Source organism: Medicago sativa, chromosome 4, assembly GCF_051527215.1.
Source record: "Medicago sativa cultivar Bolivia chromosome 4, Bolivia_mono, whole genome shotgun sequence".
Taxonomy (NCBI): domain Eukaryota; kingdom Viridiplantae; phylum Streptophyta; class Magnoliopsida; order Fabales; family Fabaceae; genus Medicago; species Medicago sativa.
In genome coordinates, this window is record NC_140752.1 from 13240413 (window position 1) to 13301360 (window position 60948).

A 60948-nucleotide genomic window follows, 5' to 3' on the forward strand; every position below is an offset into this window, starting at 1 on the left:
GTGGAGCATGGGAAGAGACCCTAGTATTTGGGCTGATCCAAATTTGTTTCAACCTGAAAGATTTTTAGAAAGTGGAGACGTTAGAGAAGATTTTGGGTTCATCCCATTTGGTGTTGGTAGAAGAATTTGTCCCGGTGTTCCATTTGCTCATAGGGTTGTCCATACCATGTTGGCCACTTTGCTTTACCATTTTGATTGGAAGCTAGCTGATGGGGAAAAATATGAAGATATGGACATGATGTTGGATTAATTATTTAATTAATCAATTATGGATTGACAATAATCAATTATTATAAGTTAATATTATATTATAAATTATGGTCTATTGTGTTAAGCACTAATTAGTTGATGAATTTAAGTGATTGGGCTATTGTTACTAAATGGACCGTGATGGGTTGGACCATTTAGATAAGCCCAATGAGAGGACTCTGCCCTCAGCCGTTTAGCTATTTATTCGTCATCCCATCAGACGGTTAATTATTCTGAACATCATTGTGAAAACCTAAAGCTAGACGGAATGAGGGTAGTCATCCCTCTCATGCTTGTCGGCGGTTATCCTTCATCAACCTAATATAAAGGTACACAATTCTTCTTCCTTCTTTATTATTGATAATATGCTATAACTTGTATCTATTGATCTATGGCTAAACACTAAAACTTTCATCACATGACTGAAAAATTTGGGATTACTTCGCACAAAGTCAAGCCTCTGATGGCTATTCCCATAATTAAATAACGAAGAACTAAATATTTATGATGCCTTTAGAACTAAATATGCGTGTAATAAATATTTATGATGCCTTTAGAACTAAATATGCGTGTAATAAATAAAACAACTAAAAAAATCAAGTTATTTTGTCAAAAAAATAAATAAATCAAGTTATGGAGGATCAATTTTTAATTTTTTTTTAAATTAAGCACATGAAAGCAATTGCTTAAATGAAGGTTGTTTTCTTTTCACATATATCGGAACTTGTCATTATTTCATTATTGGTGCGAAGTCAAATATATTGTTTGTTGTGATTTCTTTTGTTTGGTTACTTTGTTTGGTCTAGAATATTATAAATCAAATATAACTTAAAAAAATGTATAAATAAATACAAATTTGATGGTTTAAAATATCAGTAAATATTAACTAATTTTGCTCTATTTAATAATGTTAATATCTGTAATAGAGCTTTTGGGCATTACGCACGGATATTGATTGACGTTGATTTATCTAAGCGAGTTTTTGACGAAATTATTGTGGAACGGGAAGGTTTTGCATATAAGGTGGAAGTCCAGTACGAAAGACAACCTCTTTTTTGTCATCATTGTTATGTGATTGGGCATTATGTAACGATGTGTAAATGGTTTCCCCGGAAGCAACTAAGGATGCTCCTGACCGTGGCAAAAAACCGATGGTTGATGAGCCTATCACACAGACTCATTCCTAAGCCAACATTGGGTGCCCAGAAGGGATGTTGGTGCCTCTACCTCCACATAAATGGTTAACTATGTTGCTACTACAGCCCCATCTTCCACAATAGGTAGTGTGCACAATCTAGAACATTCATCACTTCATTCTGCTGTTCCTAATGATGTTTCTGTTGTACCCGTCAATTCCGACATCTCTGCCAACACGTTCAGCTTTTCATTGCACAATCTTACAGACGAAATCCCTCAAGGTAGGTTACCTCAGGGAGTTAGTCCAATGTTGTAGGAGGTATCTGAAGTAGAGCATGATGAAGTGCATTCACATGGAGTAGAGCAAACACGACATGACACTTGGACCGTTCAGGCTCTAGAGATTTCGGTCGTCGCTTCCCCGTTGACAATAGAGCACGTTGACATGAATGATGACGTGCATTTTCATGGAGCAATTACAAGTGGAATCTCAAGACGAGAAGGGGCAAGAGATTTCACTTGTGGCTGTTCCACACCCGTCTTTTGTAGAGCACGATAACGTGTATGACATTTTTGTTGCTGCTATTGTCGTTACGATAGGGAGCGAATCCATCACCACTGCCCCAGCTGAATGATACCCAAACAGCGGCAAAAATTGACAACTCAGAAGTACAAACCGCAACAACATATGTCCATCATGATACGAAGGTACAGATTGCGAATGACCAACATATTTAGCCAGTTCAGATCACTTCAACATTTGGTCAGCATCAAGAGGTTCACGGTAACAATAACATCCATCATGATTTGGAATTATGGACAAGAATTCGAGAATATGATCAAAGGACTGCGGATGAGGGATTTACACAAGTCTTAACCAAGAAACAAAAGCAAACAGTGAAAAAACAAGTCTTGTAAAGCCGCCTTATTGAACCCGTGCAAGCGGTCCTTGTTATACCCTAATTTTGGACCTAAAAATACTAGTCAATTTTTCTTTTCTTGCATTATAAGTCATTTGGTATGTCTTTGATCAATTGCATCTTTCTCTGCATTTTATTTCAATATTATTTGCAAAATTCACGTAAAAGGGTATTTTAGTCATTTCCTGCATTCAATTCATTTTAATCTTTGAAAATTGTTTGAGTCTTTTAAATTGGTTTGTATAAGCCCTTGTTTCAATCTCATGTCAAAATTCATTTCAAAAAATATTAGTTAAGTCATTTTTTAGCCAGTATAGCCCCTAGGGGCATTTTAGTCATTTCCTATGTTAAAATTTCTTTCAATCTTTGAAAATTTGTTTGAGTCCTTTCAAATAGTTTGAATAAGTCTTCATTTCAATTCTATGTCAAAATCCATTTTAAAATTGCATTTGAAGTCATTTCGAGTCAGTTTTGCCCCTAGGGGCATTTTAGTCTTTTCATGTGTTAAAACCCTGTTTAAATTCTAAAATTTGTCTCTGAGTCTTTTAATTTGTTTGAATAAGCTCTTGCTTTAATCCCTTGTCAAAAAAATCATTTTAAAATTGCATTTGAGTCGTTTTTAGTCGTTTTAGTCCCTAGGGGCGTTTTGGTCATTTCCCATAATATTTCTGATTCGTTTTAATCTGCTTTGTTGTTTTTAATCGTCTCATTTTACGTTAATTTTCAATTTACTTTTTCGATTCAATTTTAGTGTTAATTTTCATTTTAGTCCGCGCACTTTCGTTATTTACATTTTAATCCCTTTTAAGTTTGTTAGAGTCCAAGTGCCATGTGTCCAAATGCTATTGGTCCTTAAGAGTTTGTTACAAGTCTAGTGCCACATGTCTCTTTCCAATTGGTCCAAGCTTTCCCACATCACCTATATAAGTCAAACTAGGGTCAATTCATTCATTCACCAATCATTTTTTACAAATTCCACAAAAAAATCACAAACTTTTTCTCCCATTTTTTCCCTCTTTCTCTCTCCTCTAACTAACTCATCTTCAACCTCTCAATTTTCTCTTTCCTCCATAACCACCTTCAACCACCGCAACTAACTAAAAACCACCACTAATCAAACCGTTCAGCTTCCCAATCTTCCACCTTCTCCGTCGATAACGTCGTATCGTCTTTCTTCTTCGCGTAAACTCGGTGCTTCCTTCAAATTCGTCACAATCTCCACCACCGATGACTTGATCCACCTATCAAATCTCTTTTGTGCCTGAACAGATTTTCGTTGCTCCTCCCCTGTTCTTCCCATTACGTTCCACAATCGTCTTGTTCGTCGTCACGGCCCTCGCCGTCGCCACCGCAGAGATACCCCCTGTCCTCACAGTCGGTCGATTCCAATCACCGATCGTAACCGAACGAAAAACGCGAAGGAGCTTCAGGAAGGTGGATCTGAGTTCCAGCAAGAAAGAGTGAAAGAGTCAATTTGTGGAAGAGAAGAAGGCAGGCGAACCAGATTAGAAGCTGAAGCCGATCTCAGTGTAAAGAGGTAACAACTTTCTTTCAGTACTGTTCGTTGTTTTTCCAGAAAATTACGATTCCTAAATTGATAGATTGAGGCTGTTTGTTTGATTTTCTTGGAATTCCAATTCGATATTCGTATAGAGGACGAGAAAGTGGTTTTAGAAGGTGAAAAAGTGAAAAGAAACGGTATAGTTTTCACTCCAGCACGGTGGTGCCACCGCCGGCCGCCGTGCTGGAAAGTCTCATGCCGTCGGAGAAGATGAATTGGGGGCGGCCGTTTTCATGCCTGTAGAGAGAAGGGAGTGGATTTTTTTTTAGGAGGAAATGTGTTATAACGTAAATGATTTTTTTACAGCCTCCTTCACATATGTATCATGACCCATGACCCATGGCTCTTGACCCAGACCCATAACCCATTTCTGCACTTTGGGTTGGGCTTGGGCCTAGTTTCATTGATAAATTCATGATACCTTACTTTCTTGCTATAGGAACACTGTATTTTTGCTGCCTGAGCCGCTATATTGTTTAACTTTCATGCAAAGAACCCAAAAATTTTACCAAGGCATTTCTTGACATTCCTAGTTGTTTTGATGTTTTTTTTTTTTATGATAATCCTGATTAAAAAAATGTGTGATAATATCTTGTTTCTTGCCAACGTTTTCTTGATGAATCTTGTGTAATTTTTACCAAACTTTGATCATGTATTTTTGTTACTATGTGATATGGATGCTTGAAATTTGATTTTGTGACTGGTCTACCCCTGTAAATGTCTATGATTTTATTACTTTGAGTGTTTAAATATTGTTTTCTTGTTTTACAAATAATGCGAGTATTCGTGTGAAAACAAAGTGGAAAAAAGGCCTAAAAATATGCTAGGAGGCTTGGCTTGATAGGTCCTCTTAATTCTTGTGTTGGGACTGAAATGAAACTCTTTGGGAACTTGTTAAAATATGAAGATTATAGGTCTTGTTCAAGCCTTGCGTTGTGGGTGAATTTTTAGGCCTATTTTGCACTACTTTTGCCATGTTTTGTAGTATTTTTCTTACTTTTGTTATAGTGATATTTCCTTGCTTTTATCTCTTGATGTTATCATGTGCTACTAACCATTTGTTCATTGTTTCATATTCATCATAAGCATCTTCATTTCATCTCATATTCATCTCTATTTTCTTTCTTGCGATTTAATTTGTACCAAAGTTAGAATGTAAACACTTAGGAGTTCTTGTAATATTTTACTTTCATGCTTTTAATTTCTTGGCAAAGAGGCCATAGAATGTATCTAGGGTGTGATGTAATAAGGACAATGGACTCTAATGATGTACACCGACACAAGCACCGACACATGCACACACACCACTATATAGCTAGAATATGCATGTTTAGATGTATGCTTAGGATTGTATGTTTAGATGAATGCCTAGGACTTATACTTAGAAAAAAATCCAATTTTCCAAACAAATGTGAACAACTTCACTCAAACCTTTTCCAAATAAACCTTGGGATCCAATATCCCATTGTATTTTCTTTTCCATTTTTTTTAATCAAATTCCAAATGAAAATAATCATACTTAGACCTTTTTGCAAAATGACTAATTCAACCTCACAATTTCATAATCTCATGCCCTTGAGGCCTCTTTCTATTCTTCAAATCCATTTTCAAACTTAAAATCAACCAACAAAAACAAAAACATTTTTTGAAAGAGAACTACGGTGGATTTGATCCCTTAATCGGGTACGTAGGCAAGGAACAAAATTCCTTCAATTCAACTAAAATAAAAATTCAAACACTTTCTTCTCCCTCCAATTCTTCACTTAGCAAATTTTAGGTGTAAATAACATTTTCAAATAGCATTTAAAAATAAAGCGCGCGCGTAGAAATTAAAGACGGTTCCTATAGGTTACTATAGTCGTTATGGGTGCCTAACACCTTCCCGTAGCGAAAACAACTCCCGGACCTCGATTCTCAAGGGTTTTGCTTACTTTTTCCCTTCCCAAGAAAAAATAAGATATCACCGGTTTAAAAGGTTCGAACGTAATCAATGTTTGACACCCGAAAACCAAGATAAAACAGTCCTCCTCCATCTACCCAATGAAGCTTCGAAATAGATTTCCGTGAAGGTAACCGTTGTATTGATAGATTGGCAAATATGAGTCATGCCGTTCAGGGTTCAGTTTCGTTCGACGCTCTTCCGGCGGAGTTGCAAATAGACTTCTTTCGTGACAGAAGTGGTTTTCCTAATTACAGATTTCCTTAGTATGTTGTGGATTTCCTTAGTTTTTGTGGCTTAAACTTTTTGTATTTCAATTTCATATTTTCTTATCAATCAAATAACTTAAGTTTTTGAATGATCGGATAAAATTTACAACTTCTATTTTTTTATCGATAAAAATGGAAATAAAGTCATGTTAATGCCTGTTTGGATTTTTTAGTTAATAATTGTTTTCTTGATAAGAAAATTAAAGAGTGAGAATTATATAAATAACATGAGATGTAAGAATAAAAAAAAATTATATATTTTCAAGTGTACTTCACACGTTTAAAACTAGTCATGGCAAAAAACGGTTCCATAAACTTGATAACTTAGTTTCGTATCATTTACTCCATCAAAAATATTAACTACTGTATTTTTCCATCTAATATTTCATATTTCATACCTATTCACTTATTGTAACAGAAGAAAAATACTTATTTACTTATTACATGTTTTCAACAAACTACCAACCCACCCTGAAAAATTATAGTTTAGTCATCACTAACACATTGATAGGGACATGTAGGACAGTCAATAAGACTTTATTGCCAGAACCAATTAACAATCAAGAAGATTAAACTGCGTACAAAATTGAGTTGAATGATCTAATATTCAATAGTTAAGCTTGGTGTAGCATGCAGTCTAAATAATAGGAGAAAAAAGTTACGTCATTAATATTAACATACCACAACTTCATAATTCACTATGAGAGCACACATAATCTTTTGGCTTTTCTTTATACCATTTTGCTTAATAAATTCCAGCTCTCACAATTTTGTGGTGAAAGGCTACTGTCTTGGCCATCAATGTAACGCCCAAATTGAAAGTGTCTAGAATATTCAATAAGTGAGTTAAAACTGATATTGGATACATTAATTATACAATACAGAAACGACATCAGTCGAGAGTTTAAATACAGAGCCAACATGAGACCAACAAACTATGAAAAATGATATTGGATACATTAATTTTATCTCTTGAAAAACAAAGCAAAAGCACTTAAAAATGTGCAAAAAAAAAAATGAATGAAAAATGAAAAGAAAAGAATCTTATGTATGAGACCACAATGTTTAAATGTCTCAAAAGAATAAGTTCTCTAGTACTCTTCTGTGTTCAATTTGAAAGGAAGGAAATTGGTTTTTTGTGTTGTTACCAAAGATACCCAAGTAGTATGAGCTTAACTTCATTATTTTATAAACACTACTTCCCAAAATATATCCACCTTTCACCTAAGCCCCGTTATAACCCTAAAAGACCTTAAAAGTGTGTACTTGACTCTGACTTTGGTTGACAGTTTAGAAATTTTTCAAGCTTATGGTAATACAACAGACCTGCATGATGATTGTGTGACCCTATTCAAACATATGCGTGGAGTTGTGGAATGGGAGGAAAGAGTTGGGCATCCGGTACATCACTACACCGGAAAGGAGTGAACTTTTTAAGCATATCATTGGTTGGTAAGTTGTTATCTCACTGCGATTTTTCCATTTGCAAATTGGATTCCTTGAGGACAAGGAATGGTTTAAGTTTGGAGTTGTGATGACGGTGCAGCAACATTAGTTTTTAGGTGCATTTATGCCTTATAAATAGCATTTAGAGAGTCAACTGCAACGAATTCATGGTGAAATCAAACCAAAATTGGAACAAGAGCTCAAGAGAATAAACTTTGAGAAAACAAGAAGAAATTGCCTAAGAATGAAGCATCGTGCCACGTTGAGGACTTTCGTGGCACGATTGATCAGCGTGGGACAAAGGATTCAGTTCTGGAAATTTCGTGGCACGAAGCAATATGCAACGTGCCACGATGGTTGATTTTGTCTGCTGCCACGTAGGATTAATGAACCATCGTGCCACGACCAACCCGTAACGTGGCACGATGATGGGCTTTTTCTGAAACCCTAATTTCTTTCTATAAATATCCAGCTACTAGCAAGGGTTAAGGGACTGATTATTATTGCGATTTTGAGCACTGAGGATTGCAGGAGACCAAGGAACACGCCCTGAATCTCATACCAACATTCTGTTGGTTAGATTTATGTATGTTTTCTCTTGTTATTGCTTATGATTGTTTAGTTATGAGTAGCTAAACCTTTAGTTTGGTTAAGCCATGATGAAACTCTTGTAATATATGATTTTGTAGTTGAACTCTCTCTATAATCAATGTTATTCAGTGTTTATTCAGAATTACTTGTGTTTATTGCTCTTCATCTTATTGTTTTGTATGACTACTAGCCCTAGCTTATTGCAATCACATGAATTGATCTTAGGAATTGAATGACTACTAGCCCTAGCTTTTAATCCTGAAATAGTAGTTTTGTTTAACTCAACACTAGGAACCTAGAGATAGGAAATTGAGAGTTATGATACATGAATTAACATTCCAACATCGCTTCCACGGGTATTCAATCACGTTAAGAGATTAATAGGGTTATAACTTAGGAAAGGGTTTTTAGTCAAGAGATTGATCAAAACCACTTAGTTAATTTATCGTAAAAACTGAGTAGTAATTGAGAGTAGAGAGAGGTAGAATTTTCATATAGAGCAATAGCGGATTCACAAGCTTAACCATTAATCTCAATATAATTTTCTCTCGCACTTTTTCGATTTTAATTAAGGCTAATAAAACCAAACTTTTCTGCCTAGGGCAACCAAATACAAACTTTATACATCCTAAAGTATAACGCGCTTGCTAGAATTGAAATTAACACAGTCCTTGTGGATCGATATTTATTACTACTTCGATAGTTTTTGGTACACTTGCCAGATACCTATCAATGCTCATTAGGACACCGTGTAACTTGACTATCTTTGAGATGAACAATTATGCATACTGTGATGTTTTGTAGGTAGATTTAACGAGTAAGAAATGAGCCGATTTGGTTAATATATCCACAATCACCCAAATTGAGTCATGTCCTTTCTGAGTACGGGGTAAGCCTCCCACAAAATACATAGATATCTGCTCCCACTTCCACTGAGGAATCTCTAACGGTTGAAGCAAACTCGTTGGTCTTTGATGTTCAATCTTGATTTGTTGGCATACAATACACCTTGCTACAAACTCTGCAATGTGTGTTTTCATACCAGGCCACCAATAATCTTTCTTTAAGTCTTGATACATCTTGGTAGCACCAGGATGAATTGAGAAACTACTCTTGTGTGCTTCTTCTAAAATCAACCTTTTAAGTTCTGAATCATTCGGAACATAAATCTTTCCCTCGAACAAAATTGCTCCATCTGAAGCCATAGAAAATTCTGGATGACCAATTCTCTTCCGCAATTCATCTTCATCTGTACTGGAGATTCTTGATTTGACCCATAATAATTTGCAAGGTCACATTCCTTTGTCTGTCTTTAACCTTAAAACACTTCGTTTCATTTAACTTTCCTACAACAAGTTTAATGGTACGATACACTTGGACATCATTAGAAGGTTAAGAAATTTAACTATACTAGGGCTCTCACATAACAACCTTTATGTTGATGTCAACTTCAAACTTGATCATGACTTGTTGCCCTTTCCTAAGATGAGAATTCTGATGTTGGATTCCTGCAAGCTGAGAGAAATCCCTAGTTTCTTGAGAAACCAGTCCACATTATTAGCTCTTCAAATATCTAAGAACAAGATTGAAGGACTAATACCCAATTGGATTTGGCAACTTGATTCTCTCATTACCTTGAATCTTTCCCATAACTATTTGATATGTATGGAAAGAAGTGTTTCAAATTTCAGTTCTAACCTTTTAATAGGTGATTTTAGTTATAACCAACTCCTATGGCCTATTTCTTTCATTCCCGGTTACGCAATATATTTGGACTACTCACGCAATAGATTAAACTCTTTCATTCTGCCAGACATTGGAAACCACATCCCTTACATACGTTTGTTGTTTCTTTCAAACAACAATTTTCAGGGACAATTCCATGAATCTTTTTGTAATGCATGATGTATTGGATTAAGATTCTATGGGATTTTAAAAGACTTTTAAATTATGAAAAAGTCTTGTGGTATTCAATCAAGACTCTTTGCAATTTAAAAAAAGTCTTGTGGTATTCAATCAAGATTCTTTGTCATTTTAAAAAAGTCTTGAGGTATTCAATCAAGACTTTTCATCACTTAAAAAAAGTTTCATGGTATTCAAAATCATTCAAATTTCAAAGGATTGTTTAATAAATTAGATTTTGATGGATTTTGTGAGATTGTCTAGTGAAATTTTAACAAAAAAAAGTCTTTCATGAAAACATAAGATTTCTTGGGATTGTTTTTCTTTAAAAGTTTTTACTATCTCTTTCTTATCCCTTCTTCCTTCTCTCTTCTCCCTTCCCTCTCTCCTCTCTTTTCTCCCTCCTCTCTCTCTCTCCCTTCTCTCTCTCTCTTCTCCCTTCTCTCTCTCTCTCTCTCTCTCTCTCTCTCCCTCCTCTCTTTTCTCCCTTCTCTCTCTCTCTCTCTTCTCCGTCTCTATATATGTATCTCTCTCTCTCTCTCTTCTCCCTCTATCTCCTATCTTTTCTCCCTTCTCTCCCTCCTCTCTTCCCCCTCTCTCTATCTCTCATAAAAATAAAATGAAAAATAAGAATATGTATTCAAAATATTATGATAGAGAGTGTGCTGTAATCATTTCTTTTTAATGAGTCCTTAAAATTCATAAAATCTTTTGAAATCTTATAATCCATAAAATCCTTTAAAATCTTATGATGTAAATCCATTGAAATCCAAATTGAAAATCCTGATTGTCTTTTAAAATCATGAAAGTCATTAAAATCCTACAAAATCTTTTAAAATCTTTGAGACTTTTTTAAGTAAAAATTGTCATTCAAAATCCTAATACTTGCTAGATCTTTCCCACAATAACTTTGTTGGGACGATTCCCAAGTGTTTCGCAGCATTGAGTAGTAGTCTTAAGATGTTGAATTTTGGTGGAAACAAGCTTCGAGGTCATATACCTACTACTATGTTTCAGAACTCGTGCACTAAGGCTTTTGAATCTAAATGAAAGTATTTTAGACAGTAATGTACCAAAATCCTTGGTCAATTGCAAGGAACTACAAGTCCTTAACCTTGGAAAGAATGCATTAACCGGAAAATTTCCATGTCTTTTGAGCAAAATTTCCTCCCTAAGAGTAATGGTTTTAAGGTCAAATAAGTTCCACGGATCTATTAAATGCCCTAATAGCTTTGGTGATTGGAAGATGCTTCATATCGCTGATCTAGCCTCCAATAACTTCGGTGGAACGTTATCACCTACACTCTTAAATAGTTGGAAAGCAATGATGCGCGATGAAGACCAGCTTGGGCCAGAATTCGGCCATTTGTTTTTTGATATTGTTGATATCTTTCATCCTATGCGTTTCAAGGATGTACCACAAAATTTGAACAAAGTTCTTGCTTTGAAAGTGGCTAAACTTGTTGCAAACATGTCTCAGTCTATTCTTGACCAGGCATATCTTGATGGTGGTTCGATTTTGGCAAATCTTGTTCGTTATCAGGATTCAATTATTATTGTCAACAAGGGTCGACAGATGAACCTGGTAAAAATTCAAAGTGCCTTAACGTATATAGATATGTCAAACAACTATTTGGAGGGGCCAATACCTAATGAGATAACGCAATTGAAAGCATTGAATGCTCTTAACTTGTCACAAAATGCATTAACGAGCCATATACCATCATCGGTGGGGAATTTGAAGAATCTTGAATCTTTGGACTTGTCAAACAACTCCTTGAAAGGAAAGATTCCTCAAGAGCTTTCAAGTATATATTTCCTTGAATATATGAACCTCTCGTTCAATCACCTGGTGGGACGAATTCTGTTGGGTAATCAAATACAATCATTTGATACAGATTCCTTCAAAGGGAATGAAAGGTTATGTGGACCTCCATTGACCAACAATTGCGACGATGATCGAGTGCAAGGGCAGCCGCCACCAGCATCCGAATTATCTCATTCTCATAATGACAGTTCAATTGATTGGAATTTCTTAAGTGTGGAGTTGGGATTTATTTTTGGGTTTGGAATTTTCATCATCCCCCTTATTTGCTTGATGAAATGGAGGTTGTGGTATTCCAAATATGTAGATGAACTGCTTTACAGGTTTATCCCCCAGCTAGACTTTGTGTATGAACAACATCAAGGGAAGAGGTATAGAACTCTGAGGTGGAGGTACTGACTGTTTACAGGCAGTAGTGTCAAAATAAGGATTCACTAGATTGTATCCATTAAAGTATAGTTATAAAGAAAATAATTAAAATGGTTTTGAAATGTATATCCTTCAGTTTAAATTTTGTTGAGTTGTACTTGTAAATCAGTTATGTCATTCACACGCATGTTTGTGTGTATATTTAGTATTAATAGATTGAGATTCGCATATACACGCACACTATTTGGTTGGTTGATTATCTTTTGTTTGTATTTCAAAACCTGACAACTTAATCTAGTAGAATTAGAATGTTGTTCTGTGTATTTGTTTAGTTTTGATATACTTTGTTCAAATTGTGCCAGAAAAAAAATATGACAAAATTGGAAACATAATGGACATCAAGTAAATCACTAAACTGAATATATTCAAAGAGACTCGTACTGTATACCTAAGTTTCGTAAAAACGGAAATGAGTGGAAATGTATACCTTATTTGCAGGGAAATTAGAATTCCTCTTAAAGTAGGCACTTTCCTTCATCTAAACCAAGTTTGTCAAAAATTAGCTAGTTTTCGCATACGTTGATCTTGCGCTTCTGTAGAACAATATAACAAATTGAATGATAAATGTTAGTTGTTATTTTCTTATCACTTCAACCTCTACTTTCCTCCCCACAGAACCTTATCACTCTTGGTACTTCACAAGACTTAACCACAAACCAAAAGTTGAAAATTAAAAAGCAAAAGCCTCTTTTATATGACTATACTTTGCTTCTCAGATTACTGTTATTGAAGTCTAAGGAATCTGCGAGTTACGTGATAGCTCACCACTGCAGTTGGTTTGCTAGTTATTTTCATAATAATCACTCTGTATTAGAGTGTATGCTAGTTTCTCTGCTACCATTTCAGTTTTATATATACCAGTTATATATGTATTCAAAAGTTAGTTTAACACAATATGAATTTAGTTTCATCTTTCACTCTTCATTTTGTCCTTATCATTGATGTTTCACCACATTATCTATTTAAAAATGATGGGTGAATGCTTTTGTGCATTATTTCTCAGCCTAAGGCTGGTTTTTATAGGGAGGATAGAATTAATTCTCTCCTTGAGTGTAGCAGAAAATTGTTACAATGGAAAATAAAAGGAAACAATGGAAATCTCTAGAAATTACAAGGAAACATAAAATAGGAAAATAAATATTGAGGTATTTTTCAACGCCCCCTCAAGTTGGTGCATAGATATCTATCATGCCCAACTTGTCAATCAAATGCTCATGAGGTAGGTCTTGTCAAGCTTTTGCTTAATCGAAGTTAAAAATAGGTATATGATTCCAACATCTAACTTTTCTTTTATAAGACTCACATAGTCTATCATAGTATCTTTTGTTCATTTTAGTAGATTAGAAAGAAATCTAATATAACACTAATTTACAAATTTTAATTATGAAGGAGTAACATATATATACCTGTGACTTTAGGGAAACATCGAATTTTTCTGAAATAAAGCAATTTACTCATTCTAAACCTAGCTTGTTGAGATTCAGCTACCCTTTGCGTCCATTCATCTTGCGCTTCTGTAAATAACTATTATAAAAAATAGAATTAAATAAAAAATAGAATTAAATAAAAACTAACAAAATTATGAAAAAAAAACCAAAAATAAAAAATAAAAAATAAAAATTGAAGTTCATTAATAAGAATCTCACCAAGGCTGCAAACAAAGAATATCTCGAGTCTCGATGCATCATTTTTATTCTTCCCTTGTTCACATTGCCTCTTTAATCCGACTATTTTGCTTGTCACATTGTTATCCTTGAAGCCTAAGAAACCTACAGATTCAACAATGAATAATTTGCTATCTGAAGTCGAATCTGTGCTACTTAGTTTAAGTTAAATAAATAGCGGTTGTTTGTATACCTCATCCGTCTCTCTGCAAAATAGCAGCTACCCTTAGGGTATTCACTGATTAATCTGCAATTTTATTGACCCCGACGACATGTTTTTGTCATTGCATTCGCTTCATGTGTAGAATCACAACTAAAATAGTTAGCGGTGCTGCTCGTTTAATAATCTCGTAAGAGTGTTGCTATTTATCTAGAGTTTTTATCAAGAATTGATTAAGAAAAGGTTTCAACCAATTAAATTTGTTATTGGCCGGAAATCATAGTCATTAGATTCGCTTCATGCGTAGAATCGCAACCAAAACAGTTCGCAGTGTTGCTCGTTATATAATCTCGTAAGAGTGTTGCTATTTTTATCTAGAGTTTTTATCAAGAATTGATCAAGAAAAGGTTTCAACCAATAAAATTTGTTATTGGCCGGAAATCATAGGGGTAATAGAGTGTAATTTAGGAAAGGTGTTGAGCAATTCTACTATCGGGAAATTGTTGGGATTCTTTTTCTCGCTGTATCTATCATTTCCCATCTCAAAATACCTTACATATATTCTATATGAAACTTGGATTATTGTTTAATCCATAAGGTTTAATTTCATATTATATTTTTTTTGGATCTAACTCATGCTTAAAATAAGATTCATAAGGTTATGGGTCTCTTCCTTTATAAACTTTAATCATGCCCTATCTTTATTTAATGTGAGACATGAGTTTTTCCAATAGTAAAATTGATAAATAAAAAGGGTGATTATATTTTGACACACATTTCTCAAATGGGAAATGATAGATACAGTGATAAAATTTATCAAGAAAATTTCAAGACAGTGTATTTGCTAACACCTTTCCTTAATTACACACCATTACCTCCCTTGATTTCCGCCAAATAACAAATTTAATTGGTTGAGACATTTTCTTGATAAATTCTTGATAAAAAGTCTCTAGATAAATAGCAATGCTCTTCTCAAATACATCATCTCTTTCTTCATATCACATCATCAATACAGCAGATCACCTGATTCTCTCTATTTCTGTCCTTTTCAAAGTATATAAGGAGCGAACAGGTGTCCATGAAAAATCTTCATAAAAAATAATAAAGAAAAAAATCAATTTGTCATAAATTTTGGTATTAATAGTTATTATTTTACCGGTATATTTTATAGGCAATCACGAGAAGTATAGTTAATATTATTTTTTTTATCAAAACAAACTTAACGCACAAAATGTAAAAACAACCACTATATTTGTTTGTTGCCAAACAAATTTTACCTCAAAATTAAAATGTAAAACCAAACTATTGATAATGGAACTGAATTTACAACTACGTAGAGTCACTTTCCAGCACTAGAGTTGATAATAATATTTCAAGTGTATTTCGAGCATGTTTGGCCCTCCTTATTTTCTACTTATTTTTTACTTCTAAGGAGAAGTAGGGCCAAACACAATTTTAAGAAAGCTCTTATCAAAAGAAGTCTCTTAATTGTATAGAAGAAAATCATGTAGAAGTGACTTTTCAAATAAGTTGTAGAAATGAACTTTACAACAACTTACATGGAGGTTAAGCAACAGTGGTTCACCCATCGATTCCCACATGGGACACTTTTTCTTTTATTTTATTATTTCTTGTGTAAATCACCCACACCAGATTCCTTTTATTTATTTTATTTTGTTGAAGTTCTTTTATTTGTTTTTTTGTTTGTTTAGATATTTACAATATTATTTTTTACGTTTTTTTTTTTAACATTTTGGTTACGTTCTTTTATTTTTTGTTTACTTACATATTTACAATATTTTTTTGTATGTAAATATATAGAGATAAAATATCAGTGATAGATAGTTTGACAGTGTTCTCAACAAAAAAAAAAGTGAGGTAGTTTGACCGTATATTTTTATGATAAATATAATATATAGAGAAAATATAATATGATAAATAATATTTTTATAAAAATAAAAAAGTCCTAAGAGTAGAAAAACAAATGACTCACTATTGATCAAATGAATTGGTTAAAATACTTTTTTTTTTTAACAAATGGTTAAAATACTTTTAAGATTATAATTTTGTGTATTTAGATTTATTTATGAATGTTGTTCTTATTTAGTATTAATTTAATTATATGTACACAATTAAAACATTAGTTTGATCTTAAGAAAATGGATTTTATTTTATTTATGATAATTTATAGTAAAATCTCAGCTCTTTTAGAAATATTTACCAAACAGTTTTTAACTTAAAAGTATTAATAAAATTGAAAAAAACAACAAATAGCAAACAACTTTAACTTTCACTTTTAAGTTCTAATTTTTAACTTTATTCTTAAAGTAAATTTTAGACCTCGAAAAAGTAGGGCCAAACGCACCCTTCATACGTTTAAAACTACTTGGTCAGTCTTTTAATCTGGGAATTATTTGTGTTTACAAATGACAACTAGAGTCAATTGATAGTTTTGAGTGGTGGAAACTAAGTCGGAGCATGCTTTTCAGTAACAAATGAAACCATCGTCTGACGGTCAAAATTGAAGACTTTAAGGTTGTTACCCTAATTTCCACGCGATGAAAAAGACCTAAAATCAAGTAAGAAAGCCCATATTGTGATTTCTTTCTTTTAGGATAATTCTAGATTTCCAAATTATTCATAAAAAAAAAAGTTCATAAGAAAAACTAGATTTCCAAACTAAATGGAATTTAACTTATCCTATAACCTTCCTTAAAAAAAATAAAATAAATTATCCTATAACCTTGACAAGGGTGATGTCTTGATATTGAGCTGTGAAAATTAATGTCCAGAAAGTTACTCCTCCACGGTATGTGTGGATGTCATAAAATTCTTATGTCCAACATTCTGAAATTAAAATATTTTTTTTTTACGTTAGCTGCAAGGGTTTTAGGGTTGCCTCAGCCGCCGGAAGCTTTCTTGGCCGTCGGTCACGGTGGTTCTGCAATTCATCTCAGCTTCGCAACCATCTATCTTGCTAGAAGGGTTTGAAAAATTTGAAAAAGCACAATCGCATTAATGCTCACGGTCATTACAAATATTGTTATACGTTGTTTTCATCTATTTGAACCTTTTTGGTGGTAGTCCGTGCCCTTGCCCAGACTTTCATCGGGCATTCTTTTTCTTTTCTCTTCGCCCTCATGGCATTTTCTTGTCCTTGGCCGTGTGTGGCGGATGTCACAACTCAAGCACAACATATAGACCAGATGAAGAAATCATTTGCACAAGTTCTAGGTGGTGCACGACAACAGGATTGCATTGATCCTCTACCAACTCCTTGTCTCAAGTGGCACCGCAAGAAATTTGTCATTTAGCAACGGCAGAAACCGTAGGTAAAGGTCCAAAAACTGTTGGTATAGGTCATAATACCTATACCAACGGATGCATGCTCCGTTTATGATACTATGCTTATACCAACGGCAAAATTGCTGTCCCAATAGCTTATACCAACGGATAACTAGCTTGTTGCTAAATATTTTGGAGCTATAGCAACGGCATTTAATACCTATTTAATAGCTTTAGCCAACCCATATATTTGTTGGTATAGGACTAGACTGCCCGTTGCTATAAGTCTGTTTTTTTTAATATACAAATAAATATTTTTGTCTAAATTAAATAGTTTTTTAATAACAAAAGTTTAACACTGTTTTTTTATATGCCCCACGCAAAATTTAAAGCAAAATAAAAGAAAATTTCAATTATATTGTCAAATTAACAAGTCTTGAAAACATGTGAAACTAACATCTTACAACTAACAACATCAAAAAAAAAAAAAATCTTACAACTAACAAAGCTACATGGTACCAAGCTCTTATCCTTATAGAATTAACTTAATACAACCTATTTATGACTTAATCTTGGATTTCAATTAACGATTTAAGCTTCTCATCTTAAGGAACTGAACGGAGAGGTTATCAACACAATCGTTGAATCATATTTGAACCCTGCACACACTTCAGCGGATGCTGCAAGGAAGTAAACTTTAAACTTGCCATTGCCTCTCCCCTTAATATATTCTCTAGTCTGCGTCATGAGAGAGAGAGAGAGAGAGAGAGAGAGAGAGAGAGAGAGAGAGAATTATCAGAATCCAACAGGAAACACACAACATAAAGCCTACGTCCTACGATAACAAAAGACAACAAGGTGAAAATACACTTAATCCTAAAAGAAATCTCATCAACAAAAAAATGCTTATGCCATATAAAAGTAGGTTTAACATTTATCCCACTATCATCTTGGTCATATTTTAATATCAATATTAACTCAGCACAACAATCACAATCAGAATGACAAAAATGAAAATCTCAAAATCACGAAATTATTAAAAATCTAAAAAGAGAATTAGGAAAAATAACTTGGTATATTGTATCCTTATCACCTAATTACATAGTAATTACAAATACATATTTTAGTGGCCCGTTTTAGAACATGGAATAAAGGCACCCTTACTTTAAAATACGTAGAATTAGTTTACGCTATGACTATAGGAGGAAGATTAATTTTGTGTCAACAAGAAACTAAGTGGGTTGATGAATAGAAAAAGAGACACTGGGAGAAGTAATAGGTTTTGGACCTAGCTCAGAGTAAAGAATCTTGGTGGAACAAAAGTGTTCAAATTAAAGTAAAAATCAAAATGGAATGTTTTAAAGTGTGGTATAGGTGTAAAAGTATAAATATTTAGGAAAATCATAAGAGAGCTAAGAAAGGGGACAAAAATGCATTGAACGCAATAAAAAACAAGCTTTTGATGTGTTATACCAATCCTTGCACATCAACGAGGGAGAAAAGTTTATATATATCCTTGCTAAGGGAAAAGAAAGAAAGAAAAAATATATGGATCAAGTGCAAGGATATGAGATATTAAGGGTAAATGGGAGTAGGATATTCAAAACTTATTTAATGAAGGTTATGAGATATTACCATACTCGAACATAATAGACATTAGAGAGGAGGATAAAAATTATACTACTATCATTAGACTCAAGAACACGAGGCAAAAGAAGCGTTGAAACAGATGAGTAACGGTAACACAGTTGGGACTGAAAATATATCTATTGAAGTGTGAAAAAGTCTTGGAGAAACTTCAGCCTCAAACCTGAACCTGCCTAAAACCTAAAATTTTCCCCAAACTCAAACCTACTACCAGAAATGAATATCCACCATATTTTATTAATCTAATCCATTTGAGGTAGGAAAACACCCAACACGATATTTGATATCAAACACTTCTACATAAGGTAATTAGCCAATTTGAGGCTAGGGCAATGATTACAATGATTAAAAGTTCAAAAATATCATAAAAGTAGAGATAATATTTAGAGACTTGCATGTTACATATCAATATATTTCTTTATTTGGTACAAGTTCGAAGTGAGTATCTATATCTCTATTACCCATCTTGTATCCGTATCTTTAAATTTAGGGAAATCCAAACCCAATCATAGGGGAAAAACCCGTCAATCGAGATGACTTCAGTCAGGTATCCGCGTGTACAGGTTTTATTGTCATGCCTAAATTTCACAAGCCAATCATAATAGGAACATGGGGAACTATAGATCTTATCAAAAAATCATTTTGAAAACGTGAGTTTGAAAATAGTAAATATACTTTTTTTTTTAAATGTCAATGTAATATATTCTTGGTGCAAATATTATTATGTTCAAGAGATTGAAACAATTGTCCTTTTTTTAATGACAAATGTTAGTTTGTTAGATTAATATTTACTCATTCGGTTAAGTTTGACCCCATTACCTCCAACTTCTTATTCCTTAACGCAAACCATTTGAACTACTCAGGCCCCGAAACAATTTATTAGGATAAAGATACCAATTTAAAATAAAATATAGTTGTAAATTACTTCTATACTTTATATTTGTAAAAACAAATATCTTAATACAACTATATAATATTTTTTTTCGAAAACTACAAAATATTACAAGTTATATTTTTTGTCAAAAATAAACTTTATAATTTACACTAAAGTTACTTTAAATTTATACTAATTTATATATCAAATAACTTAAATATTCACCAAATTTATCTAAATTAATTTTCAATTTAATTTATAATAATATTTAATTAAACTTTAATAAGTCCGTTAATTCCCCACGAGTATCATCATATACTAGTTAATAGAATTTACACAACCGTCAACTGTATAAAAAAAAAATCAATCTAATCTAAACCACATTTAACTACTTTATTGTGAAATTATAATACTAGTATTAATAGAATGTGAAATTATAATACTAGTATTAATAGAATTTACACAACTATGAATTGGATAAACCAAAAATCAATCTAATCTAAACCACGTTTAATTAGATCAAATATAATTGTTTAAGGAGTTGTCTAAACTGAACCAAACACTATTTTAAATCTTTGAAATTAAGGTTTGTCTTAAAATGGATCTAAACCGCATCATGCAAAACCTCTATTACTAACCCGGCATGAAGAAATATAGGTGATGATACCCTCACAATGATAAGGATGCATGACGGTATATAAATTCTTAAGAGAAAGGTTCAAATGTTGGCTCGTTGACCAACTTTTGAAGCTAGCCACACAATTTTTTTTAGGGATAAGCTAGCCAAACAATTTTTTTTTTAAGAGATGGGTTATTATCAGAACCATTTAACAATCAAGAAAATAATTCAAATGTAGACTTGGTTTTAAGATTGCACAATGAGACACCAAGACCTTAAATTTTTTATCTTTAATGTGCGGTCTCAAGAAGACTTAATTGCGTGTGAGATAGGGTTGAATGATCAAATCACAAGTTAAGCTTCATGTTGCATGCAATCTATAAAAAGGAGAAAATGATATGTTATTTACATATCACTGCTTCCTCCTCAAACCATTAAACACAGGCTACTCATTATACACAATGAGAGCACATATAATATTTTGGTTTTTCTTTATACCATTCAGTTTAATATATACAAGCTATAATAATATTGTGGTGAATGGCGACTGTGATAGCCATGAACGTTCCTTGTTGACCCATTTCAAAAACAACCTCATATTCAACCCCACAAAATCTTCCAAGTTAGTTCATTGGAACCAAAGTGATGGTGATTGTTGCCAATGGGATGGAGTAACATGCAAAGATGGATATGTTACAGCCCTTGATCTTAGTCAAGAGTCTATTTCCGGAGGACTTGATGATTCAAGTGCTCTTTTCAGCCTGCATTATCTGCAGAGTCTGAATTTGGCTTTTAATGACTTTCGTTCTACGATTCCACAAGAGCTTCATAAGCAGCAGAATTGGAGGTATTTGAACTTCTCCGATGCTGGCTTTGAAGGACAGATCCCAAAGGAAATTTTTCACCTCAAAAGGTTGGTCACTCTTGATTTGTCTTCTTCATTTACTTCACATCACATCCTCAAACTTGAGAATCCAAATATATGGATGTTTATGAAAAACCTCACAGATATCACAAAATTGTATCTAGATGGTGTAGCAATATCAGCCAGCGGAGAAAAATGGGGTCGTTCTTTATATCCATTGGGGGGGCTTCGTGTTCTTAGCATGTCATCATGCAATCTCTCTGGACCTATTGATTCTTCGCTAGCAAGGCTTCAGTCACTCTCTGTTCTAAAATTGAGTCACAATAATTTGTCAAGCATAGTGCCAGACTCCTTTGCAAATTTCTCCAATTTAACAACCCTACAAATCAGTAGTTGTAGCTTGAATGGTTTTTTCCCAAAAGATATCTTCCATATCCACACATTAAAGGTCCTTGACATACATATCAGACAATCAAAATCTTAATGGTTTTTTGCCAGATTTCTCACCACTTGCATCTCTTAAGTACTTGAATCTTGCCGATACAAATTTCTCAGGACCACTTCCAAATACTATCTCCAATCTGAAGCACCTGTCGACTATTGATCTATCTCACTGTCAATTCAATGGAACACTTCCCAGTTCAATGTCTGAACTCACCCAACTTGTTTATCTAGACTTGTCATTTAATAACTTCACAGGCTTACTCCCTTCTTTGAGCATGTCCAAGAACCTCAGATATCTATCCCTCCTTCGAAATTATTTAAGTGGAAATTTACCATCCAACCATTTTGAGGGCCTCATAAATCTTGTTAGCATCAATTTAGGGTTCAATTATTTCAGCGGGAGTGTGCCATCATCTGTTCTTAAACTCCCATGTTTGAGAGAACTGAAGCTTCCCTATAATAAGCTTAGTGGTATCTTGGGTGAATTTCACAATGCTTCTTCACCTCTATTGGAGATGATAGATTTGTCCTATAATTATTTACAAGGCCCTATTCCATTATCTATCTTTAACCTTCAAACACTTCGTTTCATTCAACTTTCTTCCAACAAGTTTAATGGTACGGTAAAGTTGGATGTCATTAGAAGGTTAGGTGATTTAACTGTATTAGGGCTATCATATAACAATCTTTTGATTGATGTCAACTTCAAAGATAATCATAACATGTCATCCTTTCCAAAGATGAGAATTCTAGATTTGAAATCTTGTAAGCTGTTACAAATTCCTAGTTTCTTGAAAAACCAATCGACAATATTATCTATTCACCTGGCTGACAACAACATTGAAGGACCAATACCTAAGTGGATTTGGCAACTTGAATCTCTCGTTAGCTTGAATCTTTCCCATAATTTTTTGACAGGTTTGGAAGAAAGTTTATCAAACGTCAGTTCTAACCTTAACACTGTTGATCTTAGTTCTAACAACCTCCAAGGGCCAATCCCTTTAATTCCAAAGTATGCAGCTTATTTGGACTACTCAAACAACAAATTCAGCTCTATCATTCCACCAGACATTGGCAAACACCTCCCTTACATGATTTTTTTGTTTCTTTCAAACAACAAATTTCAAGGACAAATCCATGATTCTTTTTGTAATGCATCTAGTCTAAGGCTGCTAGATCTTTCCAACAATAACTTTGGTGGCACAATTCCAAAGTGCTTTGGAGCACTGAGTAGCAGTCTCCAAATGTTGAATTTTGGTGGAAACAAGCTTCGAGGTCATATTCCTAGTAGTATGTTTCCAAATTCATGTGCACTAAGGTTTTTGGATCTAAATGACAATCTTTTAGGAGGTCCTATACCAAAATCCTTGATCAATTGTAAGGAACTACAAGTCTTAAACCTTGGAAAGAATGCATTAACAGGCAGATTTCCATGTTTTCTGAGTAAAATTCCAACATTGAGAATCATGGTTTTAAGGTCAAATAAGCTGCATGGGTCTATCAGATGCCCAAATAGCACAGGTTATTGGAAGATGCTTCATATCGTTGATCTAGCATGCAATAACTTCAGTGGCATGATATCACCTGCACTCTTAAATAGATGGCAAGCAATGATGCGTGACGAAGACGTGCTTGGACCAGAATTCGGCAGTTTGTTTTTTGAAATTTATGATAACTATCATCCAATGGGTTTTAAGGGTGTAGTACGGATGATGAAAAAATTTTGTGCTAAGAAAGTGGCTCAACTTCTTTTAAATATGTCCCATTCTGATCTGTATCAAGAATTCTCTGACAGGACTGCAGAATATGTGGATCTTGGTCGTTATCTGGAGTCAATTATTATTGTCAACAAAGGTCAGCCGATGAAGCTTGTCAAAGTTCAAACGGCTTTCACTTATGTGGATATGTCAAGCAATAACTTAGAGGGACAAATACCTAATGAGCTAATGCAATTCAAGGCATTGATGGCTCTAAACTTGTTGTTGTTTTGGCTTCAAATTTGTGGTTGTGAGAAACAGAGAAATCGTGACACGATTTCATCAACGTGTCACGATTTTGGCTATGCCGAAAGCATGTTTTGCTGGTGTATAATCGTGGCACGATTTTGGGAAAACGTGACACGATTTTCGGCTTGCTGGGCACGTTTTCAGGATAAGGTTGGTCGTACCTTGGGTCGTACGTATCAAACGTGTCACGATTTGGACAAACGTGACACGATTTGGACAGCTGAAGACTGCTATATAAGTGTTTCTTTGCAGATTTTGAAGGAGAGCTTGAAGAGAGAGAAACTTGGATTACAAAGGAGGTAACTTTAGGGTTGAGTGTCTTTGTAGTGAGGATCTCTTGGGTTGGGAAACATTGTAAACACCTTGGGTAGTGAGATTTCACCATTGGAAGGATCAAAAGCTTCCTTTTGTGTTTTCTCTTAGGATTCATTGTGAGTGTGGGTGACATGAAAATGGGTAGAAATTAGGTCTTGTTCTTTTGTGAGCTTTTAAGCTAATTTCTTGTAACCCATTTGTATCACTTTCATCTTAGTGGATTGGAGGGCTGCTCTCTCCCCCAGAGTAGGTCATATTGGACCGAACTGGGTTACCATCTTGGTGTGTTTGTTCCTTTCTTTCATTGCTTATCTTTATTGCTTTGATTATGCTTGTGGTGTTGCTCTACACTTAGATTTAGATCTGTTTTGTTGTTGTTGCTTGGAGACACTTTATCTATTGATTACCACTTCCTTTGCTCCACACATCTTTGTTATTCATTGGTGTGATTTTGTCCGAATTCACAACACTTGTCACATAATGCATTAACGGGACATATACCATCATCGGTGGAGAATTTAAAGCATCTTGAGTCTATGGACTTGTCAAACAACTCCTTGAATGGAGAGATCCCTCAAGAGGTTTCAAGTCTATCTTTCCTAGCATATATGAACCTCTCGTTCAATCACCTCGTGGGGCGAATTCCTTTGGGTACTCAAATTCAATCATTTGATGTAGATTCCTTCAAAGGGAATGAAGGGTTATGTGGACTTCCACTGACCAACAATTGCGAAGATGGTGGAGTGCAAGGGCTGCCACCACCAGCATCCGAGTTATCTCATTGTCATAATGACAGTTCAATTGATTGGAATTTCTTAATTGTGGAGTTGGGATATATTTTTGGCTTTGGAATTTTCATTCTCCCCCTTATTTGCTTGATGAAATGGAGGTTGTGGTATTCCAAAATTGTGGATGAACTGCTTTACAGGTTCATCCCCCAGCTAGATTTTGTGTATGAACATCAAGGGAAGTGGTATAGATCTCTAAGGTGGAGGTATTAGTCATTTAACTCTTGGTTTTGAAGCTATATGTCCATAATTTGCACTCACATCAAGGGTGCATGCAAAACATGACTCAATTGAGGATCCATTATTTGTATTCCTCCCTTCTTCACTAGGCCTCGTTTTCTTCTCATGTTAGTATCGGTGAACCAGAACAAATCTGATAACTATGTGATAGTTTACGATTGCAGTTAGTTAGTTAGCAATTTTCAGAATAATCACTTTGTATTATAGTGTATGCTAATTTCTCTGCTACCATTTCAGTTCTATTATAATAACAGTTGTATATGTGCTTCAAAAGTTATTTATTTCCATAATATATGAATTCAATTTCATCCTTTTCTGCTACCATTTTGTTTTTATGAATGAACTTTGTATTATCTTACATATTTTTAATCACGATTCATGAAACCATGATAACATAAAATTAGAATATCAATCAAACTTGCATCAGAAGGCTAGAATCAATGACAGTTACATAAAAGAGGAGATAAATAGCAAGAAAATATATAACATGGAATTCCTCTCAAATTAAACAATTGACTCATTCTAAACCTAGCATATTGAAATTCAGCTAGCCTTTGCATCCTTTCATCTTGTGCTTCTGTAATTAGTTATTATAGTAGTAAACACAATTAAATCACTACTAACAAAATTATGGAGGAAAAAAATATGAAGTTCGTTGATAAGAATCTCACCAAGGAAACAAGCAAGGAATGTCTCAAGTCTCGATTCATCATTTGTATCATTCCCTTGTTTACGACGCCTCTTTAATCTGACTATTTTGCTTGTCACATTACTATCCTTGAAAGCCTAAGGAACCTGTCAATTCAGAGATGAATAATCACTATTTTTATTTCAGTGTGTTCTAATATCTCTACTATAATTTCAGTTCTATATATAAATAAAAGTTGTTTGTTTTCTCTCTGCAATTTGTTCTTATGATTCAAACAATGATGACAACAAAAATTTGTTAGAAAATTGAACTTTGGATTCAGATATTTTAAGTTTACTTCATTTTTTGAGTTCCCTTAAATTGGGGGATTTTGTATTACGAAGAAAAAATAAACTGACAAAGAGGCCCTTAGGGTATTCATTGATTAATCTGAAATGTCATTATTGTCACTTTCTGTTGCTACTCTTAATTGGATTCTGGTTTTTCTATTCCATGGATTTTTGCTTACTGGTTCTGCTACTTTATTGTATGGTCATGGAGTTGTATCTTGTTCAATAAGTATCAACTGCAAGCTTAATTTTTCCATGCTTCCTTCGCAATTTCATTGATTGATATTAGTTCTTAATAGTAGAATAAAGCTTAATTTTTCCATGGATTCTTATTTGCCTTTTTGCATTTGGAAAATTAAAGATCACTTCAAAATAGAGAAGTTCAGCAATGTTAACCCCCCCATCAAAAGCACTGTGTCCCTTGTAACTACACAATAAAAATCGAATCAGAAATTAACAATAATAAACCAAATAACTACACAATAAAACTCGCATCAGAATTTTTAAAGGTAAAAACCAATTTCTCTAATACCTTCGTTGGTAATTGTTTCCTGAGGACTTTAGCAACTCTATCTAATCATGTTAATCTTTACATAATCTAAGCCTAAGCTAACTGTTTCCTAACCACCTCTAACTACTAAAATCGTCAATTATGAGCTGACAATAACCGTCATTGATGATGTGACAAATAAGAACACAAATTTTCTTCCTAAGATTTTATTAACTTGTTCCTCAAGTAACATCTTTTCTTCCTTCAATTTTAACCATAAATTACATCAAAGAGATTATGATTTACCTTTGCGCTGTCACTTTTCATTTTAAAATTTGATGCAGATATTAGTAAAAGACTCATACATCCGTTGTGGATTTTATAAGTTTATATCTACAAACACAAATTTTAATGTCTTGTTGATTTGTAATTGTTATACAAGTTGATATGATAAAATTTTAAAGTTTTGTGTTTTGTTGATTTGTAATTGTTATATAAGTTGATGTGATAAAATTTTAAAAACTCATACATATTTTTATAATATTTCTATAAAGAAAAATGCTTGATAGCACAACATACTAATAACAAGCACGAAGGCAAACGACATATTTTAAGCCGTTTGATGAATCGTTTTTCATTTTATTAATTATTTATTTTCTGCCACTTTTTTTTTGCCTGCCGCATGAATTGTGTGTCTTGTATTGTCGTGGGGGTAATGAGTCGTGTTGTATAGCACTTTTCTTCTACATTTATTGTGCATTTATGTACTTATATATGTGGAAACAAATTTTTATTTCCTTATATGATTAAATTTTGAAAAATCGTATGTATTTTTAGATATTAATATTAATGTGGTATTTCGAAAAAGGTTTGCTAACTTATTACTCTCATCCAAAAACATGAAGGAGTAAATTCGGAAGCCTACTCCCATTTACTTTTTACTAAAAACTCCTTTTGTCTTTTTAATAAACACTATTTTAATCGATGGGCATTATTCTAATATGCTTTTGTAATTATTTTGTTGCTGCAAACATTTTTTTTAAGGATGCTTGCTGTCGAGGGCACTGTTTATGTTTTGTGTCCTTCTTTTCCATAAGTTAAATTCAATTCTAGCCTATTCTGAACAGCAATGGTAAGCCTTAACTTATTTTTTTATTAATCAAAGTAATCTCTCTCTTTAATTCACTCCTATAATCATCGATTCACTCAAGAAAAACGTCTTTGATTATACTGTTTTTTTTATCCAAAGTAGCAATTTAATTCTTGTATTCCTTTCAATAATCCAGACACCTAATAGATACAATAGAGATGAGTGTTTATACTACAAAAAAGAAAATAGAGATGAGAGTGTATGGAATATGACGGGTGGAAATTTTCAATGGAAAAGATGAGCGAGGGAAGTAACCTTTTGTTTCAAGAAAAATAATATTATTATTGTTCTTTTCTATTAACAAAAAACAAAATTACTAAATCATCCCTTAATAATAACCAACTTAAAAGTGTGTGATTGGGTTTTTAATAAAAAGCAAGTGGGAGTAGGCTTGCTAACTTACTCCTTCATGTTTTTAGATTGGAGTAAGTTAGCAACCCCTTTCTATAAAATACTACTTTATTTTGTATTTATGTGAAAATATGTTAATCATTTGTAAGGCATTGTATTTTGTGGGACTCCACTAGTGTGCCATTAAGGAGGGAATGTCAACGACATTGACCAATCTAATTGTGACACATAAGCCAAATTAACTATTTTCACTCTCTTTCAAATCTTTTTGTTTAAAAAAAACTATGTTGCCACGTGTCACACTTGAATTGGTCAATGGCATGTGACATTATGTCACATAAATGCAATCCATATTTTGTGTTCTTATATTTGCATAAACAAATTTATTTGCATAAACAAATTTTATGTCCCGACAGCAATTTGAAAACTCATGGATATTTTCAAAATAACAACATTAATTTAGTATTTCTATAAAATTATGTCTCGGTATGATAGCAATTTGAAAACTCATGGATATTATCAAAATAACATTAATTTAGTATTTCTATAAAATATTTGTTCATTTTATATGTGAAAATTAATTAAATATTTTCACCGCACTCATTGCTAATTTATGTATCTATCCGCGGAAACAATTTTTTATGTCCCAATATGATAATATTTTTAACTCCGTGGGTTTTTTTTTTTTTTTGGTATCTTTAAAATACCATAATTAATGTGGTATTTCTATAAATATTTATTGGGTCCGGCTAACCGGTGCCCCAGGGCACTGGTTAAGCATACCATAAAAGGGAATTATTACCATAAAAGGAAACTGTTTTTAACTTTATTATAAATTAATTATACATTTTTAATGCATTAACTACTATATAATTTCCTTTTTCATATCCTTAACCAGTGCACGGGGGCACCGGTTAGCATTTCCCATATTTATTTTATATGTGAAACATTGTTACTTATTTACACTACTTATATTTAAGGAAACAAATTTTATCACTGATATAATAAAAAGGTAAATTCTTAGGTACTTTAAAGTTTGATTGGGTAGAAAAAAAATTATTTAATATTTGACTTTATTTAAAAATAAATTAATATAAAAATATGATTTGATTGGTTGTATTTCAAAGATGTCAATGTGAAGATCGGATTTTATTTCATTAGGTATGATGGATTCTGTCATTCTGATGTGTGTGTGGAGTCTGGTGACTATTCTATAAAGTGAATAATGAATTGATGGAACCTATCATACATGGAAGGAGATTGAGGCAGGGGGACCCACTGTCGACGTATCTTTTCATCCTATGCGTAGAAGGCTTGTCTACGCTCATTCATTGAGTTGAACGACATTGGGTCCCCATGGAATTAGCTTATCACCACGAGTGTCACTTTAACAAATAAAATTGTTTTAAAATGAATGTCATTTTACATTTTCAATGCAACTTTAAATTGTTTCCAACTTTTTCCCTGAACGAATATATATTTAGTAAATAGGCAATTACCCCTCCTAAAATTGTAAGTTTCGTCAATTACTCCGCTGACATTAACAAAACTTCAGTTACCCTCTTGAAATTGCACAACGGTAATCAATTTACCCCTCCATCAAATTCTTTTGTTAGTTAACATGACGTTTTGCAAATACCCTCCTGAAGTTTTGCACTTATGTGCAAAATGCCCCTTGAACTTGAAAATTTATATTTTTTTTCTTATACTTGACTCAAAAGATATTAAAGGCAAACAATTAACAGTTAACTTTAATATACTTTAAACTCTACAATATTACAATCCAATATAAATATTAAAATCCAATATTACAATTAACATTTGGATCCTTTATTACAATCCAATATTTTAGATGACAAAAACCAAAAGAATATACTAGTCCATAACCACTTTGTAATACTTTATTAGATATGGAAATCCAAACTCAATAATAGTTCGCTTGTGAATACAATGAGCACATGACAATCAACATAAACATTACCCTATGTAGCCTAACACTATTTGACAATGTTGATGTGTTTGACACCTATGTTGGAAGTCATAAGCTAGAATTAAAAAAAAATTCAATTCAGCATTGTTTTGATAGAAAAAGAAGTTGTTCAAAATACTCATTAGGTGGATAGTGTACATGGATACAAAATGGGATTTATCAGCTATATTATGACTCTACTTTGTAGTGTTCTTATGATGTGTTAGCCATCTGATTATTATGTTAGTACGATGTAGTTATTATGTTATTAGGAAGCAATTACTATTAAGAAGTTATTGAATAAATAGGAAATCAAATCAAAAATTAGTAGGCATTTTATTTGGGACTGAATATTGGTTTGGGAGAGACCAAACTCTCGAATTCTTGGAGGGAGAGAACCAAGACTCTCAATTTTCTAGAAACCCCATTGTATCCTATATTCCTATTGTATCATCAATAAAAGTAAGTTATTTCTGTTATATTTCTATGTTTGGTACCAGTTTCTATCATTATAATTCAGAGAATGCGTCTTAAATAACTTAAATATTAAAGTTAACTATTAATTGTTTGCCTTTAATATCTTTTGAGTCAAGTATAAGAAAAAAAAATATAAATATTATAAGTGCAAAACTTCAGAGGAGGTATTTGCAAAACGCCATGTTGACTAACAGAAGAATTTATCGGATGGGGTAAATTGATTAACATTGTGCAATTTCAGGGGGTAATTAAAGTTTGGTTAATGTCAAGGGATAATTGACGAAACTTACAATTTCAGGGGTGTAATTGCTTATTTACTCATATATACTCAAACTTTTCTCTCTCACACAATTTTCAATACAACTTTAAGTTTGTCTTTCTCTTGTAAAGTAATGGTACTTGAGTAAAATTTATATGTCTTGACTACTTCTGTCACAGATTATATGTCGCTTTGAAAATAAAAAAAAAATCTCAATTTATATGTCGTTTTACAATACCAATGAAACATTAATGTTACTTTTCCTACTATATCATTAACTATTTATTACTCTATTGTCTTTCAATTATTTAATTTATCTTTCTCATATAATTTATTAAGGATAATTTTGTAAAACAATTCATAATAATCTCTTTCTCATAATGGCCAAAGCGTCTTATGATTTAGGATGAAAGGGGTATTTCATTTCTTAATAAATGATATGAGTTGTTTTATAAAATTGTCCTTAATAAATGTTATAGGAAAAATAAATAAATGAATTGAAAGAATAGAAAGTAGTAAATAATTAAGGTTGTAAGCTTGTAATAAGAAAAATGACATTAATACTTCCTCCGTCTCATAATAATTGAGTCATTTGCAAAAAAAAAAAATGTCCCAAAATAACTGAGTCATTTCACTTTTCATCACTCTCAATTCAATATATTTCACTTTGTATTTATGATAGTGGAGAATGAACCAAGTAGTATTTAACAAGAACACTTAAAATCACTTTTCTCTCTTCTTCATTTATACATTTGTCTTTTTATTTCTAAAGAATACACCCTCCGGTCATTAATATAAGCAAAAATCCACTTTTTAGGTTCATTCAATTAATGATGTATGTAGTCTTTATTATAGACTACATACATCATTAATTGAATGAACCTAGAAAGTGGATTTTTGCTTATATTAGTGACCGGAGGGTGTATACATTTTTTTTTTGATCAAACAACGAAATGATATTAAACAATCAGGAGAGGCCTGAACCACATACAAAAAAGTTCAAAGAAACCAAAAGAAAACAAGTCTATAGCTCTACCAACTAGAGCGAACCACAGTCTAAGAGAAAACAAGTCAGGACATAGCAAGCCTAGTAAAAGGTAATCCGAGTTTGTCCATGTCTAAGAGAGACTGCAGGAAGGATGGAGTAGAATGCCACCATTGTGAAGAAAGAGGAGCCAGACCCATACCATTTTTAGCCAAAGCGTCGGCAACCATGTTACCTTCCCTGGGTGTGTGAGTGCATTTAAAACTGATCTGTCTAGCAGAATGCATGCAATTGAGCCATCTGTTATACATCTTCCAAGGAACACCTTCATTTTTACAGCAGGCTTTGACCACAGTTAAAGAATCACTCTCCACCCAAATATTAGTGAGATGCATATCCCTAGCCTTCTCAATAGCCAGCATAAACGCGCAAAATTCCGCTTCTAGAGCAGTAGCATAGCCAACATTTTGGGTGATAGCACCAAGAAACTCAGCATGACTGTCTCTAAATATCAAGCCAACAGACCCATGGGAAGGGGAACCCACCGCTGAACCATCAATGTTAATTTTGATACAACCCACAGGAGGGGGAATCCAAGTTATTTCAGCTGTGGGAGTGATTCGACTGGCACGAAGTGGGATGCCAAATAGCTGAGATATTTTAAAATCCTGCATGGCCGAGGCACCTTTTACTAAGGCTAACTCGAAACTAAGCCTGACTTCAGCTATCACTGTATTAATGAGAGAGCTAGGAAGGCTATGATTATCATTGAAGCATCTATTATTCCTTTCCCGCCATATGCACCAGATCATGTGGATAATTGCAGAGAGCATGACCTGATTTACCATTTTGCTGCTATTACCACTTCTATTCAGCAAAGCAGAGCAGCTGGAGATGTCTAGCACCTGCCCAGAACCAGAATTGAGCCAATTCCAAAGCTTAAGGATCTCTGGGCACTGAAAGAATAAGTGAATTGAGCTCTCGGCGTTCATGTAACAGAAGTGACAAATATAGACAATGATGCATCCTCTTTTGCGCAAGTTATCATTAGTGGGAAGTTTTTTATGGAGCAGCCGCCAAACTACAAATGATCTAGTAGGAGGGATGAAGCTAGTCCATATCAAATTGGCCCAAGGGGGCTTCAAGCTGTGACCAGCTATAAAATTGAAGGCGTGCTTGTTAGTCATACATCCATCAACAGCAGCATTCCAGTTTAGCCTATCAGCCGTATAGATCTGTGGCAAAGTGATGCGTTGAATCTGCTCCACAAGGCCCCGGTTTCTAGCAGAGAAATAGTCTGGGATTCTCCAAGAATTGTCCACAATGTAATCAGATGCATACATGTCTAAGTCTGTATGCAGAGAGGCAGGAATATTAAGGATGTCCACTATGGGTTTGTCAAGCCACGTATCAGTCTAGAAGTGAATGTTTGTCCCATTTCCAATGGTCCATGTGGAGTGTTGATATAAGGTCATAACATGTGGTTTCATGCCCTGCCAAACAGAAGAACTTAAATGATAACTCACCGGTTTACCCTTCCTTAAATATCTGGCTCGACATAACTGTGCCCATTGTTCATTGGATGTGAGAAGTTTCCAGCTAAGATGCAGAAGAGATGCTTTATTCACAGTAGCAGGGTTTTTAATTGAAAGACCTCCTTCTTCCCTAGGCCTTCAAAGAGCTTGCCAAGCCACGGTGCAGATTTTCTTTTTGGAATAATCCCCACTCCATATGAAGTTCTTCATGAGCTTGGCCAACACCGAAAGAAGCCCAGCTGGCCAGCAGTATATATGAAAAGAGTAAACCAGCATACTGCTGATAACCGCATTAATTAACTGAACCCTACCCATTATAGTAAGCATTTGACCCTTCCAAGATCCCAGTTTGACTTTGATTCTGTCAATAGTTGGCTGGAAGTGGACAGACTTAGGCTTGCCACGAAACAATGGGATACCCAAATAGATGAAGGGGAGGCTGCCAAAGCTGAAACCTGTTAGGGAGGAGATAGCAGCTCTTCTGGAGAGAGATAAAGAATCTGTGTACATCCTGCTTTTGCTAATATTGATCATCTGTCGAGAGTAAGTGCCATAATCTGTAAAGAGTTTCATAATATGCCTGACATTCTTCTTAGTGCCTCTACAAAATATGAGGATATCATCTGCATACAAACAGTGGCTGGGCACTTTAATACCTCTGGAGGAGGATATTTGAGTGATTTTTCCCTCCAAGACAAGAGCCTGCAAGCCTCTACTGATAACCTCCTCAGCTAGGCAAAATAGAAGAGGTGAGAGAGGGTCCCCCTGTCGCACCCCTCTAGAGCAGCTAAAGAAGCCAGTGGCTTTCCCATTTATACTAATAGATAGTTTTGCAGAGTAAAGAATGGTCTCAATCCAATTGCAAAAACAATGATTAAACCCAAAACATTGCAGCACATGTATCAAGAATTTCCAATTAATGGTATCAAAAGCCTTTTTAATGTCAATCTTAAGAGCAATACTGCCTCCAAAAGATTTTTTGTGAAGTAAGTTGACAGCTTCCGAAGCAGTGATGATACAATCTTGAATATGTCTTCCTGGAATAAAACCATGTTGGTGTTCAGAGATAATTGAAGAGGCAATTGATCCCAATCTATCTGCAAGAATCTTCGTAATGATTTTAAATTGAAAGTTTTCCAATGCTATAGGACGAAAGTTGTCCAATCTGTCAGCACCAGGAATCTTGGGAAGAAGAATGATGAGATTAGAGTTCATGTTTGGCATAACGTAATTGTTAGTAAAAAAGAATTGCGTGTGTATACATTTATTTTAATATCTGTGAAATGAACAAGTGACTCAATTAATCCGAGATGGATGAGGTATTTGATTGGTATTATAGGACAAAATTTTGTCCGCCACTTGTAATTTAAGACGCAGGAGTTATTTAATTTCGGATTCGACCCCTCTTTGTAATAAATAGTCTTGAATAAACAACTTGACAACTGGTATCATAAATACTCCCTCTGGTCCTAAATATAAGCAAATTTAATTTTTTAGGTTCATTCAATTAATGATGTATGTGATTCATATTATGGATCACATACATCATTAATTGAATCTTAAAAATCAAATTTGCTTATATTTAGGACCGGAAGGAGTAAGTAGGAGTAGATACGTTCGGAGCACTTAAACTAATGGAATATTTGTGATCTGAACCTAAAATGTTTGTCTGTTTCACATAAATGTTTTTGGCCTCATTAGAATACTCTAAACGACTAAAAGTCCTCCAGCCAATCAAGTATATAAGGCCATGTTCTACAAGGATTCTCTACATTTATAGCAATTTTTTTTCATCTTGTACACGTTTTTGATAACAACAACCTCCAATCCACTTTTAAGGATCTCAAATTTTAAAAATGTTTTTTTAAAAAATCAACTATTATAATTTCTAATACAACAAATACACAAATTTTCATAAAAATTTATTCTTTAAAGTCCTTAAAAGTGGTCCAAAGACACTTGTCAATATCTTTTTTTGTAAGCACCCATTGCTATTTTTTGCAAATAATAAAAAAAGATGATATTGTAATCAATATGTTGAGGGAACCACTTTTAATATGTTCAAGTATTTGTTAAGGAAATCAAAAGGAGTAGTTTTAACATATATTTTTATTTTGGTTCACTTAACCAATGTTTTAAGGATTCTTCATAGCAATTTTCATTACTAAGTTATATTTTGTGTATATTTTATTCGGTCATTGTTATAAGCAAATATTCTCTTTTTAAATTTTTTTTGAATAATTAATCTATCGGTTTTATAATATAGATCAAATACATCAATTATTCAATAAATTTAAATTAAAAAAAAGAATATTTACGTATAATAATGACCATATGAAGTATACATATATTTACGATTGATCCTCCTTCAATAAACTTCTAGATTGTTCGTCGTCGTAAGGATCGTGTTGGTTTGTGGTTGTTCTTGCTGGTGGTTGTGGTTTGCGTCGGTGGTTGTGTATCTGTCTTCAGATTTAGTTGTTGTTTTGCTTGATTTGGTGGTTGACTCCCTCTGTGTTGGTAGTTTGTTTTGGATGGGTCGATGGTGGTAATTGTGGGTGGCTGGTTTTCGTCATCGTCGTGTTGTTTGTCGTTTGGGCCTTTGAGGGTTTGGTATATGTTTTCTTGGTTCTTGTACAACAGAGGTTGGGGGTGGTTGAAGATCCGGATTCTTTTTGCAGTGGTTGAGTTACATAAACCCAAAAGGGTCTGGTTTCGTTTAACCCGAAAGGGTCTGCTTCGATTAACCCGAAAGGGTCTGGTTGCTGACATATTGAACTCATCCCTTGATCTGAGTTCTTACATGTTGTTTGCTCGAAAGAGCAATTTATACTTGTTGTGTATTCAGGGGGCTGTTGGCACTTGGATTGGTTACTGTGTTGACGACCAATTTATTCGTTGGTCTTAAACTCTAACTGTTCTATGCGGATGTCCACTTTTCACGCTTTTTTTGTAACCTGGTTTCGCGTCCAAACGCGGGTTCGCTGTGTTACGTCAATGATTAGTGTATTTTTGTTAGGATAGATTAGAGTTGTTCCACTTGGACTGATTTATCACGATGTATCCCCGCTTGAGTTATTCCTGAGTCAGGTCAGATGCCCCCCATTCTTTGTATATGTTTCTTTTTATTTATTACTAGCGGAAAGACGGGCACTATCGTGCCCGTCTGTCTGCTCTTTTGACTGCGCTAACGCATGTGATTATTTTATTATGTTTGTTTGTATAATTTTGATTAAATTTTTAAATATTAACGGAAATTATTGATATATTGATTTATAAACAAAATATTGTCAAGTTATATAACAATTATTTATGAACTCAACATATTTTAGTTTGTCTGCATATAAAATAAAGAAAAAATAATGATCTTTTATTGTTTATTCTAATAGTAATTAGTAAAATCATAACATAAATGTATAAATGAGATTTTATGTAAAAGAAACATTGTTATGATTGCGATAAAAGAATATCTTTAAAAACTACATTTTTCGTAAAGTCTCCATCTTCTCCTTCTATTTTCCCTTCATTAATGAGAACTTTTGTTGAATTTTGAGAAACTCCTCTCAACAAAGCTACATATAGTTGACCATGACTGAAAACATGTCGTGGAAGATAGATTCCGACATTGGGAATGGTGTGCCCTTTAACATTAATTTTTGCTCACATTTGTTACTAATATTTTTTTAGAGGATTTAAAGTCCAGTCTTTAACATAATATTTTGCTCACGTTGTTTGTTACTAATATTTTTTTCCAAAGGATTTAAAGTTCAATTTTTAACATTATTTTTTGCTCACGTTTGTTACTAATATTTTTTTTAGAGTATTTAAAGTTCAATCTTTAACATTATTTTTTTATCACGTTTGTTACTAAGCTTTTTTTAGAGGATTTAAAGTCCAATCTTTAACATTATTTTTTGCTCATGTTTGTTACTAAACTTTTTTTTTAGAGAATTTATAGTCCAATCTTCAACAATATATTTTGCTCACGTCTATTACTAATCTTTTTTTAGAAGATTTAAAGTCGAATCTTTAACAATATTTTTTGCTCACGTTTGTTACTAATTTTTTTAGAGGATTTAAATTCCAATATTTAACATTATTGCTCACGTTTGTTACTAATCTTTTTTTTTAGAGGATTTAAAGTCCAATCTTTTTCATTATTTTTTACTCACGTTTGTTACAATTGATCAAAGACTAAGGATGAGTAATTTATATCAATAAAATAATATGGAATACTGTTTTTTGTGGAAGAGATATGAAAATACTTGACAATCTTTGTCGGTTGTATTGAGGGAAACAACACAGATGTACAACATAAAAGAGCTGATAAAAAAGTAACATGAGTTGTTGTTTTGTGCTAGTTTTTTTGTGAGTTTGATCTTCGGTTAACAGAGGTAAAAGAGGGTTAACAGTGACGATTAGTGACATGGATTACTAATCCACATATTATTTTATAATTGGCTATTTGTATTTAAAATTAAGGGTATTTTTGGAAAGAAAAGTCCAACCCAAAGGTGTGCTTATAGATAAAAAAAAAAAAAGCACACTATCATTGTTTTTATAAGCAATTATAAACAAGCAAAGTCAAATAATTCTTAAAATTAATTGTAAATAATTTGAATCATAATCACTTATAAACCAGCAAAGTCAAATAATCCATAAAATTAATCAACTTTGATTAGTTGTAACATGAAAGAAAAAAAAAAACTTACAGGTTAATTCTAAATTCTAATGCAAAGGGCGGAGAGAGGTTGACAAAAACTAAACAATGCTGGAACGAACTATGAACTGTGAGAACCCCACTTATTAATATTTTTTTAATATATTGCTAACAAATCTTTTTCTAAAAGATTTTGAATCATAATATGTTGCTCACGTTTGTTACTAATCTTTTATTAGAGGATTTAAAGTCTAATATTTAACATTAATTTTTGCTCATGTTTGTTACTAATATTTTTTTAGAGCATTTAAAGTCCAATCTTTAACAATATTTTATTCTCACGTTTGTTACTAATATTTTTTTAGAGGATTTATAGTCCATTTAATATAGTGCTAACAAATCATTTTCAAAAAGATTTTGAATCATAATATTTTGCTCAAGTTTGTTACTAATATTTTTATCAGAGGATTTAAAGTCAAATTTTTAACATTATTTTTTGCTTAGTTTGTTACTAATCTTTTTTTTTCTCACGTTTGTTACTAATCTTTTATTAGAGGATTTAAAGTATAATCTTTAACATTATTTTTTGCTCATGTTTGTTACTAATCTTTTTTTAGAGGATTTAAAGTTCAATCTTTAACAATATTTTTTGCTCGTGTTTGTTTCTAATTTTTTTTAGAGGATTTATAGTCCAATCCTTATCGGCTATTATTTTTGTTTAAAAAAAAATTAAAAAAACTCATAGACTCGTGATAAATAAAGCAGGAAAAAACATAAACTTTGGATTATTTTTTTCATAAGTGATTATTGTTCAACTTTTATTTTCTCAAATTCTGATTCATTGATTCATTCTTCTAACAAAAAAAAGTAAAAACAAAGCTTGAATTGTAATGTTGGCGGAAAGTAAATTGCTCGAAGGATAAAACAGAAAGATATTGAATTCATGAAGTGGATCTTAAAGATATTCCATTCAATGGTGCTTCAGAAGTATTAATCAAGTTCATGAGTCTTGGAACTTTCTAATTTTTTAGAGGTGATGAGATGTGATCAGAGGGTACTATGATGAATTTTGGATCGATTTGAATTCATGAGAAGAGACATAAAGAATGCAAATATAATTTTTAAACTTTTTGTGAGTTTGATCTGTTGTTAACGGTGGTAAAAGAAAGTTAACGGTGACGATTAGTGACATTGATTATTAATCCACGTGTTATTTTATAATTGACTATTTGTATTTAAAATTAAGTGTATTTTTGGAAAGAAAATTTCAACCCAAAAGTGTGCTGAAAAGGGTAGTTTTCTTTATATATAGTATAGATATTCTCTCTTTGGCTTAAAAAAAAAATTACGATTGAATTTTCATATTCCAAAACAAAGATGGGCGAGTATAAATTATGAGTAATGATATTTTGACATTCATTTGATGACAACTTTGTTGACAACCTTGTTTTTGTCACTTCTTATTGGTCAAAAACAATTGAGAGAGAAAAAGAAAGAGAGAGGATAACAACATCATGTGAGTATGAAGGAGAAAATTGTTCAAAAGTTGTCAAAAAGTGGTTATCAAAATATCATTTCTCATAAATTATACACTTGACCAAAATTATAACTGTTACCAAGTCAGCATGAAGAAACATAGGTCAGTCACTTGCCACTATCTCATCTAGGCTATTCAAAGTGATAAGAATGTGACAGTATATAGTAATTCAAATGTGTTAAAGACAAAAGTTCAAATGTTGACTCGCTCACCAATTATTGTACTTTTTCGTTACAAAATTATTTTTTACTTTAGCAATTATACATATAAATTAAAAAATAGTTAATGATGTACAATAATTGGTGATACAATAATATAAAAAACCATTTGAATTAAAAAGGAGTATTTGAGTGTCCTCGTGAGCTATCTCAGTTGATAAGGACAATGCATAATATATACAAGGGTTCAAATCTCGGCATATTAAATCTCTGCTAGGGTTGGGGTTTGAACCTCAAATTTACCACTTATTCACCTTAAATGGTGAGACTCTAGCCACTTGGCTAATCGACAAAAATAAAGAGAATATTTTCAATAGATAAGCACTAGTACTTCAACCCAATAGAAGAAAAAGCAATACTAAGAGCATGTTTTGATTAACTTTTAGTTGAACTATCTAAAGGCATAAGCACCTATATTAAGAATGTTTGGTAAATGTTATGAAAGCAGCTTATGAAAAATCTATAAGAATGTTTTTCATACAACTATAATGGATTAATTTGAGAGGGTATACAAAGTATGAGAGAGTATACAAAGTAATATTCAAAAAGAGCATTAAAACTAAAAAAATATCAGTACTAAAGATTACAACACCACCATATTAGAGTAAGGTCACTAGATGAGAAGATAAGATCGTTCTGCATTTGAAAACATGTGGTTTCACCGTTGACTGAAACATCTCTTCTCAGAGGAACTTCCAATCCAGGGTTACGATGGATTTCCTTTCTTTATTATATCTATTTTCAATAAATAATATAATTTATTGTTCTTTGTTGCATAGTTGTCAATAGCGCCGCGCCGCCCGCTTCGCGACCGAGATAGCGGTTTTTTTTGCTTCTCCATGTTGAGCTGTGCCGGTGCGTGTCAGATGGCCGATGCGGTCAAAAGCGGCTGATTTTAGCTGGTGCGGTGCGGTCTGGGAGCGGTCAGTAGCGCCGCTCCAGAAATAGAAGCAAAAAAAGCAAAAAAATAGATGAAGAAAAGGAAGAAAGATAGATGAAGAAGACAAAATGGTGGAAGGGAAGAAAGACAAATGAATAAGGTGGCTGGCGGCTGCATAAAAAACTAGGGTTGTATAATAAGATAACCCACTTTCATAGTATCTTATTGGGCTGGGCCTATTGGGTCTTTTTTTTTTCATTTTCATTTCAGTTTTTTATCTAAATACACCCATGCATTCTTCTTTTTTGATCTTTATATTATAAACAAAATGTACACAATGGTATTAACATTAGATATTATTTAACATTATGAATATTTTCAGACATATTTCGTAAATTAATTAGTTTTTTAATTTAACATTATGAATGTTGTATTGTTTATTAATAATAGATCAATAATGGTTATAAAAACTAATAGACCACTACTTGAGCAATAAAATAATAGTAGTAATATATGGTATTTTAGTATTTTCATGAATTTTGAGTGATGTTTAAGGTGTTTTAGTATTTTTTTTCTAACATTATAGTATTTTAATATTAAATATATTAATGTCCGCGTCATGAAATATCGCCCACTTCGCTCCCGCATCCCGCGCCGCGTCAATTTTTGGGGTGGCCGCGCCGCGCCGCATTTCCGCTTTGACAACTATGCTTGTTGTATTGTTATGCTTACTATTTGTGTTTTAACATATTCTATAGATATTGAACCTCCTCAAGCACACCTTAACCTCTCATGAGCCTTTGACATACATTTTTTGCAAGTAGCTCCAAGAACAAAGACAACCGAGCTAACCAACTTGCATCAGCAGTTAGAGCAATGCCTTGCACCAGTGACAACAGGAAATTGGATGTTAAAGTAATTCAAAGTAAATCTCAAAAAAATATAATCTTTGCAGAAACCAATGGAGATTTTGTTGACTTCATTTTTAGCTTCCTTACCGTGCCATTAGGCTCCGTTGTAAAGCTTTTGGGAACTAACTCTTTTGATGGGTGTGTTGGTAATTTGTACAATAGTGTGAAGAAGTTGGACCCCAAGTCTGTGTTACTCGATCCTGGTATAGCACACCTGTTTAGTTGTCTTAACCAGCCCGTCAACATTCCTGAAGTTCAACCACAACCCACTACATATTACTATGGTACAGGGACAACAAAGAAAGTGTATTCGCGTCACATAGAGTGTTATATAACATTAGATGTAAAGATAGAGGGAGGAGTGATTTCTAAGTCACAGGGATCACTTTAACAAGAAGGTGATTTCTAAGTCATTGAGTGTTACATAACATTTGAACTGGACCCTAGATCCCTCAACAGAACAGAAGGTGTTATTGGATTCGTGAAGAGAGTATCATTACATGGTATAGGTGATGATCTAAGAGTAAAACCACTTTCTGCTAATTGTTTCCTTTCCTATTTGAAAGAATTAAGCCATCCTTTTGATGATCTTGAAGTGAAGGTGATAAGCATTGGTGAAGCTGAGGTAATGTGGCTATGATTTATCACTAAATATATTTTTGTTATTTTAGCCTTTTTGATTCACTTTAATTGTGGTGTAGGCTTTGAGCTTCCTTGGAGCATTCTTGACATCAAGATTTACCTTGACGAGTGGACTTAAAGACCTTTTGAGTGTGCCTAAACCAGAATCAACTTTTTTCAAAGTTCCTAAAAAAGAATGAACATTGACATCAAAGTAAAACAAACTAGTTGGTTAATTTGGAGATCGTTTGAAGGAACAAGAATTATCAATCAGTTGCAACGTCAGATTGTGCTTTGAGCTGAACAACAGAGAGAAGATCTTGAACCTTGGCTTATATTTATTATCATTAGATTTTGGATCTCCTTTGCAATTAGTTGGAATACTTAATTGGTTTGTGGTTCTACTATTTAATTTTCTGTTATGAGTTTTTATATACATTTTCTGTTACTTTATTGTCTGTTGCAGCAAACTTAATTATTCCCTGCTTCATTGGTTGATTTTTACTTCTTTAAGTTTTTATATACATTTTTCTGTTACATATCTTTTTATAATTATTATCCTTTGGTATTTTGTGTTGGGATATACTTTTTGAATTTCCAAGGTTTGAAGAAAACTTCAAAATGGAGCAATTAAGCTATGATTTGGATCTCTCAATTATGCCACTCATCCTCATATGTTTCTTCTGCTTAGAGGCATGTATTAATCTAGAAAGACCTTCATGGAGTAAAACATCCTATATAGCTCTATGAACCAGCTTAAGAAGACAACAGTGAGTAACTTCAAATGATACCAAACCATAAAATAAAGGGTGACAACTACATTATCCATCAACAAAAGGTGGGTAATTCTACTCATATTGAGTTGACACCAATCAAAACCATTCAATTATCTTTGACTATAGTGAAAGATAAATGAATGGTTTTGATTGGTGGCAACTCAGCATGAGTAGAGTTACGCACCTTTTATTGTTGGGTAGATAAGAATTTACCTAAAGTATATTGAATAATCGTTGCACATTCCTCTACAACTAAGAAACTCGAAAAGAAAGTGTTCAAATACACGGACTAGGGCTGGAAATGAGCCGAGTCGAGTCGAACTTGTCTGAGCTCGACTCGATAAGAATTGGTTCGGCTCGAAACTCGACTCGAGTTCGATACGAACCATTTTTTTAACTCGAGTTCGGCTCATTTAAAGTTCACGAACAACTCGGTTCGACTCGTTAGGTTCGACTCGTTTGCTCAAATTTTATATTTGAAAAGTTTTTTTCTTAAAAAAAGAGCAAAAATATAATTATCTTATAATTATAAGAAATAATAAAGCTATGGAGCATGTTGGACTCATTTAGCCCTTTACATTTATTACTGTAGCTCAATTTGTATGCTACCGATACATGTTTTCAATGTGATGCACTTCTCTTTATATAAGCTCTTCCTCTCTAATTTTTTCAAAACTGTCCGATGTGGGACTTATTTAGTCCGCATATTTGTTTAAAAGCATGCTCAAGGTAATTAGCTTGTTTTTCCGCTCTCTTTTATTAATCAAATTAGTTATAACTTATATAAAAAATAGTACATAATTATTAGAAGAAACTTGTAATAAATTATATATCATATTTTTATATATAAAATAACAATTATATATATATCGAGTTGGTTCATGAACCAAACGAGTCGAACCATACTTAGCTCAAGTTCAACTCGTTTATTTATTGAACTTAATTTTCAACTCAAGTTCGGCTCATTTGGTTCATGAACCACGTCCAACGATTCAATTGTCGAATCGAGTCTCGAACTATTTTCGAGTTGGTTCGGTTCATTGCCAGCCCTAACACGGACCAACTTTAGAAATAGGTCATCGGTATTGTGCATAAGGCTAGAAGACTTGCTATGTTTCTCTTATTGTTTTAGAGACTGTTAAAGTTCATACTGCAATATATTTCGTTGTTCAACTTTTTTGGTGTTTTTCATTGAATGAATCAGTGTTACATAGAGAGTTGTTTATATAGTGAGTACACACTGTTAACAAACTAACAGAGTTGCTAACTGCCTAGACAGCTGTATGCCACATCAGCAGTGACAGCTGTAGCCTACTGTGTGCCACATCATCATGACATTGTGATGTGGCATATACATGTATTACATATATTCTCATAGAGACATATGAAGAAAAACAAGCACATAACTTGTGTGATAAGTTAGAAGCCAAATAGAAACAAGAAATCAAGTCTAATATCTGAAATCCAGGTCTTTGCCTGGTAGAGGTCTTCAAAATTTAATAGTAGATAGAACAATTAAGAACTTCATTGTTGTTTCAATCATGTCCAGACCAGGTTTTTCCAGAGGTAGTGATTATGAATGAAGTATCACAACACTCCCATTTCCAAGAAATCCATACTGGGCCTTCTACAATATTTGGAACAAACACCTGATTGGATAGCTTCCATATCCACATTGCTACCAGCTTGATTTCTTGCTGGATCTTTTACAAACAAGCTTTGTGAAAATTTCAGATTAATATGTCACCTCATCCCAAATAGGAGCTGAAGAATATGTTATGCTTTAGAATAGGCATGCACAGTCATCAACATATCTTAATTATTCCCTAGTAGATTTATAGTTTAGGGTTTTCCATAACTAGACTGCATTCACCTAATGAGAGAAAAATAGAAAGAATCACAGATTCAAAGATTTAATCCTACAACACTCACAAAAAAAAAACAAAAATAAACTCTCTGAATCAGAAAGGAAGGACTGAAATGAAAGGAACGAAATTCAATAGAGATAAAAAAATAAAATCTTACGGCTGCATGGTATGAAGAACTGCCACACTGCAGAAAATCGGTTCTGGAAAAACACAACACAGCAAAAAAAAAAAAAAAAAAAAAAATCTCAGAATTGATACCATCAAACCCAACAAATAGAATAATAAAGAACATCTATTTGAAGAAATTGGATATACCTAGACTTTTTTTCACTTCTTATCTACTGTATCGGTATAATAGATTCCTGATAAAATCACAAAAATCAACATTTCCAATCCACTTAAACATGTTATGCATCATAAACAACATATTTGAACCAGCAAGTGAAAGCATGTTAACGGAGCACAATACTCCGGCCTTTACTCACTCAAACTCGATGGTGTATTTTTACCAAGAGATAAAGTAGCTTCAGTGACTAAAACAGAGTGAATAAGTTCTCAACTTATCGACTCTTGCACATCACAAGGTCTTTCAAAGGTCTAAGTTTTTTCCTAAAGAATAGCAATCGAGAAAAAACTCACTTCTAAACCAAAAAAATAGCTTTTGTGGAATAGGAAAAATAGGGAAAAGCGATTATCCCATTAGGTCCAAGTAACCCATAATCAATCAATCATAACAAGAAACTAAACATAAATCATGGCCATATTCCCTCTAACAACGAGTAGTATCTTCCATGTATTACAATATGTTTATTTCATGTCTAAATGAAATGAATTTTATCAAAAAACAAATTAAGAAGTGTTGAATGTTAAACTTGAGGGGGTTTATAAGATATTCAATGAAACCTTAAGGTAGGTGAGTGCAATTTCCCCTAAATAACTATGTGCACATAATGAGAAAAATAAAATGAAGAAGTGTTGCATCAAAATAATAAAATTTTATAAAATGAAATTTACATCGTGGAAACAAGTCCCATTCGTACTACAACTGAAGTATATGGGATGTTCTTCATGTGTTCTTTAAAGGCATTGACTTAATTCAAATCTATCACCCTTCAGGATGGGAGCCACACTTGGTGAACAATATTTCCTATTAAAATTAATGGTGGGCATCGACTTAATTCAAATCACTCTTGCCTTATATCTCTCAATGTTTCCTTGTGAGTCTTGTTTGGTTAAAGACCCGTTTGCATCCAATGACTTTTACACCACTAAGGAACTTGACAATATCCATTACTTTATTCGATTCCATTGAAATCATCTCTTCTTTCATGACATTGTGACATAAATATGAGTCCTTAAAATTCCTGGCTAATGAAAATGCTTTAGGATCATTTTCAGCTCTTATGTTGTAGTATGATTCATGCAAGTACACTACCAATTCACTAGGAAATGTTAACTTTCTGACAATAATAGATCTTTATCTCATTATCTTCTTGATCAATCTTGTTGTTCAACCGGATCAATAACAAGTTGTTCAACATTATCTTGATGTTCTTGATCAACAACTTGTTCTAAATGATCGTTTTCAATAACTTGTGGAATTTCAGTTGTTGTTTGTCTAATACCTTTTTTGTACTTGAGGGGTGTGAACGACAATCAGACTCTTACTTGATCAAGAGGGTCCAACCTTATAGTAATATTTTTTAGAAGTTATATCTTTGAACTAAATCACTCCCACTATGAAACTCATTCTCAAGAAATTTGGCATTTCTTGATTCCACAATCCTAGCTCTCCGTGATGGACAATATATTTTATAGCCTTTGGACTTTTCACCATATTCAAGGTAATGCCCGCTAATAATCCTTTCGTCTAGTTTATTTTCTAAGGGGTTATGAATTATCACTTTAGACGGGCAGCCCTAAATGCATATATGCTGCAAACTCGATTTCTACTCTGAATAACTCCAAAGGTGTTTGTGACATTGTTGAATGGAACCTGGTTTAATATATATGCAACCGTCTTTCGTGATTCAATCCACCAAAAGTTAGGAATATTAGCATTATCCTCATACTCTTATCATGTCCATTAGTGTTCGATTTCTTCTTCCCACCACACCATTCTGGCCAAGAGAACCATGCATAGTGTATACGGTAGCAATCACATACTCTTGAAGAAACTTTGCAAATGGACCACCCGCTGTCCACTCTCTATGTACTTAACATAGTCATCTCAACCTATATCATATATCATGATTTTGATTTGTTTTTCACATTGTTTTTCTATTTCCATCTTGAAAACTTTAAAGGCATCTAAAGCTTCATCCTTAGAACGAAGTAAATAGAGATACATATATCGTGAATAATAGTCTATAAAAGTGATAAAGTATTTCGGTCTACTTGCGCCATGTCTGGACAACAAATATCTGTATGTATAATTTTTAATAGGGTTTAGCTGCTTTGTGCACCCTTTTTGAACTTGTTAGATTACTTACCCTTAATGCAATTTACACAAGTCTCAAAACCAGCAAAATCTATTGTAGTAAGTACTTTTTATCTACTAATCTCATCAGTTCATCGACTGAGATGTGTCCTAATTAGTGATACCATAACATTGATGATTTTTCTCATTCATAAGGTGAACATTGATGATTTCTCATTCACAACTTCTTCTTCTCCCATCACCTCTGATCGCTGCCCACTCTCACCCCCACTGCTGGCCGTCACCAACCTCTCAATCAATTACAATGTAATTGTCAAGTGCACGATGAAGCTACAAGAGTGCCTAATTTCTTCCAAGACCTGATTTTTTTCTCTCCCTTTTATATATGAAGCAGTGTGAACATGAAAGTTGTTTGTTAATTAAAGTATTAATCTTGCAATTTATTTGTTACTGGTGGATGATACATCTTTGAGCCTTTTTGTTTCTTGTTTTCAGGTTGTATACAAAAATTTCCTCAATCAAATATTCACCAATAATACATTGAAGCATAGCAGTAGCAGCGGCAGTGGATTTGTTTGTGACGGCGGCGGCGAGAAACAACTTTCATGTTCATTGCCTTCTTGCTACTGCTTCCCCCCTTCATCATCTCCCATACCATACCCCCCGTTTCTTCTGCTTCCCGAAATTCCCTTTTCAACTCCTCTTGCTCATCACCATTCTTATGTTCATTTGTTTTTTCCTTTTTATCACCAAAATTTGGTACCTCCTCAATCAAATAATTCGCCATCACATCCTTCAAATACATTGCCTTCTTGTTCTGCTTTTCTTTTGATTGGCTCTTCTCGTCATCACTTTCATCTTGACTACTATGATTGGATTCAAAAAGCTTAAAATCTTTTAAGTATAGGATATTTCTTCTTCACCTTACATCAAAGAATTCCTTTTCACTTTTAGAATTTAAGTTTATCTCAAACTACGGTGATGATAGGAATAGGGAAAAGTCACAGTGTTGTGATTGAATGGAGGGCATCTGACAGGTCGACGAAGGTGACAGTGGCGGTGGATAGCGATGAGAGGACGGTGAAGAAAACCATTGAGATGTAGTGGACGGAGAGAGGCAAGGTGATTGAGAGAAGAGCAAAAATTGCATTTTTTAAATAAATACCTTAAGGGTCCGTTTGGTTCGAGAATTAGGAGGGGAGGGGAGGGGAGGAATTTTAACGGAGGGGAGGGGAGGGGAGGGGAGATATTTTAATTAAAAGTGTGTTTGGTTCACAAGGGGAGGGGAGGGATTTTAAAATTATTTTACTGTTTTACCCTTAAACTTAATTAAATAAGGATAATAAAGTAAGGAAACAATAACAATGTAATCGATAACGACACAATGTAGACGATGGAATAATGGATTAGTAATAGGGTTGTTACAATTACAAGTAGTAATAAAAAGTTGTTACAAGAAAAATTGTTAATAATCTATCTATATATAAAAGTTGTCTCAAGCCAATTTTGAAGCCCTAATTTTTCCAAAACCCTAATGGCTACAATTACTGTTTTACCCTAACTAAATCGTTAATCTATTTTTATCTATAAAAGTTAACCCGAAACCTTATTTTAGCCCTAATTTTAACCTAAACCCTAATGCTTAAATTTACTGTTTTAACCCTAATCTATCTATATATAAAAGTTGTCCCAAGCCAATTTTGAAGCCCTAATTTTTCCAAAACCCTAATGGCTACAATTACTGTTTTACCCTAACTAAATCGTTAATCTATTTATCTATAAAAGTTAACCCGAAAGCTTAATCTATATATAAAAGTTGTCTCAAGCCAATTTTGAAGCCCTAATTTTTCCAAAACCCTAATGGCTACAATTACTGTTTTACCCTAACTAAATCGTTAATCTATTTATCTATAAAAGTTAACCCGAAAGCTTATCTATCTATATATAAAAGTTGTCTCAAGCCAATTTTGAAGCCCTAATTTTTCCAAAACCCTAATGGCTACAATTACTGTTTTACCCTAACTAAATCGTTAATCTATTTTTATCTATAAAAGTTAACCCGAAACCTTATTTTAGCCCTAATTTTAACCTAAACCCTAATGCTTAAATTTACTGTTTTAACCCTAATCTATCTATATATAAAAGTTGTCCCAAGCCAATTTTGAAGCCCTAATTTTTCCAAAACCCTAATGGCTACAATTACTGTTTTACCCTAACTAAATCGTTAATCTATTTATCTATAAAAGTTAACCCGAAAGCTTATCTATCTATATATAAAAGTTGTCTCAAGCCAATTTTGAAGCCCTAATTTTTCCAAAACCCTAATGGCTACAATTACTGTTTTGCCCTAACTAAATCGTTAATCTATTTATCTATAAAAGTTAACCCGAAAGCTTATCTATCTATATATAAAAGTTGTCTCAAGCCAATTTTGAAGCCCTAATTTTTCCAAAACCCTAATGGCTACAATTACTGTTTTACCCTAACTAAATCGTTAATCTATTTTTATCTATAAAAGTTAACCCGAAACCTTATTTTAGCCCTAATTTTAACCTAAACCCTAATGCTTAAATTTACTGTTTTAACCCTAATCTATCTATATATAAAAGTTGTCCCAAGCCAATTTTGAAGCCCTAATTTTTCCAAAACCCTAATGGCTACAATTACTGTTTTACCCTAACTAAATCGTTAATCTATTTATCTATAAAAGTTAACCCGAAAGCTTAATCTATATATAAAAGTTGTCCCAAGCCAATTTTGAAGCCCTAATTTTTCCAAAACCCTAATGGCTACAATTACTGTTTTACCCTAACTAAATCGTTAATCTATTTATCTATAAAAGTTAACCCGAAAGCTTATTTTAGCCCTAATTTTAACCTAAACCCTAATGCTTAAATTTACTGTTTTAACCCTAATCTATCTATATATAAAAGTTGTCCCAAGCCAATTTTGAAGCCCTAATTTTTCCAAAACCCTAATGGCTACAATTACTGTTTTACCCTAACTAAATCGTTAATCTATTTTTATCTATAAAAGTTAACCCGAAACCTTATTTTAGCCCTAATTTTAACCTAAACCCTAATGCTTAAATTTACTGTTTTAACCCTAATCTATCTATATATAAAAGTTGTCCCAAGCCAATTTTGAAGCCCTAATTTTTCCAAAACCCTAATGGCTACAATTACTGTTTTACCCTAACTAAATCGTTAATCTATTTATCTATAAAAGTTAACCCGAAAGCTTATCTATCTATATATAAAAGTTGTCTCAAGCCAATTTTGAAGCCCTAATTTTTCCAAAACCCTAATGGCTACAATTACTGTTTTGCCCTAACTAAATCGTTAATCTATTTATCTATAAAAGTTAACCCGAAAGCTTATCTATCTATATATAAAAGTTGTCTCAAGCCAATTTTGAAGCCCTAATTTTTCCAAAACCCTAATGGCTACAATTACTGTTTTACCCTAACTAAATCGTTAATCTATTTTTATCTATAAAAGTTAACCCGAAACCTTATTTTAGCCCTAATTTTAACCTAAACCCTAATGCTTAAATTTACTGTTTTAACCCTAATCTATCTATATATAAAAGTTGTCCCAAGCCAATTTTGAAGCCCTAATTTTTCCAAAACCCTAATGGCTACAATTACTGTTTTACCCTAACTAAATCGTTAATCTATTTATCTATAAAAGTTAACCCGAAAGCTTAATCTATATATAAAAGTTGTCCCAAGCCAATTTTGAAGCCCTAATTTTTCCAAAACCCTAATGGCTACAATTACTGTTTTACCCTAACTAAATCGTTAATCTATTTATCTATAAAAGTTAACCCGAAAGCTTATTTTAGCCCTAATTTTAACCTAAACCCTAATGCTTAAATTTACTGTTTTAACCCTAATCTATCTATATATAAAAGTTGTCCCAAGCCAATTTTGAAGCCCTAATTTTTCCAAAACCCTAATGGCTACAATTACTGTTTTACCCTAACTAAATCGTTAATCTATTTTTATCTATAAAAGTTAACCCGAAACCTTATTTTAGCCCTAATTTTAACCTAAACCCTAATGCTTAAATTTACTGTTTTAACCCTAATCTATCTATATATAAAAGTTGTCCCAAGCCAATTTTGAAGCCCTAATTTTTCCAAAACCCTAATGGCTACAATTACTGTTTTACCCTAACTAAATCGTTAATCTATTTATCTATAAAAGTTAACCCGAAAGCTTATCTATCTATATATAAAAGTTGTCTCAAGCCAATTTTGAAGCCCTAATTTTTCCAAAACCCTAATGGCTACAATTACTGTTTTGCCCTAACTAAATCGTTAATCTATTTATCTATAAAAGTTAACCCGAAAGCTTATCTATCTATATATAAAAGTTGTCTCAAGCCAATTTTGAAGCCCTAATTTTTCCAAAACCCTAATGGCTACAATTACTGTTTTACCCTAACTAAATCGTTAATCTATTTTTATCTATAAAAGTTAACCCGAAACCTTATTTTAGCCCTAATTTTAACCTAAACCCTAATGCTTAAATTTACTGTTTTAACCCTAATCTATCTATATATAAAAGTTGTCCCAAGCCAATTTTGAAGCCCTAATTTTTCCAAAACCCTAATGGCTACAATTACTGTTTTACCCTAACTAAATCGTTAATCTATTTATCTATAAAAGTTAACCCGAAAGCTTATCTATCTATATATAAAAGTTGTCTCAAGCCAATTTTGAAGCCCTAATTTTTCCAAAACCCTAATGGCTACAATTACTGTTTTGCCCTAACTAAATCGTTAATCTATTTATCTATAAAAGTTAACCCGAAAGCTTATCTATCTATATATAAAAGTTGTCTCAAGCCAATTTTGAAGCCCTAATTTTTCCAAAACCCTAATGGCTACAATTACTGTTTTACCCTAACTAAATCGTTAATCTATTTTTATCTATAAAAGTTAACCCGAAACCTTATTTTAGCCCTAATTTTAACCTAAACCCTAATGCTTAAATTTACTGTTTTAACCCTAATCTATCTATATATAAAAGTTGTCCCAAGCCAATTTTGAAGCCCTAATTTTTCCAAAACCCTAATGGCTACAATTACTGTTTTACCCTAACTAAATCGTTAATCTATTTATCTATAAAAGTTAACCCGAAAGCTTAATCTATATATAAAAGTTGTCCCAAGCCAATTTTGAAGCCCTAATTTTTCCAAAACCCTAATGGCTACAATTACTGTTTTACCCTAACTAAATCGTTAATCTATTTATCTATAAAAGTTAACCCGGAAGCTTATTTTAGCCCTAATTTTAACCTAAACCCTAATGCTTAAATTTACTGTTTTAACCCTAATCTATCTATATATAAAAGTTGTCCCAAGCCAATTTTGAAGCCCTAATTTTTCCAAAACCCTAATGGCTACAATTACTGTTTTACCCTAACTAAATCGCTAATCTATTTTTATCTATAAAAGTTAACCCGAAACCTTATTTTAGCCCTAATTTTAACCTAAACCCTAATGCTTAAATTTACTGTTTTAACCCTAATCTATCTATATATAAAAGTTGTCCCAAGCCAATTTTGAAGCCCTAATTTTTCCAAAACCCTAATGGCTACAATTACTGTTTTACCCTAACTAAATCGTTAATCTATTTATCTATAAAAGTTAACCCGAAAGCTTATCTATCTATATATAAAAGTTGTCTCAAGCCAATTTTGAAGCCCTAATTTTTCCAAAACCCTAATGGCTACAATTACTGTTTTACCCTAACTAAATCGTTAATCTATTTTTATCTATAAAAGTTAACCCGAAACCTTATTTTAGCCCTAATTTTAACCTAAACCCTAATGCTTAAATTTACTGTTTTAACCCTAATCTATCTATATATAAAAGTTGTCCCAAGCCAATTTTGAAGCCCTAATTTTTCCAAAACCCTAATGGCTACAATTACTGTTTTACCCTAACTAAATCGTTAATCTATTTATCTATAAAAGTTAACCCGAAAGCTTATCTATCTATATATAAAAGTTGTCCCAAGCCATTTTTGAAGCCCTAATTTTTCCAAAACCCTAATGGCTACAATTACTGTTTTACCCTAACTAAATCGTTAATCTATTTTTATCTATAAAAGTTAACCCGAAACCTTATTTTAGCCCTAATTTTAACCTAAACCCTAATGCTTAAATTTACTGTTTTAACCCTAATCTATCTATCTATATATAAAAGTTGTCCCAAGCCAATTTTGAAGCCCTAATTTTTCCAAAACCCTAATGGCTACAATTACTGTTTTACCCTAACTAAATCGTTAATCTATTTATCTATAAAAGTTAACCCGAAAGCTTATTTTAGCCCTAATTTTAACCTAAACCCTAATGCTTAAATTTACTGTTTTAACCTTAATTCTTAATTCCAATTTGTTTAATCTATCTATATATAAAAGTTGTCCCAAGCCAATTTTGAAAAGTTGTCCCAAGCCAATTTTGAAGCCCTAATTTTTCCAAAACCCTAATGGCTACAATTACTGTTTTACCCTAACTAAATCGTTAATCTATTTATCTATAAAAGTTAACCCGAAAGCTTATTTTAGCCCTAATTTTAACCTAAACCCTAATGCTTAAATTTACTGTTTTAACCCTAATGCTTAATTCCAATTTGTTTAATCTATCTATATATAAAAGTTGTCCCAAGCCAATTTTGAAAAGTTGTCCCAAACCAATTTTGAAGCCCTAATTTTTCCAAAACCCTAATGGCTACAATTACTGTTTTACGTACCCTAACTATGAGAATGATGCTTGATTATATTTTGCTTTCTTTAGTCTTTAGATATACATTGATGAATAATTTGGAGGCTTATTACTTATCATGTTTTTTGGTTCCTGTAGGAATTTTGGAAGTTGTTTTGATGTATTTTACTTTTTCACATGCCCTGAGTTTTTCATGTCTCGATAGAGAAAAGATATATGATAATAGAGTATGTTGTTTTTACCCTGACATATCACAACCAAAACCTGGCATAATGTGGTCAACTTAAGCTATATTTGATGAGATGCTCTACATGTTTTCTTTAATCTTATTGTTTTTGACATGTTTTCTTATCCAAAAAAGGGGAAGTCAAGTCATGATAGTTTGGTCATTTTGCCTTTGATTTAGCCTGTCTTCGAGTTGGAGTTGTTCTGTCTGAGTAGTGTGTTGTAGTTTTTGCAGTGTTGATATATGCATACTGTTTCAGGATTTTGGTTGCTGTATTGTATCTTCAGTGGGGAGTTGATGTATCAATCAAGAGAGACGTAGCTAGCAGACTATCCATATCACTGTTTTTCAGCTTGCCGAATTCATTTAGACTGTTGTATTTTGTGAGAGGTGCCTTATAACTGTGCAACTCATGCTTCTCTGTGGCAGAAGTTGCCTCTGTATAGTTTGCTGAGTATAAGTGATCAAGTTTCTTTCAATTGAGGCAAATAATGTGTCTTGATGAATTTTTTTAGTGGCTTTGGTGTTATAACACTCTTTTTCCCACATTGTAATGGTGTAAGTCCGTGACCAACTTATTGGTGTTGAATACTTATGTAAACTATAGTTATAGTTATGCTGAAATATTCTAGTTATAGTTATGTTGAATACTTATTGGTGTTGCAGAGCCTGAATTTGGCTTTGAATAAGTTTAATTCAGTGATTCCTCATGAGGTGCATAAACTGCAGAACTTGAGGTATTTAAACTTGTCTGATGCTGGCTTTGAGGGGCAGGTTCCAGAAGTAATTTCTCACCTAACAAGGTTAGTTATTCTTGATATTTCTTCTTCAATTACTTCAAATCACAGCCTAAAACTTAGGAAGCCAAATATTACAATGCTTGTGCAAAACCTCACCCATATCACAGAATTATATCTAGATGGTGTAATAATATCATCCAGCGGAGAGGAATGGGGCCGCGCTTTGTCTTCATTAGAGGGGCTTCGTGTTTTGAGCATGTCATCATGCAATCTCTCTGCACCTATTGATTCTTCAGTAGGTAAGCTTCAGTCCCTCTCTGTTCTAAAATTGAGCCACAACAAATTGTCTAGCACAGTTCCAAATTCCTTTGCAAATTTATCCAACTTGACCATCCTTCATCTCAGTAGTTGTGGCTTGAATGGTTTTTTCCCAAAAGATATCTTTCAAATACAAACATTAAAGGTCCTTGACTTATCAGACAATCAAAAACTTAATGGTGCTTTGCCAGAATTCCCACAACTTGCATGTTTAAACTACTTGAATCTTGCCAATACAAAATTTTCTGGCCCACTTCCAAATACTATGTCCAATCTGAAGCAGTTATCAACCATTGATCTCTCTTACTGCCAATTCAATGGAACACTTCCCCGTTCAATGTCAGAACTCACCAAACTTGTTTTTCTAGACTTATCTTCAAATAACCTCACAGATCCACTTCCTTCTTTCAATATGTCTAAGAACCTCGCATATCTATCCTTATTTGACAATCATTTGAACGGAGATTTATCATCCATTCATTTCGAGGGCCTTCAAAATCTTGTCAACATTGATTTAGGGTTTAATTCTCTAAATGGGAATATACCATCGTCTCTACTTAAGCTCCCATATTTGCGAGAATTAAAGCTTCCCTATAATAAACTAAGTGGCATCTTAGGTGAGTTTGACAACGTATCTTCCCATGTACTTGAGATGCTCGATTTGTACAACAATAACTTAGAAGGACATATTCCGGTGTCTATCTTTAATCTTAGAACACTCCGTGTCATTCAACTTTCTTCCAACAAGTTTAACGGCACAATACAGTTGGACATCATTCGAAGGCTAAGTAATTTAACTATACTAGGCCTCTCACATAACAATTTGTCAATGGATGTCAACTTTAGAGATGATCATGACTTGTCACCCTTTCCAGAGATAAAAGGTCTTAAGTTGGCTTCCTGCAACCTAAGGAGAATCCCAAGTTTCTTGAGAAATCAGTCAAGTTTACTATCTCTTGACCTATCTAGCAACGAGATTGAAGGACCAATACCTAATTGGATTTGGCAACTTGAATCTCTCCTTACCTTGAATCTTTCAAAGAATTCTCTAACTAACTTTGAAGAAAGTATTTGGAACTTGAGTTCTAACCTTTTTCAGGTTGATCTTAGTTCTAATAAACTCCAAGGCCCAATTTCATTCATCCCGAAGTATGCAAGTTATTTGGACTACTCCAGCAACATGTTGAGCTCAATCTTACCACCAGACATTGGAAATTATCTCCCTTTCATACGTGTAATGTTTCTTTCAAACAATAGTTTTAAGGGAGAAATTCATAAATCCTTTTGCAATGCTTCAGGTCTTCTATTGCTAGATCTTTCCTACAACAACTTTAACGGGACAATTCCCAAGTGTTTTGCAACATTGAGTAGTAGTCTCAGGATGTTGAATCTTGTTGGAAACAAGCTTCGAGGGCGTATCCCTGATACAATATCGCCAAATTCATGCGCACTAAGATATTTGGATCTAAATGACAATCTCTTGGATGGTAGTATACCAAAATCTTTGGTCAATTGCAAGAAAATACAAGTCCTAAACCTTGGGAACAATGCTTTGGTTGACAGATTTCCATGTTTCTTGAGAAACATTCCCACCATTAGGATCATGGTTTTGAGGTCTAATAAGCTCCACGGTTCTATTGGGTGCCCACATAGCACAGGTGATTGGGAGATGCTTCATATTGTCGATCTAGCATCAAATAACTTTAGTGGCATGATACCAGGAACATTGTTAAATAGTTGGAAGGCAATGAAGCGTGATGAAGGCATGCTTGGGCCAGAATTTGGCCATTTGTTTTTGGAAATCTATGATAACTATCGTCCTTTGACTTTGAAGGCTTTATTATCAGGTTTTAACAAATTTCTCGCAATGACATTGCTTAAACTACTTGCAAGCATGCCTCCTTCTAACCTTAAACAAGAATTAGTTGATAATAATTTGGTTGAGATAGATCTTACTCGTTATCAGGATTCAATTATTATTGTCAACAAAGGTCAACAAATGAAGTATGTCAAAATCCAAATGGCCTTCACTTATGTGGATATGTCAAGCAACTATTTGGAGGGGCCAATACCTGATGAGCTGATGGAATTCAAGGCATTAAATGCTCTGAACTTATCACATAATGCTTTTACAGGTCATATACCATCATCTGTGGGGAATTTGAAGAATCTCGAGTCTATGGACTTTTCAAACAATTTCTTCAATGGAGAGATTCCTCAAGAGCTTTCAAGTTTATCTTTCATGGGGTATCTGAATCTCTCGTTCAATCACCTAGTGGGGCGAATTCCATTAGGCACTCAAATCCAAACCTTTGATGCAGATTCCTTTGAAGGAAATGAAGGGTTGTGTGGTCCTCCCATGACCAACAATTGTAGCGACGATGGAAGGAAGGGGCTGTCACCGCCAGCATCTGAATCATCTCATTCTCCTAATGACAGTTTAATTGATTGGGATTTCTTAAGTGTGGAGTTAGGATTTATTTTTGGTTTTGGAATTTTCATTCTCCCCTTTATTTCCCGGAAGAAATGGAGATTTTGGTATTCTAAACATGTAGATGGAATGCTTTACAGGATCATCCCTCAACTTGATTTTGTGTTTGAACAACATGAAGGGAAGAGGTACAAAATTTTGAGGTGGAAATACTGATTGTTGAACTCTTAAGTTTAATGTTATAGCTCCAATAATTTGTGCTCTTATACTCTTTGGGTTTTGCACATTTTCGTCATTTTAATGTAAAGCAAAGGACTAAGTTGTTTAATTAGGAAATGTTTGAATTCTGGATAACTTGTTCTAGTAAAATATTGTTCAATATAGTTGTGCAGTTTTGTGATTCTTCTTTCAAATTGTGATAAAACAAATTGTGAAGTTGTTTAAAACATCAGGGCCGGTCCAAGGGGGTTGCCACTAAAGCAAACTCTGACGATACTAAAGTTAAAATTCCTAGCTACAATACAATGTGAAAAATAAAATGTTACTAATCAATGAAGAAACACCAAGATGCACAGGTTTTGTCTCAGCATGGCTTCAACACAACTATCACTAAGATATTCAGATTCATTGAAAACCGTTGCTTACTTATGACCATTGAAAACATTATCAATAAAAAAGATTATGAATACACAAATTAGAGTTATGCAACCCCCAAATCTACAATCCATAATAAGTAGAAATATATTACAAATAGCATCTACCATTCTCTCTTTATATTTGTACGTACCAGTCAAACGAAAGAACACAAGAACCTGCCTACTTCAACCAAATAAATCGCAAACCATACGGATAAGAAGTATAGCCACCCTAGAATAGTGCAATTGTGCACAAACATTAAATGCATTATTCTTGAAAAACCAGCAAGAAAAGAAACCAGCAGTATATACTTTTTCTAATACAATAAAGCTCTAACATTTACATTTGAAAGATCCAGAAATTACAGTTGCATTAAACACTCAGCAAGACCATGTAATGACTTTTGCAAGAGTTCTTATATACAGGTTCTGTTACTCTATATAGTCTAGTCTTGAAGGTGTATCTTGTTCAATATGTATCAATTGCAAACTAAATCTTGCGCTGCTTCAATGTCTCATTGATTTAGTTCTTAATAGTAAAAATGTGCTCTCTAAGGCTTAGATGATTAACAGTAATAATCTTCTTTTACATTAACATTCCTGATTCCTTGCTTTGCTGCATTTGTTCAATTTCTATTGGAAGGACAATTTCTGTATTTTCTGTGTTTCTCATATTATAACAAAACATAACTTTAACACAATTAATTAATACAAAATATCATCATAGAGCCTTAATTTCATACTGACTTGTAAATAAAATCATGGTCACGTTATCTAAACAATTTCATTACTTCAGACCTAATACATCAATTAATTTACAATTAGTCCAATTACTTCAAATAAATTCTAGAGTGATATACCAAGGCAAAGTGTATGCTGCATATTTTCTATAACTTCTTCGCCACCAAAAAAAGGCATGACAAAGAGGACTGCACCAAGCTCTCTGTATAAACAAAAACTTTAAATTAGTGAAGTCATATTCAACATAAACATGCAAGTAACCAAGAACAAATGGTAATAATAAACAAAAGCTGTCTTCATTGACTAGTAAATTGAAAGGTAGAAATAGAAAGCTTTTCATACCAAAGTTCAGAGAAAAATCATAGATACAAAATCATTCATTAATACAAACTCACTCACAAAATCTAAACAGCATTACTTCAAACCCTAGTATAATAATTGATTTACACCTTAGTTGCGTAGGAAGAGAAATTGTTGTAGGTGAAGGTTCTAATGCAAGAGCCGAGAAAAAGTATTGTATTATGCAGGCAGGGTTAAATAAATTTTTGGTCCCTGTAAATATAACAAATTTTGATTTTAGTCCTTATAAAAATAAGTGACATGTTTTAGTCCCTATAAAAAATTTTAGCACGCAATTTTAGTCCCTGTTAAATTAAAACTTGTTTAATTACGTTTAAACTTCGAAATTTTTGAATGATTTTTCACATACATTTTAAGAACATTGTAAGAAACTCTTTTATCAAAAATTATAATTCTTTAACGTGTAATGAATTAAATATGAATTTGTCTAAACATCAAAATTTCAAGATTAAAGTAATGAAAATCCATTCCTTTAAATCAAATTTTGAGTTAATTTTTTGCGAAGGAACTTTGTATAATGTTCTAAATAAGTATGTAAAAAATTATTCAAAAATTTAAAAGTTTAAGCATAATTATAGAAATTTTAATTTTACAAGGACTAAAAGTATGTGCTCAAAATTTTAATTTTAATTTTAATTTCAAAGTTTAAGCATAACTATACAAATATTAAATTTATTAAATTGCAAAACTAAACAATCTCAGACTAAACCTATTAACAACAAATCACACTAACAACTAATGAACATAAGGTATATGAAGCAATTGCTTGAAGTTCACTTTCAACTTCGATTGTGATTAAATTGAATTGAGAAAATCTCGATCGACGAAATTGAGATTAGGTTTTTGAAATTAGTTAACTCACAATCAAATATTGAACATTTCATATAATCGAATCATATACACAATTAGAATGTTGAAATTAAAAGGAGGGAAGATAAGAATACTGAGATTTATAGAGGTTCCTATTTCGTCTTTGCTTCAGGATACATTATCTCTTCGTGATAGAAAATGTCTCTATCACGGTCTTCCACTATGATAAAAACTGTTTACAAAGATTCATTTGATTCCCTAATCTTCTAAGCTGAAATCACACAATACTCAATTTTCAAGACCTATTGAATTTGTCTTTGCTATGTTTGAAGCTCTGATCCTTTTGAACCTCTGTGTAGATGAGAAACAACCCCCAAAAAGCTCTTTCGAGGTGAAAAGTATCTTCTTTTATTTAGGTCTTTGATCCAAAACCAAGTCCAACCCACGAGAAAACCAAATCGTACAACTCCTACAACACCCTAACATCCTAGAACTCACACTCTACAAGGATCTTAGAAAAATGTTTAATCTAAAGAAAAAATGTAGGGAGAGAGTGTTTGAAGATTTCAGAGTCTATATGAAAATTGTTTCAATGAGTAGCAAAGTGTGTGTGTGTGTCTGTGAGGGTATATATAGGTGAGTGAGATAAGAGTAAGTTTAACCAAAATAACA

The 60948-nt window shown here is 33.1% G+C and overlaps 3 protein-coding genes and 4 pseudogenes across 6 annotated transcripts in view; all 7 read left to right on the forward strand.

The window, feature by feature from the left end:
• LOC146926459 (cytochrome P450 monooxygenase 76AD131-like) overlaps nt 1–736 on the forward strand; it is a 2473-nt pseudogene extending 1737 nt beyond the window's left edge. The window contains exons 2-3 of the transcript XR_015008127.1: nt 1–235; nt 668–736. The exon at nt 1–235 is cut by the window's left edge and continues 289 nt beyond it. The product of XR_015008127.1 is annotated as a cytochrome P450 monooxygenase 76AD131-like (transcript). The remainder of the gene's footprint in view (nt 236–667) is intronic.
• Nucleotides 737–9336: 8600 nt separating this feature from the next.
• LOC146926460 (receptor like protein 22-like) lies at nt 9337–10017 on the forward strand (annotated as a pseudogene).
• Nucleotides 10018–10903: 886 nt separating this feature from the next.
• LOC146926461 (uncharacterized) lies at nt 10904–12440 on the forward strand (annotated as a pseudogene). The gene has a single exon (XR_015034134.1). The product of XR_015034134.1 is annotated as an uncharacterized LOC146926461 (transcript).
• An 8475-nt stretch (nt 12441–20915) lies between these two features.
• LOC146926462 (receptor-like protein 6) lies at nt 20916–22565 on the forward strand. The gene has a single exon (XM_085758813.1). It carries the CDS (start codon nt 20916–20918, stop codon nt 21864–21866), a length of 951 nt encoding a protein of 316 aa, XP_085614939.1. The 3' UTR covers nt 21867–22565.
• LOC146926463 (receptor-like protein 49) lies at nt 20938–25494 on the forward strand. The gene is made up of 2 exons (XM_085758812.1): nt 20938–23800; nt 24616–25494. Exons 1-2 carry the CDS (start codon nt 22027–22029, stop codon nt 25146–25148), a joined length of 2307 nt encoding a protein of 768 aa, XP_085614938.1. The 5' UTR covers nt 20938–22026; the 3' UTR covers nt 25149–25494.
• Nucleotides 25495–34679: 9185 nt separating this feature from the next.
• On the forward strand, nt 34680–42520 carry LOC146926464 (uncharacterized; annotated as a pseudogene). The gene is made up of 3 exons (XR_015007932.1): nt 34680–34688; nt 41423–42200; nt 42277–42520. The product of XR_015007932.1 is annotated as an uncharacterized LOC146926464 (transcript).
• A 12336-nt stretch (nt 42521–54856) lies between these two features.
• Nucleotides 54857–58152, forward strand: LOC146926465 (receptor-like protein 49). Its single transcript, XM_085706912.1, has one exon. The coding sequence runs from the start codon at nt 54857–54859 to the stop codon at nt 57944–57946; it is 3090 nt and encodes a 1029-aa protein (XP_085563038.1). The 3' UTR covers nt 57947–58152.
• Nucleotides 58153–60948: the final 2796 nt, after the last annotated feature.

Coding starts and splice junctions, on each gene's coding strand:
- LOC146926462 (XM_085758813.1), top strand. CDS start 20,916: ATGTTATTTACATATCACTGCTTCCTCCTCAAACCATTAAACACAGGC.
- LOC146926463 (XM_085758812.1), top strand. CDS start 22,027: ATGTCTGAACTCACCCAACTTGTTTATCTAGACTTGTCATTTAATAAC. Junction 23,801..24,615: donor CAAGGCATTGATGGCTCTAA/ACTTGTTGTTGT, acceptor CGAATTCACAAC/ACTTGTCACATAATGCATTA.
- LOC146926465 (XM_085706912.1), top strand. CDS start 54,857: ATGCTGAAATATTCTAGTTATAGTTATGTTGAATACTTATTGGTGTTG.